The following is a 62,249-nucleotide window of genomic DNA, read 5'->3' as shown; positions in this document are numbered from 1 at the left end:
TATTTTAAGCACTTAGGGAAATATAAATGCTTAATCTGTGAATTTATGTCCTTCTCAGCTTTTAAAATAACTGCTACATTTTTTTAAAACCCAATTTCAAGATTATGGAACTTCAAAGTTAATGAAACATAGCTCATATTGGAAAATAAAATAGATTGAGCTGTATAGCCTAAAATAGTCCTCAACAAAGTCTGAGGCAAAGCACATTAGTGACATAGGAAATAGTCCGATGGATGTGCTGTTTTTCTCTGATGGAGAATTTATTGAGGTGCCTGGGTGACTCAGTCGAGCGTCCAACTCTTGATTTCGGCTCAGGTCAAGATCTCGTGGTTCGTGAGTTTGAGCCCTGCATTGGGCTTCAAGCTGATAGTGCAGAGCCTGCTTGGGATTCTCTGCCCCTGCCCCCCCCCCCCCTTCCCCCGACTCTCTCAAAATAAACTTTAAAAAAAAAAAAAGGAAAAGAACTTATCCTAGGACTGGCATATTTTGTACTAAGGGCGGGGAGAAAAACATACTATTACCCCTTTTCTAGTACCTAGAATAAAACCATGCAGATCACAAAATGGGATCAGAAAGATTAAATCACAAATCACTTAGTCCATTTCTCAAGTTCTGTTGAACGTGGCATTCTTAGTATTTCATTTCTGCATCATGGGGTCTTCTGAACATTTCATTAACTAAACATCAAAAAGAAAGGAAGCAACTTTAAATAAATTTGGAAACACTATCAGCAGTTAAAGGCTGAGTATTCTTTGCTTGTTCAGGAATACGTGCTTCATCTGTGCTCAACAGAGCAGACTTCCCCGGAGCAGTAAGCACACAGGGCACCCAGTTCTTGATTTCCGAGATTTCCCTCTAAAAGCACCCTGGGCTCCTTGGAGAAAATAGTGGATTCCATGGCTACGGGGCTGAGATAGGGAAATTGACATGAACATTTCTTGTGCTTGAAAGTAAGCAAGCGTTCAAGTTCAAATAGTAAGAGGCATGCAAACTATGCAGTTTTGGGAAAGAGGAATTGAATCCACACCATGTAGGTAGATAATCCATGGCAGAGCTGGGAGGGCTCTTCCTTACAATAAAATGCTGATATATGTGGAGGGAGGAGTAAATAATGGAAAATTACCAATTTGTAGCTATCCCAGTGAAAGACTGGTTACAGCAAAAATCAGAACTCCTCAGTAGAGCACCTGATGAAAAGCAGGGTACTTCCACGTTGCTCTCCAGATTGCTTCTTGGTTTCAAGGGGGGAAAACAGTAACTTTACAATGCAGAAACAGGCCTTGGTCAATCAAAATTAACATTAACAAAGAGCAACTTGACAGTGCACTTCTGGATTGGGTGCTGGCCACAATAATCCCAAATTTAACTCTGGAAAAAGAAACAGCATTCAAATGCAAAATGAGGAACACCTTATATTTTTTTAAAAAATTAGCTTACTCTTCAAAAATGTCAAGGTTATTAAACAAAGGCTAATGAACTGTTCCAGATTAGAGACTAGAGATGTGACAGCTACATGCAACGGTTTAAAAAAGACTTGAGGATATTAGGACAATTAAAACTGGAATATGGACAGGTGAAGGTGTATCAACACTGCATTTCCTGGATTTGGTTACTTCACTGTGGTTATACAAGAATATCCCTGTACTTGGGACCTAGGCTGAAGCACTAGGAAGTAAGGAATAAAGATGTACCCATGACATATGTACCAAATGCTCAGATCGTTCAGAAAAGACACATAAATATATATATATATATGTGTCTAGAAAAAGTGGGAAAAAATGTGGCTAAGACACGGGTAAAGGTTATACAGGAGTTTTGTGTATTACACCTTTTCTAAATTTACTCTAAAATAAAATTAAAAACTGACTTACTGAATACATCCAGTATAATTCAACATAGTACAACAATGAAGAGTCTGGATCCTACAGAGACAGCTGGCCTGGTTTTAAATCTTCCCTGCTCCACACGTGAGCTTGGGCAAGTTACTGAACCTCTGCACCTCTTTCCACTCAGGCTTGTGAGACCAGAGCTTCAAACAGGACCTGGCCATGATAAACATTCAAAGCCATGATTTCAAGTAGATTCTAAATTTTCAATTGATGAGAAAACGTGAAGCATTTTGAAATTAGTACTTCTTGGGGCGCCTGGCTGGGTCAGGTGGTGGAGCATGCGACTCGTGATCCCAGGGATGTTGAGTCCAAGCCCCCGGTCGGTGTGAAGCCTACTTTAAAAAATATTTTTTTTTCCATGAAGCAAGGAACGAGGCCAACCTGATACCTGTTAAAGCTTACAAAATGTCTTTGATTCCTATTCTTGAAATTGCAAACGCAAATGGTTTTTGTCCTGAGTTTACTGTGTGCTATGGACTGTAACATAACCCCCAAGGTCATCAGTAACACCACCCAGCGACTTGGAAAAAAAAAGTTACCACTTCAGTTTTGTGTATTCACCTGAATAGTCAGGGAACTTTCACCTATTTTATTTAGGTTTTCATTTTTTTCAAATTCCAACCAGAAGCTAAATACATTTGGAAACCAGTAAGCACTAAGTTTTACTCCAAAGGAGTAGGATCATTCAGATTTACTCCATAAAAGTATGCAACCCTTAAGCAAAGCTTTTCTTCATTAAAAAGAAAAAACAAAAAACTATACAGTAGTCTTTCCTTATGTTCATTGCACAAAATGAGTTCTGCTTTTAGAGCTTTGACACTCAATGTTTTGTTTTTTTTTTGTTTTTTTTTTGTTTTTTTTTTTTTTTTAGCAATTTAAGATGCCAACTTTAGTAACTTTTTTCTATTCCAAGAAACCCTCCTAAGTTTTCTTTTAGGATGGTGTAGAAACCAGTATTTCTGCACAATTCACTGCATTTTCTTTGTAATAAAAACCTCTTCTCTTTAAAACCAAAAAACAAAAACCAAAAAGGAAAGTCCTCTCCCTATCATGATTTCTGCAGCTATGCATGGATTTCTCAGTTTTACAGCTGCGTTAGCTACTTCAGACTCCAGATCTGCTTTAATGTGTAGAACTGTATCCACATTCAGCAGAATACTCTTTTATAACAACAACTTGGGGAAAGAGATCTGGAAATAAAATACATACATTTATTTATGAGTACCAGGAAACAAACATGGCCCAGTAAAACATGAGGCAAGAATGCCTACAATGAGATGCTTTTTTTTTTCTTAAAAGATTTCTTCCCCGTGGTTGTATTTTTTTTTTTTTTTTTTTTAAACAACCACTTGTGGTCATTAGAATGAATCTGACAGTGCTCTGGAACGACGGTGATTACGGCAAAGCTATTCCGTTTGTTTCAATGTTATGTATACCTTTTACATTCCCTTCTCACCCTCTAAATACTGATGACAGATGTCAGAGAGGCAAAAACCAGCATAAATGGAAAGACCATCAAAAAAGAGTATCACCTTGTGCTTTCAGATACATTTAAGCATTTCAGTGTACAACTGTCCTTTCACTTCACATTTTTAGCAGAATGCTGATGCAGTGCAGCAAATATGCAAAGCATCTTCTTTCACACAGTCCGTGCAGAAGACACCTAATTTTTTTTAAGTTCTGAGACACAAATAATTAAAAAAAAAAAAAAAAAAAATCCAGGATGAACACGTTTCAAAATGCATAGTGTTCTGTGCATGAGTCCATTTTCTTTAAACTCTGAAAGAATAAAGTGTAAGAAAACAAGGAAACAAAATGCTGCTGCGCTCCCTGATCCTTTCCGCTCTGCTGGTCAGTCCCCTACTCCGGCATGTAAGGACGGAGGTGGTCCTCTATGGTGCCAACCGCCCAGTGCGTAAGCTGTTCCTGTGGCAGGTAGAGGCAGATGCTGCATAACTTGAAGATTGTAGCTTTGTTTTTCGGAGTCTGCAAGGGGAATCATTTTAATCTTAATAAAGAAGACCTTTACATAACCCATCAAGTGTCACATGAAGTCAATCTCCCATAATTCTATCAAGCGCTTACACACGGCAATAAAGCACACTGATCAAGGGAACAGATTACAGTCTGTACCCACAGGGACCACAGTCTAGTTAGGAAGACACAACCTTGCCATATAAAATACAGAAAGAATAAGCATGATTATAAACTAAACAAACATTTAGAGAGTTTATTCAAACAAAAAACTGAAGTCAGAAAAGTCAACTTGGACAACGTGCTAAAGGAAAATAAGGTTAAAGGCCATAGAGACAGATCTTAACAGAAGTTTGAAGTCATGTCTGTATATACAAGGACAACAAAAGTGGCATAGAAGTGAGGGCAAAGATTTGAAATAGAAAAAAGAAAGATTGAAGCATAACCAGGGGTAAAGGACTGGAAGAAAGCAAAAATATTACCAGAAAAATAAAACTCTAAGTATTATTTTTAGAAAGTAGTTACTTGGGGACACCTGGGTGACTCAGTCAGTTCAGTGTCCAACTCTCGATTTCAGTTCAGGACATGATCTCTCCGGTTTGTGAGTTCAAAACCTGCATCGGGCTCTGTGCTGACCATGCAGATCCTGCTTGGGATCCTCTCCCCACCCACCCCCCAACATCTCTGACCCTCCCCAGCTCTCTCTCAAAAAACAAAACATTAAAAAAAAAAGGTCACCATTTAACATCTAGCTTATGGCAAGTGTGCTAGGTGTTTTCACAGATCACCACTGCCAGTAAACGGAAGACGGAATCTAAAACCCTTGAACCGCCCGCCTTCAAAGTTCTTTTCACTTCAGCACCTTTAAAAAAAGCAGTCTCTACCTATAAATAAACCACATAATGCACATATATTTTTTTTACTTTAAAGAAATTTCTTAAAGTTATTTATTTTGAGAGAGAGCATGAGTTAGGAGGGGCAGAGAGAGAGAGGGAGAGAGAGAGAATCCCAAGCAGGCTTCACACTGCCAGCACAGTGCCTGACGTGGGGATCGAACTCAGGAAACCACGAGATCATGACCTGAGCCAAAACCAACAGACACTTAACCAACTGAGCCACCCAGGTGTATTTTTTCACTTTAAATGCTACAACAACCTTATGAATATCGTTTATTCAATTTAACAAAAAAACACACTCACAGAAGTTACCTGTCCAAGATTTCATAGCCAGTCAGTGGCTGCATGTGGATTAGAACCCAGATTCCAGGCACGTGCCTCTCTACCACATTCCCCTCCAAAATTATCATTTGGTCTAGCTCTTTCCATACATCTTGCATTATGATGCAGGACATACGATCTCTGCTAGATGACTGTGATCAAGTTCTTTAGTTTCCTGATTTCCTCGCCTCTAAAATGGGAGTAAGAAGACCTACGCCTCCCAGGACTGTGGGGAGGATGACGTGAGCTCATGCCTGTACGGCTCCTTGAGGCCGTAAGTAACGCACCCTGCGTCGGCCACCCTGTTGGGTCCCTCGATCCTCTTGACAGGGCAGGTATGGCAACACATCTCCGGGTCAGGAAGACCAGTAATGACCGGAGTGAAAGATGCACCTAAGAGCGCTGGAGACCAGATGCATCTACAGTCAGGGTTGACACCAGCCATCGCACTGCCCACAATTAAGGTTCCTAGGACTTGGGACTTTCAATGCAAAAATCAGGGCATTCCAGACAGACAGACAGACTGCTGGTCACCCTACCTACAACATGAACTTAGCTGACAAGCTTACAACTTTCTTTTCATTAAAAGGATTCAAGCTATTTGCTTCATAAAGCATAAACATCTGACTTGGATATAAAACAGAAGACGATTTCCTACTTATTTAGCAACGTTACTCCTTCAAGCCACTAGCCGTTTCCATATAGTATTATTGACCTGTACATTTGCGTGATAATTGGGGTGTCTGGGTGGCTCAGTCAGTTGAGTGTCTGACTTTTGATTTCCACTCAGGCCATGATCCCAGGGTTGTGACACTGAGCCCTGCGTAGGATTCTGGGCTGAGTGTGAAACCTGCTTAAGATTCTCTCTCCCTCCCTCTGGCCCTCTCCCCAGCTTACACTCTCTCAATCTCTATTGTGGATTCCATAATAGAAGTCAACAGCCTGCTATCCAGTATTATCTAAGTAAGTTACTCAAATGAAAGTACACTACAAGTAATTAAAAAGGAAAACTAAAGCAACTTCAAAATATCCACCATAGGAGAGCTAAGGTAAAGATGAAACAGAAAAGAAAACCCCAAAACCCACCCAAGTCGTATGTTTTTTGTTAGTTTTATGAAATGCCTCCACTGAAATTAAATTTCTTCCCACAGTTCTTACTTGTATCTATAATACCATATGTGTTTTAAAATGTTCTTACAAGATACAAAGTCAACATATAATCTTCCTAAGGAGTCTTCAGTTCCTTGAAGGTAGCAGTATGATTCACCTTCATGTTTTTACTGTCATACTCTCTAGTAAAAATAAACGATGTTCTACAATGCATAACTAGTATCATAAATACTTTCTAAATCACCTTCCCGGTGAGGCCTTCTCTGGTGACACCATTTAAGAATTCCGACCCAATGGCTTATGTACCCCGCACCATCTTCTCTTAGCACTCATCACAAGTGAGTTGCATACTGTACTTCTCTGCTGCTGGGCCTCCCCTACCATGCAGTGGGAGTCCCTGATGACAGAATTTCTGTCTAATGGGTTCGCTGTTGCACAGCACCTGGCACATAGTAGTAGGCATTCATTTGTTGAATGAATGGTAATTAAAGCGATGCTATTTTTAAAGGTTAATAACAAAACATGTTATAAATTCTAAGTGATGATACTCAGGTTTAGGTTGATGAGATAAACAACGTTCTACAGAATAAAAAAGAATCTGGAATACCTGCATCACTTAAATTGAAAGTGCTTATTTAAAACACATTTGGATCTTTTAAATACAGATGTATTTTATCCCTTCAGATTTTTAAAAAAATAATCTTTTTAATTAAGTTTATTTATTTTTGAGACAGAGCGTGAGCAGGGGAAGGGCAGAGAGAGAGGGACACACAGAACCCCAAGCAGGCTCCATGCTCAGAGCTGTCAGTACAGAGCCCGATGTGGGGCTCCAACTCGCAAACTGTGAGATCATGACCTGAGCCGAAGTCGGACGTTAAACCGACTGAGCCACCTAGAAGCCTCCAGATTTTTATTTATAAGATCTAAGGCTAGAGCGTCTCAAAACATAATCTGTGTTACTAACCACCTGAAGATTTTGTTCAAAACATAGATTCTGATCGAGTAGGATTGGGGTAGGGCCTGACAGTCCACATATTTAAGAATCTGCTATGATCTGTTGACCGTACTTTACTTAGAAAAGCTCTACCGCAGGGTTTCTTAAAACACTGTTTTGGGGCGCCCGGGTGGCTCAGTCGGTTGAGCTTCCGACTTCAGCTCAGGTCATGGTCTCGCAGTTTGTGAGTTCAAGCCCCGCGTTGGGCTCTGTGCTAACAAAACAGCTCAGAGCCTGGAGCTTGCTTCGGACTCTGTCTCTCTCTATCCCTTGAAAATAAATAAATGTTAAAATTTAAAAACAGGGGCGCCTGGGTGGCTCAGTTGGTTGAGCGGCCGACCGGCTCAGGTCACGATCTCGCGGTGCGTGAGTTCGAGCCCCGCGTCGGGCTCTGTGCTGACAGCTCAGAGCCTGGAGCCTGTTTCGGATTCTGTGTCTCCCTCTCTCTGACCCTTCCCCGTTCATGCTCTGTCTCTGTCTCAAAAATAAATAAACGTTAAAAAAAAAAAAATTTAAAAAAAAAATTTAAAAACAAAAAAACCACGCTGTTTTAAGTTCACTGGAGTTTACTAGAATCATGACTTTTAAAAGCTCTCAGGCAGTTCTAATATGCAGCAAAGCTTGGGAACCACTATTCTAGGGTGAGGCCCAGGGTATCTTTTGATTTTTAAATAACTTCAAAAATAATGCAGTTTTTAAGTGGCAAAACAGAATTAATTAACGCATATGGAAAAATAATTTGCTGGGTGCCTGGGTGGCTCAGTTGGATCTCCCCGTTTGTGAGTTCGAGCCCCACATCATGCTCTCTGCTATCAGTGCAGAGACTTCTTTGGATCCTCTGTCCCCCCTCCTTCTGTCCCTACCCCGCTTGCACTCATTCTCAAAAATAAACATTTTTAAAAAATCTTTTGCTAACAAGTTTTTTTTTTTTTTTTTTAGTTTATTTATTTTGAGAGAGAGAGCATGATTGGGGAAAGGGCAGAGAGAGAGAGGGAGACAGAGAATCCCAAGCAGGCTCCACATGGCTCAAACTCACAAAACCGTGAGATCATGACCTGAGCCAAAACCAAGAGTTGGACACTTAACCAAATGAGCCACCCAGGCACCCCTAACGAATAAGCTTTTTAAATGAGGAGTTAAGTGGAAGGAAGGAAGGCAGGCAGGCAGGCAGGCAGGCAGGCAGGCAGGGAAAAAAAAATTAAAATTAAAAAATGCTTACCTGCAAGTGCTGTCTGTCAATGAAGAGAAACACTGACTGGTTAGGATTGTTGACAACAATTCCAGTCTTGTCCTTGCGGCTCAGTACATGCAGAAACTGTTTTTCATAGTCACCGTGATGAAACTCAAATTTGGCCTAATTAAGAAACACATTTACATGTAAGTACAAAGACGTTACCCTACTTGAAACATCTAGCGCATCCATAGGCATCGAGTTGTGCCATCCAATGCGGTAGCCAACTGTGCCTACTCAAGTTTAACATATTAAATGCATTTTAAAATTCAGTCCTTCGCTAACACTAGCCACATCTCAAATACTCAATAATCACATGTGGCCAGTGGCCACCATTCTGAACAGTCTGTTGAAATATACAGCATTGCCTTTATCACAGAAAGTTCTAGTGAATAGCACTCCATTACAGAATTTGACCTTCAAGAAAAACACTGCATCAGGGTGACTAGATCCTCATTCTCAATGATTTTAGGCCAAATTCTATAAAACTAGATTTTCAAACCTACGTGGCTCAAGACTTCCAACATATTTGGTGTCCCCCAACGTAATGCTTAAATAAGCCAAATGACACCTCCCTCCTTTTTATTATAAAGAACACAGTACAGATAGCTTTTACGAAGAGATGTATTCCAATCTCAGCAGTACATGTCACTACTTACGTGACCTTGTACATATCCCCTAACTTTTCTAAACTTCAGTTTCATCTCAGGTTCTAACCCATCAGGACAGTTAAGGGGATTAAATGATACATAAAGCCCACACCTGAAAGGTATCCAGTCCTAACATAGATGGATTTGAGGATGTTATGAACCCCTCAAAATTTAAAAATGCTTTTCATGTGGGGTTTTTCAGATTAAAAAAAACTTTAAGTTAGGAAGAAGTATTCTCAAATCAGAACATCCTTTTACTCTTTTAACATGAGGAAAATCAAGTCCATCCTCCCACAAAACGTCCGTGGAGACACTAAGTGCTGGGTGAAACAACCAGGCTAACGGAGAATTCAAAAAGCAGAGGAATCTTAAAGATCTCTTTATTTATATAATGTTCAATTATTTTAAGAAAGACTGTTAGTCCATTTGACTCAACTTTTATCTTCTTATGTCAAGACAGCAAGAAACACTGACAAGGAAAAACCAGTTCCTGCGATCTAGAATTTGACTGCCTAGCTTCTCTTATAAGCCATAACACAAAATGATATGCTACCCCCACACTGGTACATAGAAAAAGGATATTCGACTGTATCTCTGCACAAATTCAAATATTTATGAATATGAAAATAAGGCTACTAAGGCTCTGACACGGCTCAAAAGGACATGCACATGCAAATATAAAACCTAACTTGCTTCAAATCTTTCCTAGAATAAGCTGAGGTTATCTGTAAAACCCTAAACTGAGTTCCTATCTTCAGAGTGCTACGTGAAGAAGGGAGAAATAATTAACACAGCAGGTTCTGTAGGCAGTATTAGCAAATGATTGTGGATTGGGCCTTGAAAGAGGACAGTAATTTTCCCCGGGAAAGCGCTAAGAAAAGGTAATTTGGAAAATGCCATTCCAGGAAACAGGGCCAACATTAAGCACAAATGTGTCAAAATTAAAATACTATTCAAGCAAGTGGGGCACCCGGCTGGCTCAGTCAGTTGTGCATCCAACTTGGCCTCAGGTCATGATCTCACGGATCGTGACTTTGAGCTCCGCATCGGGCTCTGTGCTGACAGCTCAGAGCCTGGAGCCTGCTTTGGATTCTGTGTCTCCCTCTCTCTTTCTGCCCTCCCTGCTTGCACTCTGCCTCTCTCTCTCAAAAATAAACAATTATTAAAAAACTTAAAAAACAAAAAAACAAAAAAACTGTTCAAGTAAGAAAGCTTCAAGTATTCCAGTATGGCAAATACCAGGGAGAGACTAGAAGAGGCCAGTAGAACATCACACTGAAAAGAGATTTCAGTGAGACTGAAAAGGGCTTCTATGTTTCTGTGGCATTTCAATTCTATCCTACTGAATACATAAAGGTTTGGGAAGGAGGGAATAGTCCCCACCAAAAAGAAAACCCTAATAAGCAGCATGAAAGCAATGCTGAGAAGTAACAAAATATTTGAACAGTGTGATGAAGAACTAACGCAGCAAAAGCATTTAGGGACAAAGAGGAAAGAAGAGAGATTTTAACGTGTACCTCCTAGTACTTTGAATATAGTAGGAACTTGTTAATGAAAAACAACCTTTACTCTGGTTCCTACTAAATCTCATTACTATTCAAACTTTAAAGTGCTTCAAGGGGCACCTGGGTGGCTCAGTCAGTTGGGTATCTAACTTCGGCTCAGGTCATGATCTCGCAGTCCTCGAGTTTGAGCCCTGCATCTGGCTCTGCTGACAGCTCGGAGCCTGGAGCCTGGAGCCTGGAGCCTGGAGCCTGGAGCCTGGAGCCTGGAGCCTGCTTCAGAATCTGTAACTCCCTTGCTCTCTGTCCCTCCCCCCACTGACGCCTGGTCTCTCTCTCAAAAAAAAAAAAAAAAAAAAAAAAAAAAAGTTAAAAAAAAAAGTTAAAGTGCTTCAAGAGTCAAAGAATCAAAAAAACAAAAAAAGTTTTCAAATTAAAGTTTATCTTTCCTTCTTTCATTTACCTCAAGAACTAAATTATTTATATTTATGACCTCTCATTCAGGATACTAATTTACTTTAAATTAGAGGGGAAGTAAGTTCATCTTTACACTATTAACTTGTTTCCCGCAGCTGAACTCTAAACTTACCTCTGTCCTATATAGTGCTTATACTCAGTCCACCTCTACCCTATATAGTGCTTACACTCAGTCCATAATATTAGGTTTTTATAATACAGGGCACTTCCCACAGTACAGAGTAGCAAATTCTGAGCATAAGCTTTACAGGATTTACGTCTTGACTGCCACTTAACTGCATGACCTTGGGCTGTTTAGCTAATCTCCAACTGCCTCAGCGTCTTCCTTGGCAAAAGGAGGCTCCTGTCTGCATCGTTATTGTAAGGATGAAGATTAAATGTATATATTCAGGAGACAGCCTAGCACAACTCTCAAACACCATTATTTGAAAAAGTAGTGCTTGACTTGAGACAAGACTATTTTAACACAACTATCCCAAATAAGGTCTCAGAGGAAAAGAGAAGAGAATTGGAAATTTTTAAAAATACAGGGAGAAGTAAACCAGAGTTTCCCAGTGAAAAATTCTGAATGAAAAAAAAAAAATCCTTCCAGTGCTTCTGGACAGCAGTTACAGCTGATGCATAAGACATGCTCTGATAACTACAAACATGCCCCATCATTCCTGGTCTTCCTGCTTGTCACATTAAACTTCTATTCTCCAGCACATCCACGTGAGTTAGTATCATCCATTAAAGGAAAACAAGAATACGCAATACTTTTACCCACATTTAGGGCTGTATGTTAACTTTAGAACTTATTTCTGTCAAATGAATCTTAGAAAAAGAACGATAATTTGAGCTGTTGTGCAGAACATTACCATGGGGACAGGGGGAGTATACCAATTTGTTCATACACAAAAGCACCATAAAGATATTCATAGTAATGGATAAATGCAAAATTTTTTCAATCATAATTTTTGCTATTTTTATTATAGATACAAGTATGATTGATGTATTTATGACATTTACATATATGTAGAATAAAACTTGGCCATACCTGACCTAGAAGTAACCATATTGGTATTTCAGGGGAGATTACTTTACTTTCTCCTATGCATATAAAGCTACCATACATAAAATTAGGATCACTGCCTCAAGGGCAAATGCTCTTCAACACTAGAAACTAGTACATCAAATGACAAGCCAAAAGTTAGCAGGGATGTCCAGGAAGATTACTTCACCACCACTACCAGATTTACTCCTCTCTTGTATAGTTTTATACACAAATCTACTTTTAGGAAAGGATTTCTTATATCAGACTCCTTTGAGAACCAGATGGTTAGGTATACTATTTTGGGAGTACAATTTCAGAGGAGAGATCACCTGAGTTCATTCATGGGCCCCTCTGTAAATCTATCCTCAAAGATTTTCTCTAGCCGTTATTTCAAAGACACACTGGAGTAGTTAGGACCACCTCTCATTCTCAAGAAATTCTGTCACCCAAATGCTTTCTCCTCTTGCATCACAATATCCAAACAGACGAGAGCAACTCATGAGTTAAAACTGATTAGAACGCATATTCTCAAAAAATTTAAGTTAGGCCCTATTTACTCACTTAAGTGCACACCACACTTAGAATAAAATACCTGAACAGGCCTAAAAGGCTCATCAGATTCCTTCCACCTAGAAAACAGGAGACAGACAATTTTTTCAATATCATTCCGAGGCCAAAGAATGAAATCCATCTCCTGAGTACAGCCAATTACATCCTATAAAATGACCAAAAAAAAAAAATTACTTTCAAAGAAACAAAGTTGTAACAAGCAATGAATGTCACCAATTACAGGTTTGATTACAGAAACATTTCACAAGTACAGAAGGTACGTGAAGTATCATTTTATGTATTAAGAGGTAAGAGGAATAGAACAGTACCCAATCTGACTAGCCCATGGCCTACTTCTAATCTTTATCTTGTAGAGTCCACATACTCAGTCCAATGTCGCTCATATCAAGACCTAGATTAATCAGCACATGGTGAAAACTCCAACTCAGGCTGATTTTTCTGGGTAAGTCTCAGTATTTTTTATTCCCATTCTTCAAAAGCAGAACCTAGTTAATATATAAGCAAAGCTGTCTTGGTATTTTTATTATATACTTACACAAAACTATTTACTCCATTCTTGTTCCTTATTATCATAGTCCAGCGTATTAATTTTCAAAGGCCAGTAAACCTTTCAGACCAGTACATGGTTGTTTCTAACCTTCCCCCACACCACTAATTGTGGGGATCTCCTGTTCAAATAACTTCCAAAGAGTTGCAGAAATTTAGAAGATTGACAGCAGTAATTCCTTCTACTTTAACTTATAAGGAGCACGTCAGTTCTCTCCCCAAAGAAGAAAATCCAATAAACAGTAACATAAAACATTATTCACGGCAATAATACACACCGCTATCAGCATAACACCACACGCAAAAAGTCATCCATGTTTTATTTGAAGTCAACTTCATTCTTAGGGGGAAAAAAATGCAAGTTTAACTTGTAAAAACTTACCAAATCAGGACAAACAGAACTTACCCTTCTCATAGACTGGTATCGAGGAGCATGGAGCTGTACCACATCCTTCTGTAAAAGCTCTATGGAACTTTCCAAGGAATAGCTAGAATCTCGCACACCTTTCAGGATATTTTCTTCGTAATTATTTGTCATAACTGGTATAACCTCAGACACTTCAAAAAGTGCTGATTTTTTCTTCTAAAAGGAAAAAAAAAAGTGTATTAACCCACCAATAGTAGCACATTGTCTTTTAACACCCAGTTCATATTACAATGTCATGTATCCTTATTCTAGTATTAACTGAAGTGATTTTTTATAATGAAATGCCAGATTTTCAAATAGGTGGATCCTTCTGTTCTTCCTCCAACCCCCATCACTCCCGTTACCCCTACCACACACAAACAGCCTATAATAAGAATGTTTTACTGCACGCTCTTACAGTATCCAGAACAGGTAACTTATTTTAAACAGTAATATTTCTTAAAAATGGTGAGAGATAGAACACTAGACGCACCTAATGCTTAAAAAAAAAAAAAAAAAAAAAAAAAAAAAGTGATTTACTCTTGATGTACTTTCATTTAACTGATTCTACACAGTTAAATTAAAATCTCAACAGTTTAAAAACAAAGCTGTACAAACTACTGTTTTTTAACTCCTTAAAAGAGTCAAGTATCATTACCACTTTTACGTATTACATAAAAGTGTCAATATACGAAACAAGAAAAAAAATTAAAAGACGACCAAACTGAGTTTCAAATTTACTTGTAACCAAGCACTCATCAATTTAGGTTATAAAATTCATGAACTACTCAGGACAATTGCCTGGGTAATGTCCATTCAGAGTAAAAATGGGTTTTCATGGTGTTAAAGAACTAGATGGTACAACTCAGGGCATCTTCTATATTAAATGAACTAACCTCACCAAGTATATCTTGGATTTAGTTCTACTGAACTTATAATACCTTCAATTAAAATCTGATCTTCTCAATTCTGCAGTCAACATATTAACAAAAAGACAAAATGGAAAAGTCAATCCCTAGCACTACCCAATCTTGTGATAATCACTTCAAAACAACCACTCTGAAATCACTTTGCAATGCTATATACTCCAGCAGCCAAGAGCATCTTTAAATACAGGCATACCTTAGAGATATCGTGGGTTCAGTTCCTGACCACAGCTATAAAGCTAATATCACAACAAAGCATGTCAAATTAATTTTTTGGTTTCCCAGGGCGTATAAAAATTATGTTTACACTACACTGTAGTCTATTAAGTGTGCAAGAAACATTATGTCTTAAAAAAAATAATGTACATACCTCAACTGAAAAATATTGCTAAAAAATGTTAACGATCCTCCGAGCTTTCAGCAAGTAGTAATAACTGATTGTAGATCACCATAACAAATACATTGATTAAAAGAAAGCCTAAAGTATTTCTAGAATTACCCAAATGTGACACAGAGGCATGAAGTGCACAGATGCTGTTGGAAAATGGCGCGGACAGACTTACTCAATCCAGGGTTGCCGCAAACCATCAATTTATAAAAACCAAAATACCCACGAAGCACAGTAAAGTGAAGAGCAATAAAACCACGGTATGCCTGTACAAATACTCTTCAAGAGTTAAGAGTGGGGTAAATACCCAGGAAACTTCCAAATATTAAATAGATGCCACACTAAGAATCTATTTCTGGTCTGAAATTAGCTCACAACTTCGGTGCGACAATTAAAGCAGTAGTTCCTTATACTCATAACCTAATCTCACATCAAACAGATCACTGAAGAAACTGGCCATTTTAAGTTGCAAAAAAATAAATACTGCTTTTATAATGTTCTCTTTGACTACTCACAACTCAGTTGTTTGCTATTTAACCGTGGAGTTAATTCTGATTCCATTCACCACCCCCCCTTGAAATTTCAATGTCTTTAGGTCCTTTTGAATTTTAATAAATTGCATTTCTAAACACAAATTAACCATTACAGTACTTAGTTGTTCCTAAAAATTAAAGTGTATTGTAATCCATTAAATGTACGAAGAGAAAAGGTATCTTTAGCAAGAAGTTGAACAGACTAGTTTCAGCACATAAACATCTTGATTCTAATTTACCACTTTCAAACGTCCTGCTTTATAGACAATCCTTCAATTAATAATGTTCTCCACATAACTCTACATAAATGTAATTTATTGTAAAACAGAAATGCGAGTTTTACAACGTTGCTCCCCCCAGGTTAACTAAAAATAGACCCTACTAAGCTTTAGAGTATTTCCAAACCAACAAGTCCTCCAGCCTTCCACGGGGAGTTACCCGGCCCGGCACCAGCTCGCGCAGAGAATTCCCCATAAGGGTCGAAGTGAAAGCACACACGTAGACTTCTGTCAACCACTCTTTAACCTAACACGCAGGTATTTAAGGGTAACAAATAACTTAATATACACTTACAAAAATCACTTGTGCTAATTCACATTAAGAATTTTAAATTACCTTCTCCTTGAATACAAAGGCAATATACATCTTGAAGTCAAACTGGTCAGCTAGAGATTCTTTTTTCTTTCTAAGCTGAGCACGTAGTCTGTTCAGAGCTTGTTTCTTCCGGGAGTTTGGGTCCCCCATTTTGAAATACAGGTGGTACTAAAGCCTTTGGAAATTGTCACTAAACTATGGGCACTTTTTCTTAAGACTCAAGTACAACAGAAACAAGTCATTTTTTTTCCTGCTAATATGATTGAATAGCTAAAATCACGACTGTAACCCAAAAACTGCACCTTCTGGCAATATTAGCAGACTGTCATATTACAGGGTCAAGAAACAAAAGCTGCTGTCCAGTCATGTTTGGACAATAACGTTTGGGGTTATGGGGAAAGAGGAAGGGGAGGAAGGAAAGACAGAGAGGAGAAAATACTTGGAACTAACTTTTTGGAAAACGCATTTGGCTTAAATGCCAAAATAAAGGCTTCGGGGGGAAATGAAAAGCCTATTATCAGGATTTAGGTGTGCAATAAAACACAGCTGACACCAGTCCAATCCTTCAAATCCATCCGGATTTTTCCCCCTCTTTAGAGAAGGGATTATGATAAGGAACGGGGGGGGGGGGGGGGGGGGGGAGTGTAATGATCCCTGCTTTCCAAATACCAAAACAAAAAAAAATTATAAAGGGGGGGAAAGAAAAACCCAACCCCCCCCCCCAAACACCAAAACAGGGTAGGTGAAGGAAACCGAAATATCCAATTGGGTTTTACCCAGCCAGACCCATGGCTGCAGTACCTAATCAATTCTTAAGTTATTCCAGATCTCACTATTGCTATGTATTGCCAGTGCTTGTTATTGATTACACTTGGTGGTGAGCAAAGAGAAAAGTGCAAAATCGGAAGAGAAGGAAGGGGAGAGGTACAGGGTTTCCCTGCAATCAACTACAGTGTATACCGGGGGCGGACAGGTGGTGCCCAAAGGAGCCGTGAGAAGAAACAGCGGAGTCATTACCAACTTCCCCATCACCCACATTTTCACCCTCAGGCGACTGCTAATGCTGCTGCCATGGAAAATCATGATGGCAGAGAGAAAGGGGGTATATAACACGATATAACAGTTATTCCGGCTCTGTGGCTGGGCCTGATTAATGCCCGGGATCCCAACACCCCCAGCCCTGCAATGAGTCCTACATTCCCCAAGGGAGCCTTCCCTAGGAATCTGGCCCCGTTCAAGATCGTGGGGAGCGCGACTTATCTTCTTGCGAGCATTGCTGAGGCAAAGGCGGTGGGCTCTTCTCCCAGACAGATCCCAGGCAGCGCCCAGGAACCACCTGCCTTCCACCCCCCAGGTCCCACCCCCACCCTTTGCCTTCAGCGGCAGCGACTCACTCGCACCACGGGAGACACAGGATCACTCGGGTTTTCACTCATTTCATCGTGGAAACAATTCCCGCCCGGGTAGAGGAGGCGGGAGAGGGAAAATGGGATGGATCAGTGGGAAAAAAAGAAAATAGTTGTGTTAATACGAATTACTTTTTAAAGTACGCCCAGCCCACCCCCCCCCCGGAAAAAAACAAAAAAAAAAAAAAAGGCCCTGAAGTTCCCGGATTCCGGATTAAGCTCGCTCGCTCTCTCTCACGTTGAACAGACCATGTTTCCCGAGTTTGGCTAGTTTAGGGTGGGGTCATTAGTTGGTTTCCCGAGGGGGCAGAGGGGTGGAACCGAGGCAGCTGGGACGGGGGCGGGTGACGGGGAAATGCCCTCCCTGTCCCCGCGCAGACCGGGACTCACTGACCGACGCTCGGGCGGGGTTCGGGCCCTCTAGCCGCAGCCTGCGGGCGGAGCGGTGGCGGCGGCAGAAGAGGAGGCGGCGGCGGGGGCGCTGCTCGCAGCACGGGCAGGAGCCATGTCAAGAGAAAACCACCAGCCAACTGAGCCCCTCCATCCCCGCTGCAGTGCGCACTGTGACCGGGCCGCCCGCGCTGCTGCCGCCGCTCAGCCCCCACCTGGGACCCATAGTCTGGCTCGGCGCCCCGGGCGGCGGCGGACGGAAGGACGCGGAGGCGGCGGCGGCGGCGAGAGAAAGAGAGGAGAGAGAGAGAGAGAGAGACCGAGAGAAAGGAGAAGTAACGAGGAGAAAGAGGGGTGGGATTGGTACTGGCGGCGGAGGGGGAGGGGAGGAAGGGGAGGGGAGCCCTGCGCTACGGGGTCTGTCAGCGAAGCAAACCCCCCAAAATAAAGTTATTTCAGTTCAAGCATCTGCTCTCGAGTCTTTCTTCCCCCACGGTCGGGTTCCGGCGCTCAGGAAAGAAGGTCGAGGAGACCCGGAGGGGGCAAAGCCGAAGCGGAGGGTGAGAGTCCGCGGTGGCACAGCCTCGTTTCCCCCCCAACCGCAGGCTGCGGAAACGGCGGCGGCCTCGGGCGCCTCCCGGGTCCGGGGCAGAATCGCGTTTGAGGAGGGGAGCGAGAACAAACAACTTAAAATGGCAGCGACGGCCGCTGCGTCACACGCCCCTCGCCGGCGCCGCCCAGAACTCTCTGCGGCTGCGCACCGCGCGGGCCGCCACCATCTGCACAGAGCGAGGGGGGGAGGGAAGGCCGGAGGCGGAGAGTGTCCCGTGGTTATCAAGCAGAGAGGAAAGAAGGGCAGCAGGAGAGAGTATGAAGAAGCTTTCCAAAGGATGAGTCTTTGAAATTAAACTTCTTAGTTGACATTCCCGCCTCTAAGGAGAGTTTGAGAATAGAGACTCCCCTCCCGAGCAGCATGGAGTTTCCACGGGGCGTGGCAAGTTGCAACCCATACTCCCGCCGCCCCCTCGGTCTGGCTGTCCCAGCTCCTGAGTTGGCTCCTCGCCCCACCCGCTCACGGTCGTCATAAAGCCACGCCCTTCCCTCGCCCGCACAAAGCACCCGGATGGAGTCCCTCTTCCGGGGTCTCGGTCGGCCCCCGCGATAGGTCTGGCGGCGAGTCTGAGCTGAGCCAGCGGGCTGAGAGTTGGCGGAGGCGGGGGCGGAATGAGGGAGGGAAAGGGAAGTGTGATGGGAGGTCGGGGACGATCCCCGTTTCACCTCACTGTGCTTCACTTCTCACTACAGGGTCTGCGCGCAGGGTCTTGCAGCGAGAAGCTGACAACTCCTTTCCAGCTCCTGGAATGTCAGCCGCGCGCTGCGGAGAGTGTCTTCCACGGGTCCCACGTGGCTCCGTCCCCACCTCGCCACGTGCGCGGGCAGGGAGGGCGGTCCTCAGGCTCTGAGGAAGGTCACCGTTGGACGCCTTTGGAACGTGGCTGCTGTGACTTGGGAGAACGACAGTTGCACCTGCGGATCGTCCCGCGTTTCAGAATACAGTTTCTACTGGGATCCCCCAGGACCTGAGAGACCTAGTGCCCTATGTAGTTCACGGTCTTAGCAAAATAGGAAGAGGGTACTGTGGGACGTTTGCGGATGAATCAAGGGCGTTGAGGCCCATTTTTCAGAGCTCTGATGTGCTGATAACGCAGTTATAAGTCGGTAATCAGCAAAAGTCAATGCTCGACAGAAGTAAAGCTACACTCCTTTATGAACTCTACTCAGTATGATGAAATTTAGAAGTCCCTCGGATTACTGCCCCTCACTTGGGAAAATCAAAATAGAGTACCTGCTGTTGCATCCACACGACTCCTGAAACAGAATGCTACAGGCACCAGTGACAGTCACAACAAAGTTTATTACAATGAGAGGCAAGGCCGACCGATCGGGACCAACACTCTTGATAAGAGTGCGGCCCCGAACAGCCGGGGTACAGAGTTTTTATAACCGATCACATCGTTTTATCATCACCTGGGAACAGAACAAAGAAACAATTTCCAGATGAGTTAGAAACAGTTGCCTAATGAGGTGTTTACTTTAGACTTTCTGCCTCTAAGTTGCAACCAGTGGATCTCCTTGACCCTGCCTCTGATGCTCTTTTCTTTGAACTTTTGCTTCCTTAATTGGTGAAGCCTAATTTACAAGAGTATGAGGCGTAATTTATAAGAGTAAAGCAAGGCTGTTATCTCTTAACCTTCAATGTCAACACAAAGCTGTTATTTTTCAAGCTAAGCATTAGCCCTACACTACAATTTAACCCTTACATTTCCCCCTTTTCTTGTCAGTGAATCAATCCCTTGATTCATCATTAGGAACTAAGGGGATATAATTGGACCTGATTATCATAATTTTTATTTCACTAACTCGCTTCTTGACATATTGTACTAACCAATTGATAATGCACGGGCCAATAGTTAACCCGAGAAGTAACAATAGCAGTGGCCCAGCTACGGCTGTAAGCAATGATGTGAGCCAGGGGGACCAAGAGAATAAACTCTGATACCAATTATTGCTGGCTTCCCTGGCACGTTCCCTGGCCCTAAGATTATCCCTGACCAAACTGAGAGTGTCTCGGATTACTCCGGAATTGTTCGCATAAAAACAGCATGTTTCTCCGAGGGCCACGCAGAGGCCCCCCTCCTTCATGAAGAGTAAATCAAGCCCTCTTCTGTTTTGTAATACAACCTCGGCTAAAGAGTCTACTTGGTGTTCTAGCCGAGAAATTGAAGTTTCCAAGTAGCCTAGGTCTCGGTCCACTTGCTTGCTTACAGTTTTGAAAGTTCGGTCCCCCACAATGAGTCCAGCAGTTCCAATAGCTGTGGATCCTGCAATTCCCAGTCCCACTAGGAGTGGAATGAGGACTGGTGCTGCCCTTTTTACCCTGGAATGTCCTTCAAATAGACGTAAGTGTTCTCTCCCTGCTTCTCCGCTATATAGGTATATTTGTGGGAGAATATGAACTAGGATACAAATCTCTTGGGTGCCGACCCCAAAGTATGCGGCTGCAATGCAGGGGGTAATTCCTGATGAGCAAGCAAACCAGGCTCCAGTAAGGGCTCGGTATGCTATATTTTGGGCGCTATCAGTATCTGAACTACTTGGAATATACACTTCTGCACAAGAGTTTTTGTAAGGGGAGTTCTGCCAATTATATTCTTGGGACACTATACACCAACCCTGCCCTTGGAGGTCTCCTAGGGTTAAAATTGGTCGTGAACCCCAAGGGCACAATGTCGTGCTTGGATTTAGCAATTTCACAACATGCTTTTTTATGTCTTGTCCAATGCTAGCATTTGTAGCCACTCCCACATAATATGGAGGTTTAGGGTTTAAGCACAGCCAACAATCTTGTACAATCTCGGTGTGAGATGAATTTAGCCAAGCATACATAGAATCTACTACATCTAGCCAATGCGTCTCAGGGGAGAACGGGTTCTGGATATGACCTGTAGTTGGTAATTCCAACTTTGTGGGTGCACCCGATTGCGGGGTAGGTTGGGAAGGGACAGTCGGAAAGAGTGGGGGGTGTAAAATCATATCCTTGTTTGGCCCTACCGGATTGGGTGGAGTTTTTCTTTTAACCCGTTGTATAGTAAAGGAAATGCCCTTGTCAACTCCTGGAGCATACATCCTGAGACCCCAAGTGTGTCTAGTGTCCCAGGAAGAGGAAAAGGTACTGGAACTAGAAACCTTTTTTAAACATATTTTTGTTGGGTTACATTTTCCTTGAGTCTTACATTTGGGATCTGGAGTTCTAAGGAGGGTGATTAAGGGATCATGGCCCTGTCCTGCCAGCCAGGGGGCCAGCGTTTCACAACCCCATTTTGCACAATGGTATTGGCCTTTTTCTTCACATTCGACCTTTCTATTTGCAGGGCAACTGTATAACCCTGGTATGTTAGCCAATTTTTGTTCTTGATCCCTGTGTCCACATCCATAGGTAACCATATAGGGGTTTTCGGGGACCGGAGGAGCGAAGCCCATTGGCTGTTTATAATTAGTAACTAGAGTCCCCCATGAGTCCCCCACCAAGTCGCATAAATCAAACAAAAAACAAGGCACAGTGGAAGAGGTATTAGATGCTATCACCTTTCCCGTGACAGTGTCCCTGAGTTCCCATTGGTATGGCCAAAAAGATAGGGGATGCAATTCCATACAGTCCCCCACACTTATCACCATACAAACCCAGAAAATTATTATTCCCGCATCAGTCTTAGCTTTAAAGGATCTTCTGGATGCCTTTGAACCTTCCATTGCTCTTTGTTATCTGGTTCTGCATCAGTCTGGGTTGTTCCCGCCTTCACGCAGTTTTTCTTAACCTGAGAGTGATGAATCCAGGTTCGGACACCATCTACCTTCACGGCCGTGGGTGTAGTCAGAATCACGGTGTGTGGTCCTTTCCAGCGCGGCTCCAGGGTTTTAGGCTCGTGCCTTTTGACCCAGACTAAGTCTCCTGGTTGAAAGGGGTGGGGAAGAACAGGAGGATGAGTGAAGGCTTCTCTCAAGGCCCTGGTTATTTCCTTCTGTACATGTTGCAGGGCCATGAGCGAAGCCAGCAAATGGTCCTGTTCCAACTGTTCCATTACATCGTCTCCTAGCCTCGGCAGGATAGGTGGAGGTCTGCCGAATAAAATTTCATAAGGGGAAAATCCCTTGACAAATGGAGTACAACGCGCTCGCAAAAGGGCAAAAGGCAGGACATCAACCCAATTTTCGCCTGTCTCAAGGGACAATTTGGTTAAGGTCTCTTTTAGGGTCCTATTCATCCTTTCTACTTGACCCGAGCTCTGGGGTCTATATGCACAGTGTAATTTCCAATCTATTCCCAATGCCTGGGCCAGACCCTGGGACACCCGCGCCGTGAAAGCCGGGCCATTGTCTGATCCTATGCTCAGAGGCAGCCCGAATCTAGGGATTATTTCATTTAATAATTTTTTAACTGTCGCCTGAGCCGTTTCTGATTTAGTGGGGAATGCCTCGACCCACCCGGAGAAGGTGTCTACAAAAACAAGCAAATATTTATATCCGTATTTCCCTGGTTTAATCTCAGTAAAATCTACTTCCCAAAAGCGGCCTGGCTCAATTTCTCTATCTCTTTTAGCTTCTGAAACCTTCCTATTTGCACCCTGATTTACTTGGGCACAGTTTACACATCTTTCAACCACCTCTTCAATCTCTTTTCCCAGCCCTTGCGCCCTGAACTTTCTCCGCACTAATTCCGCCATCTTCGTTTTTCCCAGATGAGTCCCTTGGTGGAGCTGACCCACCATGCGCCGCCCGAGTGCCGCGGGTAAGAGGATCTTACCTTCAGGATCCTGAAACCACTTTTGTCCCGGCATCTTACTTCCCCCTTTTCTGGAAATCCACTCCAAATCTTTAGGAGTGTAACTGGGCTCCAGTGGAAGCAGGGGCTCTGTCAAGATCGGTAGCTCCAAGGCACTTTTACTTTTAGTTAGGGCAGCTTCTCGGGCTGCTGCATCAGCCAGGCGGTTTCCGACTGCCTCTAGGGAGTTGCCTTTTTGATGTCCCGGGCAGTGAATGATTGCCAGCCTCGCAGGTTCCCAGATGGCTGCTAGAAGATTTAAAATTTCAGCTTTATTTTTGATGGCCTTGCCTTCTGCTGTGAGGAGACCACGCTCTTGATAAATGGATCCGTGTACATGCGCGGTTGCAAAAGCATAGCGGCTGTCCGTATAAATGTTAACTGACTTGTTTCTTCCAAATTTTAGGGCTTTTGTTAGTGCGATGAGCTCTGCGCGTTGGGCTGAAGTTCCTGGGGGAAGGGTCTGTTGCCATAAAACTTTACGGTCTGTCGTCACCGCAGCACCGGCATACCTTTGCCCTTGAAACACAAAACTACTGTCGTCTGAAAACATGCTGATATCAGGGTCATGTAAAGGAATGTCTGTAAGATCAGAGCGGAGGGACGAGATCGTTGCCAAGGTTTCTGGGCAAGAGTGTAGAGGGGGATTCTGTCCTTCAGGCAGCAAAGTGGCTGGGTTTAAGGTTGTGGGAGCACAAAAACGTATTCGGGGCTGGTCAAGTAGCAATGTTTGATATTGGGTAATCCGAGCATTTGACAGCCATCGCTCTGGGGGAGCCCGCAGTAAAGTTTCCACTTTATGGGGCCCCGTGACAGACAATGCTTGCCCTAAGGTTAGTTTGTCTGTATCTTTAACTAGAAGCGCAGTGGCAGCAATTTGTCGAATGCATGGGGGCCACCCGGAAGCAACTGGATCCAGCCGTTTTGATAAATAAGCCACTGGTCGGCGCCAAGGTCCTAGGCGCTGTGTCAGAACTCCCTTGGCTACCCCCCCTTTTTCGGCTACAAACAAATGGAATGGCTTGGTGGGATCTGGCAGGGCCAAGGCTGGTGGGGTCATGAGAGCATCTCGTAAGGCTTGGAAGGCTTTGGTTTGAGTCTCTCCCCACATGAAGGATTCTGGAGACCCTTTGAGGGTGGCATACAAAGGGGCTGCCAGTTTAGCAAAGCCAGGTATCCATAGTCTGCAGTAGCCTGCCGCCCCAAGGAACTCGCGGACTTGTTTGCGAGTTTTAGGCTGAGGAATATCGAGTATGGCCCGAATTTTTTGTTCACCAAGGTAGCGCTTACCTTTTTTAAGGTTGTAACCTAGATAGGTCACTGCAGTACGACAGACCTGTGCTTTTCTGGCTGACACTCGGTACCCCAGTTTTTGTAGAAGACTCAAGAGTCCTTTGGTGGCATTCAGGCATTCTAAATGAGAAGGGGCCGCCAGCAAGATATCATCAACATATTGCAATAGAGTTACCTGTGGGTTGGAAATCCGAAATGGCTCTAAATCTTGGTGCAGGGCTTCATTAAAAAGAGTAGGAGAATTTTTAAATCCCTGGGGGAGTCGCGTCCAGGTGAGCTGTCCGGCTTTTCCCTCTTCAGGATCAGTCCATTCAAATGCAAATAGTGGCTGGCTTTGTGGGGCCAGCGGGATGGCAAAGAAGGCATCTTTTAAGTCCAGAACTGTATAATACACCTGAGAAGGGGGAAGCAGACTAAGGAGAGTATAAGGGTTGGGTACAGTGGGATGAATGTCCATTACCCTGGCGTTTACTGCTCTTAGGTCTTGAACTGGCCGGAAATCGGATGAATTAGGCTTCCGGACAGGAAGAAGCGGAGTATTCCATGGCGACTTGCATGGGATCAAAATGCCAGAGTCGCGCAAACGCTTGATGTGAATAGCGATTCCCCGCCTAGCCTCCCGGGACATGGGATATTGTTTTAGTCTTACCGGAAGTGCGGATGCCTTAAGTTCCACTATTATGGGAGCTTGATGAATTGCCAGCCCAGGTGGATTAGTTTCAGCCCATACCTGGGGAAAATCCGCCTGGAGGCTTTTAAGGAGGGGATCGACTGCATGAACATTTTCATTAGGCACTGGAGTGAGCAGGCCCTCTTCCCCAAGTGGCACAGTCACCATTACCGTTGTTGGGCCATCCTGGCCGACTTTAATATGCATACCCCCTTCAGTGAATTTTAAAGAAGCCGTTAGTTTATGCAGTAGGTCTCTACCTAGTAATCCAGGGTAGGGGCATTCAGGCATGATTAGGAAAGAATGTGTAACAGTTTTACGGCCTAAATCTACTTGTCGTTCAGTGGTCCATTTACAAGTCTGGGACCCAGTTGCTCCTTGCACCAGGGTTGCCCCTTGCCTGGTGGGGCCAGGATCTTGTTTTAAAACTGAAAAGGTTGCCCCAGTGTCCACCAAGAAGGTCTTAGGTTGGCCCCCTATATTAACAGTAACCAACGGCTCAGAAGGGGCCACCGAGCCGCGGCCCCGTCAGTCGAAATCGACTCCCATCACAGATACCTGGGGTGGCCCAGTTTTGCGTTGGGCTAAGTTGGGGCAATCCTTTTTCTAGTGTCCCTCTTGTTTGCAATATGTACACTGATTTTTTCCCAGTGACACTTTAACCCTTTGTTTATCTTTTTTCTTTTGTTTAGACCAGAATTCTTTGGGCGCTCTGGGTCCTCTTCCCTCACGGGCATCCAGGACGGCTGCCACCACCCTGCTTAATTTTTTTGTCTGTCTTTCTTTCTGAGAATCCCTATTGTTGAAAACCTTTTGGGCTATTTTAACTAACTTAGATAAATTTTTTTTTTTTAAACCCATCTAATTTTTGTAACTTTTTCCGAATGTCTGGGGCTGCCTGTGAGACAAAAGCCAGATTTAATGCCCTTCTATTTTTAGGTGTCTCAGGGTCAATAGGGGTAAAGGTGTGGTACGCCTCCATGAGCCTTTCTAAGAAGGCCGAGGGGCTTTCCCCAGCTCCCTGAATTACTTTTGTTACCTTAGACATGTTTGTGGGCCGGCGGGCGGCCGCTCGGAGACCTCCCAGTAGAGTCTGGCGAAATAGGGTTAATGATTGCCTACCGTGAGGGGTGTTTGGGTCTCAATTCTCAGGATGCGAGGAAGGAAAAACTTCCTCCAGCACAGCAGGATCCACGGTGGGTTGCCCATTTGGCCCCATCACTAATTTCTGGGCCTCACGGCGGATCTTATCTCGCTCCTCAGTGGTGAAGAGAACCTGCAAGAGCTGCTGGCAGTCATCCCAGGTTGGCTGATGGGTCACAAATATAGTTTCAAGAAGAGAAATTAATGTTTGGGGTTTCTCTGAGAACGAGGGGTTTTGAAGCTTCCAATTATAAAGGTCGCTAGTGGAGAAGGGTACATAAGTCATAAAGGGTCGGACTTCACCCTGCAGGGGTGGCCCTGGACGAAGGGGTAGGGCAGTGGGAGGGGGATGAAAGGGAGTCCCTGACCAGGTATGAGATGGGCTCAGGGAAGTGTCCTGACTCGAGCTTGCCTCCTGATCTGAAGCATCCTGACTTATATTTTTTTGAGCGAGAACTATAGGGCGGCGGGCGGTAAGTTTCTTCTTCTTCCTCTGGTGCAGGTGATAGAGGGGGCAGCCGCTTAGTCCCGTCAAGATTCTTATTTTGAGCTTCAGATGGGCTGCCTTTGAGTGGTAAAGCCTGTACTTTAGGGAGGCAAGGGGAAAGGGGAAGGAGAAGTTTTAACCAATCTGGAGGGTTTTCGATGAGGGTCCTCCATGCCCCAATATATGGGATTTGGTCTTCGTGCCTAGAAAAGACAATATCATGAACCTTATATATCAATGTAAGGTCAAAGGTCCCCTGTGGAGGCCATTCCACCTGAAAGCTGGTCCATTCCACCTCGCAGAGAGTTCGAAGGACTGACTTCTTAACGTGGAGGCCGAAAACTGAGGCAGCTCTCCTATAGTCCTGGAAATGGGTTAGTATGAGACTCAGAGGGGTGGGGGTACTCTGATTTTGACCCATGACAAAGATAGGCAGAACTGACAAGGACGCACAGACAGTCAACAGGAAGAAGACAATTAAGACACGAAGAAAACACAAATTTGAGATCTCTAGGCCAGTAGGCCGTGGCAGCCACCTGAAAATAGGATCCTTCCTGACAAAAACCAAACCAAATGGGGTCCACCAGCGTCCCGGTAGGATCCCTGACTCTGGGTCTATAGCCGCGTCCAGCAGACCCTCCTGAGTCATCCAAATGGCGCGCCCCAAGAATTCCTTACCTCTCCCAATCCCGAGCTTCTTCCCAGGGGTCGGCGGAGCAATCCGCAGAAAGGGCCCTGTTTCAGACCTTTAACTTTCTGGCGGAACAATCCGAGGAAAGGGCCCTGTTTCAGACCTTTAACTTTCCCGCGGAACAATCCAAGAAAGGGCCCTGTTTCAGACCTTTAACTTTCCCGGCCAACGCACCAAATGTTGCATCCACACGACTCCTGAAACAGAATGCTACAGGCACCAGTGACAGTCACAACAAAGTTTATTACAATGAGAGGCAAGGCCGACCGATCGGGACCAACACTCTTGATAAGAGTGCGGCCCCGAACAGCCGGGGTACAGAGTTTTTATAACCGATCACATCGTTTTATCATCACCTGGGAACAGAACAAAGAAACAATTTCCAGATGAGTTAGAAACAGTTGCCTAATGAGGTGTTTACTTTAGACTTTCTGCCTCTAAGTTGCAACCAGTGGATCTCCTTGACCCTGCCTCTGATGCTCTTTTCTTTGAACTTTTGCTTCCTTAATTGGTGAAGCCTAATTTACAAGAGTATGAGGCGTAATTTATAAGAGTAAAGCAAGGCTGTTATCTCTTAACCTTCAATGTCAACACAAAGCTGTTATTTTTCAAGCTAAGCATTAGCCCTACACTACAATTTAACCCTTACACTGCAATACCCTTTTTTTTCACCCATGACCCAAAAGAATTATTTGTGAGCTACCATTCCATATAAATTCTTGTCCAGAACTGAAAGATGAAATTCCTGGTACTACTTCCCTGATTGATTTTCACAATCACATACTGATAATTGTAAATCATCACTATTGAAGATTTAGGGTAGTTTATGACATTTAGTTACCAAAAAAAGATATTAAAAAAATTAACACTGGTTCATGTCTTTTTTTTCCCTACGAAGAACATTTTTTGTTAAAGCATATTGTAAGTTAAGCTTTTTAAAATAATTTTTTTTTAGTTTATTTATTTTGAGAGACAGAGTGAGCAGAGACAGAATCCCAAGCAGGCTCCATGCTGTCAGGGTGGAGCCCAACTTGCCGCTCAAACTCACAAACTGGGAGATCAGGACCTCAGTTGAAATCGAGAGTCAGAGGCTTAACCAACTGAGCCACCCAGCCGCCCCAGCAGATTATAAATCCTTATCAGTACAAATACATACAGCTTACATTTGATTGTGAAGCCAACATTCAAAAGTAAAAATGAGATGGGATCTCATGTTGTTACCAAAGGTCAAGTGGCTGCAACTGGCAACAGGATGCTCTGCTCTCAAGTGAGCGGACAGACTCCCACACAGCTAATAAAACCAGATTCTCCACCCCCACAAATCTAAGAGACAAAACAAAACCCACCAAGACCCGCATGACAAACCAACACGGTAACCTGTGCTCCCATGGATGGATATGATGAGGTCACTGTCACCCTAGTGTTCAAACATAGAGGATTGAAACAAAGAAACTGCAGCAGTCCATCGGGGCCAATACATATTCTCTACAAAGTGTATTTAGATTGATTCCATTAAAATAATGACATTAGGGGCACCTGGGTGGCTCAGTCAGTGGAGCATCTGACATGGGCTCAGGTGATTATCTCCCGGTTTGTGGGTTCAAGCCCCGTGTCGGGCTCCCCACTAACAGTACGGAGCCTGCTTGGAATTCTCTCTCTGCCCCTCCCCTGCCCACTTTCTCTTTCTCTCTTTCTCAAAAATAAATAAACTTTGTAAAAATAATAAAAAACAAAACAAAATAACGACATTAGAATTTCACCCCAGGTTGAAACCCAGGACAACACTGCTCTTTCTTTTCTTTACAACCAGCACCTAGTGACTGTATTTGTCACTCGCATGTGTTGCTGCAATGTGCTACTTACCACGAATGATACCAAATAAGCCAGAGATCTCATCTGGGACTCCCAACCTTCCCTCTCCCCACTTTGACGGGCATCACTGATAAATCAATCAGATGTACAGCTTCTTACAGGTAACCCTTTTACCTTTGGCAAGATCACTTACATTCATACAACTTTTTAATATTGACAACTATTTAAAATATGTAAATGCATGAAAATAAGGATTTTGGCTTTTTTGATACAGATTTGTTTATTCTTACTCAAAGTGGAAGCTCAACTTTACACCTACAATATACCTAAAGATACACCTAAAATCTGCTGGACAACTGCTGATGTGACCTCCCGGGAATCCTGGCAGCATAGCCCGCCTATCTCTTGTCCCCAGCCCAAGCGCAGGCCACCACGTTCTTGGGCTCTGAGACAGGCCAGAACTGAGGGGTGGCAGGCAAATGGCATGAAAAACAAAGGGAGATGGTTTTGCTTCCCCTACTGTTTTATACTCCAGTAAATGTGCTTTGAATACAGACTCCTGTCCATATACTTCTGCCTCTCTGCTGTCCGAGATCTGTAAGGGACTGCAGGAGCAGGAGGTGGACAGAGGGCAACATTTCCTTGACTTCTTTAGCCTAACTGCAAGACAATTTTTCTCTAGAAATGTTCCTGCCCCTTTCTTTTCAAAAGCACCTTTCATAGAACCCTGTGCCTGGACATGCTCCTTGGGACCCTTGGGATTAGTGGAAAGTAAACTGACAGGGAAGGCAAAGTTCCCTTTGCTCCTTTGACCTCTGCCCCTGCCCTTGCCTAGGTACACACAACATACATAAGCCATACAGACTGCTTAAAGTTCAATTTCAAACATCTTCTGTAAGTCACTGGAGGAAGGGTTGGTGGGTGAGGGATTAGTACGCTGCCTGGACTTGCTTCCTAATGCAGCCCACCGGGTTTCGGAAGGATGCACTGGACAGGTGCCTGCAGGAACCTCCGTGTGCTCATCTCATGAGGCCAACCCGCCATCGTCTACACCGCTGAAAGCTACAGAACCGTTGGGGTGCTGACCAGGAGGCTTAATGAAAGACTGGCAGTCTTGTAGGAAAGTAGGCTTGTCCCCTACTAAGGGAATGTCTGGGGCTTGACCGGGCTGGGAGGCTGATGGGGGTGGGCAGCCTGAGGGTGGCCCACAGTGTCATACACATTGGCTGCCATCGGGAGGGAGTGATGCCCATCACAGACACATGAGGTGCCAGATAGGGCATCCCATTGGCCACAGGATAGGACTGGGCAGGGACAAAGGCTGGCTGCAGGGGTGGGACCAGACCACTGGCACAGGCTGGGAGGTGAGGAATGAGTTCCCTTGGAAAGGCGGTGCTGGCTGGGTGATGGCAGTGGGTGCGGGAGGCTGGAGAACTGACCGCGGAAGGGCAGCTGAGCCCAGACACTCTTGAACCCCTCTTCTAACCAGCAGTCCGCCGCAGGGGGAGTGTGTCTGTGAGCAGCCTGGACGAGACCTGGAGAGGCAGCACCGGAAGACTGACCGCCTCTGGCCCCGAGTGTGTGGCTGCAATTCCCCCGTGAACAGCATCAGGGCCCAGGGCTCCAGGGCTGGCTTCATTGCTGTGGCCGCGAGGGCGGTGCGGGCTGGCTGAACAGCAAGCCCACGGGAGGCCGAGTCAGGGCCACTCACTTGAAAGGCAGGAGATGGTGATGCTACCGCTGTCTCCGGCGTGGTCACTGGGGCAGATGAGAAGGGACCCTCGCAGGACATGCTCCATGAGCACAGGGAGCTGATGCTGTCTGCTTCCCACCACTCCGGCCCTTTCTGGACACCTTGGGTCTGTTTCATGATTGCTCTCATTCTGCGTGCTCGGTGGCTGTTGTGACACGGAATGACCCTTCTGTTGTACAAGTGGTCCGACTAGCATCAAAAGTAGCAGTCACCCCACATTCCTTCTCCAGCTTCTGCTTCCTCTCCTTCATGCTCAATCTTGCACCCATGACCTTGACAGCCATGGAGCAATGACAGATCAGCGCCAAGCAGTGCCATCACGACATATGTCAGAGAAGCCTCTATCAAGTTCCTACCCGGGACACAGGAAGTAACTTTTTTTATTGTCTGGTCAACTATGAGGTCCTTAGTATTTTCTTTTCTTTTTTTTTAATTTTTAAAGTTTATTTGGAGACAGAGACAGTGTGTGTGGGGGGGCAGAGAGAGAGAGAGAGAGAGAGAGAGAGAGAGAGAGAATCTCAAGCAGGCTCTGCACTGTCAGCACAGAGCCTGATGCAGGGCTCGATCTCACAAACCATGAGATCATGACTGGAGTCGAAATCAAGAGTGGGTCGCTTAACCGACTGAGCCACCCAGGCACCCCTTAGTATTTTCATCCACAACTGGAGGTCCACCTGCTGAAACCCACAGGACCGCCTTCCAAAGAAGCCTTTGAAGAACTTCTTTCAGCTTTCAATCTTTTGACAGCATCTTCACAGCTGTGCCTTCCTCTGGACTCCTTAACTTCTATATGGCCAAGGTACTCAACCGGGAAGCTGCATTTTCCAGTACAAACCCCTTCTTCATCCGCCTGCCCCTGATGTGGACGACTGGCTTGTGGATCACAAACATCTTTCTTTCCCCTAAAACTTTGCTGTAGTCTGTTCATTTTAATTTTGACAACCCACTCTAGTCTTGGCTGTGTCCTTTACAAACTGTGTGACTTTGAACAAGTTTTGTAACTTCCCCAGGCCTCAGTTTCCTCATCTGTCTTCCAGAGGCGTCTGAAGATGGCCGGTACACCAATACTCCAATCGAGGGACGAGAAGTAAGATCTTGGGTCTCAACAGCAGCTGTGCTGGACGTCCACCCTGGAAGAAGCTGTGGAAGCCCCAAATCTGCCGCCGCCCCCAACCAAGTCCAGTGTCACTGCCTCTTCCTTGGCCACCGGTAGCCACCAAGTGCCACCACCTCCCCCATGACAACAGGCCCCTGTCTTCTTGATTTGCCCCTGATTTGTACCCTTGATCACTTCCATAGAAGAGTTTTTTAAATAACAGCTACAAGTATGATTGACGTAGCATAAATTCACCTATTTAGAGTGTGCAATTCGATGGTTTTTAGTATTTTCACAGAGTTGTCTAATCACAGTTTTAGGATGTTTTCGTCACCCAAATAAGAAACCCTGTGCCCATTAGCAGGTACTCCCCCTTATCATCTTCCTCAGTCTCAGGCAACCACTAATCTATCTTCTGTCTCTCCAGAGTTGCCTTCTCTTATGGTTCATATCAATGGAATCACACAATATGTGTCCTTTTGTGACTGGCTTCTAAGTATAATGGTTCATTCATGTTGTGTTGTATTATATCTCAGTACTTACTTCCTTTTTAATGCTGAATAATAGTTCACTGCGTATTTCATATTTTTTATTGATGTAAAATTGGTACACGGCATTATGTAAGGTTCAGGCGTACAACATTATAACTCGATATTTGTATACACTACAAAGAGTCTAGTTACTGCCCTTCACCATACAGCTGAGCTCTTTACCCATTTCGTCCAACCCCCAACCCCTTTCCCTTCTGGCAACCACCACTCCATTCTCTATATCTGTGAATTTGTTTTCGTTTTGTTGGTTCGTTCGTTCGGTTTTTTAGATTCCACCTAGAAGTGAAACCACACAGAATTTGTCCTCTTCCATCTGACTTACTTCACTTACCATAATACCCTCAAGGTCCTTTCATGTCGTTGCCAATGGCTAGATTTCATCCTTTGTTATGGCTGAGTAATGTTGCATCGTATGTATCTCCACATCTTCTGTATCCACTCGTCTACAGACGGACACTTGGGCTACTTCCATATCTTGGCTCCTGTAAACAATGCTGCAGTGAACGTAGGAGTACAGAGATCTTTTCAAATTAGTGTTTCATATTCTTCAGATAAATCATCTTCTGTTTTTTTTTTTTTTTTTTAATTTTTTATTTTTTATTTTTGGGACAGAGAGAGACAGAGCATGAACGGGGGAGGGGCAGAGAGAGAGGGAGACACAGAATCAGAAACAGGCTCCAGGCTCTGAGCCATCAGCCCAGAGCCTGACGCGGGGCTCGAACTCACGGACCGCGAGATCGTGACCTGGCTGAAGTCGGACGCTTAACCGACTGCGCCACCCAGGCGCCCCAATCATCTTCTGTTTATCCACTCACCAGTTGATGGATATTTAAGGTTTTTTTCTGCTCTTTGGCTATGAATACTATTGCTATGAATATGAATATTTTGGCTATGAATAATATTGCTATGAGCATTTGTATACAAGCTTTTGTGCACACATGTGTTTCCCATTCTCTTTGGTGAGAAATGAATTCACCTGGCAGTGACGTTACTGGGGGGCAGATGTTAACTCTATCTTTAACCATCTGAGAAACTGCCAGACTATTTTCCGAAGTGATGGCACCGCTTGACATTCCCACCAGCAGTGTCTGGGGACTCCTTCTCCACATCCTTGTTGTTATCTCTCTTTCTGATTATAGTTACCCTGGTGCATGTGAAGGGGTATTTCACGGGGGTTTTGATTTACCATTCCCTGATGGTTAAGGGTGCTAAGCGTCCTTTCATGTGCTTTTGGTCATCTTTCTATTTTCTTTGTTGAAATTTCTACTCAGAGATTTTGCCCATTTTTTAGTTGGGTTGCATTTTTATTACTGAGGTGTATTAGATACATGATTTGCAAATATTTTCTCCCATCCTGTGAGCTGTCTTTTCTCTTTCTTGGTGCTGTTCCTTGAAACACAAACGTTTTAAAGTTTGATGCAGTTCACTTTATGTATTTTTTCTTTTGTTGTCGCTTGTGCTTTTGGTATCTTATCTAAGAAACCACTGAAAAGTTTTTACACTTACCCCAATCATCAATCCTGAAAAACTAGGATGGAGGAGATGTCAAGGTAAAAAATGCAGTTTTCCATTTCAGCTACTATGCCATAGAACTGGAGATTCTTGGTCACAGCTGAACAAATCCTATGACCCTGTGTGCAGGGGGTCCACGTCTGGTCTCAGTGAGATGAGCCAAGAAAATCAGCAGTGTGCTCTGGGGGAAGAAAACACTTCTAGCTCAATCTTCTCTGCAATTTGGAAGGGCTGTAAAATGGGAAGGATGATCAAAGGAAAGAAATCTTTAAAATGCCATGACCATAATGTTCTGATGAAATTCAGATAAAAGTCAGATAGGACTCAGTTAAAATTTAGCTTTAACTACAGGAAAACCACTCAATCACGTTAGAATTGGCTTCTTTGAGTTAGGCTGCTTCAAACAATGGGATTTGTGGAATGATGATGGTGGGCATCTTGATTAAAAATATCTGCTTCAGTGGGGCGCCTGGGTGGCTCAATGGGTTGAGGGTCCGACTCTTGGCATCAGTTCAGGTCGTGATCTCAGCAGGGTCGTGAGACAGAGCCCTTCGCTGGTCTCTGCACTAAGCCTGAGAGTCTCTCTCTCTCCTCTGCCCCTCTCTCCTGCTCATTCTCTAAAAATACATTTAAGAAGAAATTTTTTAATCTGCCTAATTTCCCCTTGGAGGGTTTAAATTGCATTAGAGGGTTAAATTTACATTAGATACATTGTAAAACATTTTCTTAGTTGAAAAGCAGGTGCCATCCCAGTTTACATTTTTAATAAAATGACACTTTTTGAAGATTCTGTGCCAGCCTCCTCCCCGAAGAAACAGAATCCAGGGGGCTCCAAGGCTAACCTCCTCCAAGCCAACTCCTGCACGTTCAGTCCAAGTTAGGAAATGATTACTCAAGTGAATGCTTACATTGCCTAAATATATGACAACAAGAAATCCAATAAAGTATTTAACAATTGTTTACTATTCTAAAAAGAACCAAAGAATTTCCCTTTAAGATATACATTGTCTACACACACATTCTTTTCTCTTAGAAAAATCTGGTTTTCTCAACAGCTCTCCTCGTATTTATGGTCAGCAAGCATGCTAGATTTTTCAGGAATTCTCAAATATTTTATTCCTTCATAGTGCTATTTAGTTTATCAGATATGGTCTTGACTGTTGGTCATATTTATTATATAAAAATTAATCAGCACAATGAACATCTACACAGGACAAGTTTGTGCTTAGACAATCCAGGCCTGGAGAATTAGCTCTATAGTTTGATCGTATATGCAACAGCACCGCGAACCTGGTCTCCTAAATTCAACCATACAGGCTTATCATTTAAGGTATGTATGATAACATGGGATTTAATAATAAAATCTCACAGTCCAACAGGGATTATTCAAGGCACATACAGCCCTTCCGTCCACAATAGAGTCATACGGTCACTAAACAAACGTGATATAAATTTTTTTTTTAACTTTTTAATTTATTTTTGCGACACAGAGAGAGACAGAGCATGAATGGGGTAGGGGCAGAGGGAGAGGGAGACGCAGAATCTGAAGGAGGCTCCAGGCTCCGACCTGTCAGCACAGAGCCTGACGTGGGGCTTGAACCCACAAACTGTGAGGTCATGACCTGAGCCGAAGTCAGATGCTTAACCGACTGAGGCACCCAGGCGCCCCTAAACAAACATGATGTAAAAAGGAGAAAGAAACTATGTTTTGAGGTCTTCGCTGGGGTAGCAGTGAGTTGATGAATTTCTCCTCTAGTCCTGGCCTCATTTCATGGGGGCCCAAGCTGTGGAAGCCAGTACTCATTTGCTGACTGATAGTGGACTATTTATTTCCTGAAGGCCCAAGGGAAGCCATAGGCTCAGAAAATGAGATTTGGCCAGATAACCTGCATTGTCCCCAAGTTTGGAACATGGTTAAGAATCCAAGGACTATGCACGTGAATACTCACATGGCTCCATGGATTTTCTTCATTTTTTAGTCTTTTTTCATTCCCCACTCTCTTTCTTTCTAACTTTCCTTTTTTATTTTCTATTTCTCAGGCTTTATGCCTACCAGTACTATCCAAAAATAGTTTGTTTATATTTTGGGTTAATTTATTTGTTTATATTTTGGGTTAAATACACACAATCTGCTATGCAAACTAATCTGCTGATACCATTTGAGAAGGAATTTTTTACCCATTTTCTTTGCCTGTTGGTCTCAATATGCAAAAGAAAAAGCAAATGCCATCAGGAACACTTTTATTCAGTTTTCCTTGAAGCCTGCTTCCTATGGACTTTTGCCTCTTGACTATTCCTTAATTTCATTTCAAAGGTCTTTCTTGATTCCATATGTCACTCTTACAATTCCAAATGTTATTACTAACTGTTCCATTTAATGTATATATAAAGGTTATAGTAGTTAATTGGAAAAACCTGGCTTCTGACACTTTTGCATCATCACTTAGAAATGAAATAATTAAGTACTATGAGCAGTTTGCTCCATTCATTCTACCCTAATCCTGCATACAAAGAACTTAGGGTAAACATGAGCAGTTACCCTATCAAGAAATACTGAAATATTAGGAGTTTCTTTTCCTTCCTTCTCAGAACACATTTCACCTGTATTCCACAAAGATTCAGTGTTAAAAAGGAAATGGGAGAGATCTATACATGTATAATAATTTCTTCCACAGGTAAGATAACCTTATCTATATTCACACAAGTATACTATAATTATGGAAGTCCACAAATTCTTTGTCCAGTAATAAAATAGTAAAACAATGTGCACGTGTCTGTAAAATCCCACAAGCAAATACATAGATGTGTAAGTGTACAGAGTACGAGGATATTTTTTCATTTGAATATTGCATTGATTATCTACTTCTGAATAGCAAATTACTCCCAAATTTAGTGTTAAAACAACAAATGTGGGGCGACTGGTGACTCAGTCAGTTAAGCATCAGACTCTTGATCTCGGCTCAGGTCACGATCTCACGGTTCGAGTTGGAGCCCCACATTGGGCTCTGAGCTGACAGCGTGGAGCCTGCTTGGGACTCTCTCTCTCTCTCTCTCTCTCTCTCTCTCTCTCTTTCTCTCTGCCCCTCCCTCTCTCTCTCAAAATAAATAAACATTTAAAAAACTAAAATAAAAAAACAAATGTTTATTATCGTATAATTTCTTCTAAGTCAGGTCTCCAGGAGTGGCTTACCTGGGTGATTTGGGCTCAGAGCACTCATGTAGTTAACACCTTGGCTGAGGCTGCAATCATCTGAGGGCTTGACCCACATAACTGTTGTCAGGAGGCCTCGTTTTCTCACCATGTGGCTTCTCCCTAAGGCTTCAAGTGCCCTTGGAACATGGTAGTGACTTCTCCCAGAGTGAGTGGTCTCAGAGAGAGGCAGATGGGAGTCACACGACCTTTAATGACCCAGACGTGGAAGTCACACTCCATTACTTCCACATTGGTTACATAAGTCAGCCCTGCTCAGTGTGGGAAGGAAGTGCACAGAGATGTGAATAGCCTTGTGTTCAGGGTTGGGGATCACCGCTGCCATCTTGGAAGCTAGCTAGCTAGGTAGTGTATCTTTTGTGTTGTGTACAAAACAGGAAGTAGCCATAAAAGGACACTTATCAAAGACTTTCAGTTCTATCAGAGTTAGGATACCCTAGGTCAGAGGTCAACAAGCTTTTTCTTAAAGAGTGATAGGAAATATTTTCAGCTGGCAGGCCATATGGTCTCTGTTGTAATTAGTCAATTCAGTTGTAGCATGAACGCAGACACAGACAACACAGAAACAAATGTCTTCCCTACGTTCCAGTAAAATTTTATCAAAACAGGCAACTGGCCCACAGGTGGTGGTTTGATGAGCCTGAACAGCAATCATGTATACTCAGTGGCTTAAACAACAAAGGTCTGTCTCTCACTCACACTCTTTCCATCACAGACCTGCACACAGACTGTTCACTACGTACTTTCAGGAATTCAGAATTACGGAGTATCACATGCTTCCATGATCACTCAGGCAGAAATCAGGAATATGGCAAATCCTTCACTGGCTTTTAAAGTTTCCACCTGAAAGTGACACCACATTCACTCTCATTTCTTTGGCCAAAGCAAGTCACATGGCTACCCCTAACATCACTGGATCAAGGCAGGACAAAACTACCATGTGCCCAGAAGGGTAGGGAAGCAGATATACTTAGTGAACAGTGGTAATTACTACCAGAAGCACATTATTTCTTATTATTTGTTCTTTTTCTACCACTAGACCACTTTCCTTTTTAATTGAAGATGACATTGTTAGCAGTGTTACAGAAATTTAAATCTATAATCTATTTTAATTTATTTTTAACTTGTTTATTATTTTTATTTTAGACAGAGAGAGCAAGCAGGGGAAAGAGGCAAAAGGAGGAGGGGGGAGAGAGAGAGAGAGAGAGAGAGAGAGAGAGAGAGAGAGAGAGAGAATCCCAAACAGCCTTCATGCTCAGCATGGAGCCCAATGAAGGGTTTGATCCCACAAGGCTGGGACCATGACCTGAGCTAAACTCAAGTCAGATGCTCAGCCCACTAAGCCACCCAGGTGCCCCTAAAGTCTATTTTTAAATCACCTTTTGCTATTTTGCTTTTCCCAAACCCCTCTGACCTCAATTGCTTCAATTTTGGTGGATCTTTCTATTGCCATGGCTTTGAGCAGACATTTATGCTATGTAACTTAATATAGTTATATATTAACTTAGTGCAGAAAAATCAGCATTCCTTTTGCCTGAAACAGAACATCCCCAATTCAGCTTTCAATTAAAAGACTCATGTCTTACTGTTTCCAGAAGAAAGAAATATAAGCTATTATCTATCTTCTTTCTTGCAAATAGTAGGGAAGCTGATCAATTACAAATACTTATTGAATACCTATTAAAATGCATACTGTGCTGCGTGTTTTGAAGGACAGAGAAAACTAAATGCTTGTCCTGAAGACTTTTTAATAGTTACCAACATAAGAATAAACATTTGAAATGAGAGTGACCAATACTACACTGTATAATTAAGAGCTGAATTGTGAACAAGAGGCATTGAGTTGAGTAACAGTAAGATAAAAGGAAGGCCAATCAAAGGTACTTTAAATAGATGGGATTCATGGAGGAAGGACGTTCAAATTAGCTTCAAGAGTTGGGAAGAATTTCACTAGGTTAAGGTGGGAGAAAAGAGGAATAAGAAGAAGAAAGTTTCTGGAAAAAGGAACACAATAACTGAGGGCATGAAAGTGGATGCTAGTCTGGCATAGCCATGAGAAAGTAAAGATATGGACCCAAATCCAATGAAAGATGCCATTCAGAAAGAGCAGGAGGGGCACCTGGGTGGCTCAGTCGGTTAAGCGTCTGACTTCGGCTCAGGTCATGATCTTGCGGTTTGTGAGTTCAAGCCCCGCGTCAGGCTCTGTGCCTGGAGCCTGCTTCAGATTCCGTGTCTGCCCTTCCCCTGCTCATGTTCCGTCTCTCTCTGTCTCTCAATAATAAATAAACATTAAAAAAATAATTAAAAAAAAAAAGAAAGAGCAGGAAATAAATAATTTGAAAGATAGAATGAAGCTTTAGTTTTATTATTTTTTTTAATTTTTTTAATGTTTATTTATTTTAAGGAAAGAGAGACAGAGTGTGAACAGGGGAGGGGCAGAGAGAGAGGGAGACACAGAATCCAACAGGCCCCAGGTTCCGAGCTGTCAGCACAGATCCCAACATGGGGCTCAAACTCAGAAACCATGAGATGATGACCTGAATTATAGTCGGTCGCTTAAGGTTATGGCCCTTGGTTTCAGCTCAGGCCGTTATTTCAGGGTTCATGAGACAGAGCCCACATCAGGCTCTACACTGACAGTGCAGAGCCTGCTTGGGATTCTCTCTCTCTCTCTCTCTCTCTCTCTCTTTCTCTGGCCCTCCCACCTTGCCTCTTTCTCTCTCTCTCTCTCTCTCTCTCTCTCTCTCTTTCTCTGGCCCTCCTACCTTGCCTCTTTCTCTCTCTCTCTCTCTCTCTCTCAAAATAAGTAAATAAACTTTAAAAAACATAAATAAATAGATAGATAAATTTCTCATCTTGTGAGAAATGAGAAAAGGACAATCAGCAGACAATAGCTTTTATACAATACTGATGAACCAATACTAGGGGGGTGAGTGGTAGCAGCCCAGCAAAGCCCTCCTCTCTCTGGCTCTCCATTTTTTCATTGTAACAGGAAGTCTTCCTGTGTAGCAAGCTCTGCTCATGAACACAGAACTTCCTGTCAGCCTCTTCTGGTTTCTGAGTAATTAGCTAGCAGGAAAACCACCCTATATGCAATAGTAGAGGAAACACATCTAGAAAAAAATCAGCTTATTTTGCTTTTTTTAAAACTATAAAAAGCACCCCCCATATCAGTGGGCACAGGAGGGAAATCAGCTACATAAGAAAGAAAGAAAAAAAAAACAGAAGAAGCAAAAATAAATCTGACCTCACAAGAACCAATTTAAGTAACAGAAAAATAAATTTTCAAGCCTCTAATTAATATTTTTGGAGATATTCTAGATATAATAAATACCTAAAGTAAAAACAAGATGTTATAAAGAAGGAACAATTAGAGAACAAGAAAAAGTACTTGGAAATTAAAAATATGCTTGCCACACTATAATTGTTTCTAGAAAGGTAGAAATATGACATGAGAAAAATGAGAAAGACAAAAAATAAAGAGAAAATATAAAAGACCTGGAGGTCTAATCCAGGTCCACAATACAACCAAAATGTGTTCTAGAAAGACAGCCCAGAGAAAATGCAAGGGTAGAAGTTATGACAGAAATCACTGAAGAAAATCTACCAAAGCTAAGATCGCTATGAATCTTCAGATCGAAAGAAGATACTGAGAGGTTGGCAGGATAATATTAGATGTACTAAGGAAAAAAGAAGATCCAAAAAGCACTTAGAGAGGGAAGAAATCAGTCACCTTCAAGGGAATAAAAATCAGACTTGCAGCAGGCAATCTGCAATTATTAGATATCAGAAAACATTAGAATTTTTGTTAATGTCTTAAAACAACTGGATATCCATAGGGGAAAAAGAAGAATCCTGATCCCTACCTCAAACCATACACATAAACCGAGATGAATTCTTGACTAAACATAATAACTAAAACAAAAAGATGGAAGAGGGGTGCCTGGGTGGCTCAGTTGGTTGAGCGTTTGACTTTGGCTCAGGTCATGATCTCATGGTTCATGAGTTTGAGCCCCGCATCAGGCTCTGTTCTGACAGCTCAGAGCCTGGAGCCTGCTTTGGATTCTGTGTCTCCCCCTCTCTCTGTCTCTCCCCTGCCCATACCCTCTCTGTCTTTCAAAAATAAATAAAAAACATTAAAAAAAAAAGATGGAAGAAAACACAGAAGAATATCTTCATGACTTGGGGTAGGAAGGACGCTGAAAGCAAAAAAACATAAAAGGAAGAAATGATAAATTCATCAAGTTTTAAATAGTTCTGTTTCTTATAAATACATTTATAAGACAATGTATTGTTTGGAAAAAATACTTAAAAAACATACTTGAGAAAGCTCAAAATCCAGAATATATAAAGAACCCTGCCAACAACAAAAAAAGAGCTGTACAGTTCAAAAAAGATAATCTGATGCAGCTCTCTCTCTAGCTCGGCTGGTCTCCTATTTTGACAGTGCACTTTTTGCTTTAATAAACTTTCCCACTTGTGTTTAAAAAAAAAGATAATTCATGTTTTTAAATGACTGAAAGATTTAATCAAATACTACCTAAAGGAAAATACACAAATTGCACATGAAAAACTGCTCAAAATCATTAGAAATCAGGAATTAAAAACTAAAATCAAAATGAAACACTACTATATGACCAATATGACTGAAATTGGGAAGACTGACAACAAATGTTGGCAAGGGCTGTGGAGCAACCAGAACTCTCATGCTTTTTTGGAAGGCTGTAAAATAAGATGATCATTCTGGCAGAAGATCTGGCAAGGTCCTCAAAAAATGAAACCTACAGCTACTCTATGACTTCACATCTCCACTCCTAGCACTTTGTCCAAGAAAAATGGAAACTGTGCCTACAAAAAGATGTGTGCAGGGGTGTCTGGGTGGCTCAGTCCGTTGAGTATCTGACTCTTGGTTTCAGCTCAGGTCAAGATCCCAGGGTCATAGGACTGAGCCCTGCGGTGGGCTCTGTGCCAAGCATGGAACCTGCTTGAGATTCTCTCTTCCTCTGCCCCTCTCTCCTCCACTTGCACGCGTGCTCTCTCTCTCTCTCTCTCTAAAACAAAAAAACCAAAACAAACAAAACAAAACAAAACACAAAAGATGTGTGCAAGAATGTGTGTAGCAGCTGTATTCACAATAGGTGAAAACTAGAGACAGTCCCCATGTATTTATCAGTAGAAAAATGGATAAATAAACGGTGGTATAGCTATACAATGAAAGGGATGCAGACAACAACATGGATAAGTGTAAAAACATTATGCTGAGTGAAAGAATCCTTACACAAAAGTGCGACTGCTGTATGAGTCCATCTACAGGAAGTCCTAAACAGGCATAATGAATCCACGATGAGAAAAACAAAATTCAGAACAGTGGTTACCTCTGCAAGGGGGCAGGTGCAGGGATTTCCTGGGAAGGGACACGAGGGAAGACGCAATGTTCTATATCTTGATATGGGTTTGGGTTTCAGTGTCAAAACTCACTGAATGGCACACTTCAAATTTCTGCATTTTGTTGTATAAAAATTTTAGCTCAAATGAAAAAAAATTGTAAACAAATATCAAACCGAATTGAATATCGGTAATGATCTGCACGCTGAAGTGTCTGAGAGTAAAGGGCAGCGGTGTCTGTGACTTACTTTGAAATGCCTAGAAAATAAGATGGATGGATAGATGAGCAGAGGGATGGATATGTGGAAAGGTATTTAATAAAGGAAATATAATGTTAATTGTAGAATCTAAGTGACAGATCTATGGACATTCAGTATAAAACTCTTCCAATTTTTCTGTACTTTCAATTTCTTTTTGTAATGTTGGGATAAAAGAAAATAATGAGATATTACTGTCAATATTTTGGAAGAAAATTATAAACCTAGAATTTTATGTACAGCTGTCAATCAAGCTATTGATAAAGCTATTTTCAGTTTTGCAAGGGATAATGTGATTTTTTGCCTACTTAGAATCTCTTAGGACACCATCCCTTCCTCATCCCTGGGGTAGGGTCACCCGACCTCCCAACATTCAGGGCGGGCATGCGACTCAAATTTGGCCAAATAAGCGTACTTCATGCCCTGGGCCACAGTGATTGTTCAGAGATGAGCCAAGCAAAGTCCTTCAGAGGTATTTTACTGGAACCATCAGTAAAGTAGTTTTCATTTTTTTTTTTTTTTAATTTTTTTTCAACGTTTTTAATTTATTTTTGGGACAGAGAGAGACAGAGCATGAACGGGGGAGGGGCAGAGAGAGAGGGAGACACAGAATCGGAAACAGGCTCCAGGCTCCGAGCCATCAGCCCAGAGCCTGACGCGGGGCTCGAACTCACGGACCGCGAGATCGTGACCTGGCTGAAGTCGGACGCTTAACCGACTGCGCCACCCAGGCGCCCCAAAGTAGTTTTCATTTTTGCTAGGATCACAATCTGTGAAGAAGACTTGAGCCTGGAGAGATGTTAGAAACTACTTTGTCAGCACATGAGGTAAGCTTGCAGGAGAATGAAGCTGACACAGAAGGAAACAAAGGCAGAGCACGGAGAGAAAGAAACAAGGCAGTGATGACAATGTTTGAGTTCCTGGATTCATTTTGGACCATAACTTCCTCTCACTGTAGATTGTGGTGGAGAAAATATATATATATATTTTTTGGTAGGCTCCATGCCCAGCATGGAGCCCAACGTGGAGCTTGAACTCATGACCCCTGAGATCAAGATCTGACCTGAGATCAAGAGTCCAACATTTAACTGACTGAGTCACCAGGTGCCCCACAGTAGAGAAAATATTAATAATATAGTGAGAAAATCATGTTTTCCCCTTGTACTGTGTTGAATAGTAGCCCCCTAAAATTCATGCCCACATGGAATCTCAAAATGTAACATTATTTGGGCATGGGGTCTTTGCAGACATAATTAGTGAAGGATCTGGAGATGAAAGCAGCCTGCATGTAGTGGGGCCCTTATAGGAAGAGGAGAGGACACACACGGAGTCACAGGGAAGGAGAGAGAGGCAGCGATTGGAGTATTGAGGCTGCAAGGCAAGAAATGCCAGGATTACTGGAGCCACCAGAAGCTAGAAAGAAGGAAGGCTCTTCCCCAGGGCCCAGAGAGAGCATGATCCGGCCGACGCGGACTTCCAGCCTCCAGAATGGTAGGACAGCAGCCCTAGGAAACTAACATACTTCTCAATAAGGAAAAAATAAATTACAAACTCTAAGAGCAAAATGTCCAAATGTGAAGGAAACTAAAATGTGGCAAGATTTTTGAGCAACAGGTAGAATGAAAGAAAAGAGGATGTATTTGTACAGATGTTCAGAGCATATTATTTTGAACAGTCCAGGGATGGTTAACAATGGATGTTACAGGCAAAATTTCCTCTGGCACAATATTTACATAGTCATAATAACGTAAGCCCTGTGTATTGACATCACACTTTTAGAATAAACCTATACACATATAGCTCTTGGATACTGTCATGCACAGATTATAAATGCAATCACCCTTAACAATGTGAGATTAAAGATCTACCTGACAGAAGCCGTTGGTAGAGCGTGCGACTCTTGATCTCGGGGTTGTGAGTTCGAGCCCCACAATGGGTTTAGAGTTTACATATAAAATAACAATAAAAGTAATAATAGAATTATCCTCAATAAAAAAATTCTTAAAAAAGAAGTTGAAAAGTGAAAAGAGAGGGAGAAATGGAAGAGCAAGGGCACTAGTAACCTCATTTTACTTTGTGAGGAATTAAGAAATACTCTCAAATGTTGATGGCAAGGACCAAAAATAATTTATAACTATCAAAAATTGGGCGGTGGGATGAGGCAAGGTGGTATGGGGTAGTGCCTCTGAGCCTAATTCTTATCCTTCATAAACAGTAGAATGTCTAGGGGCGCCTGGGCAGTTCAGTCAGTTGAGCATCTGACTTTGGCTCAGGTCATGATCTCACAGTTGATGGGTTCGAGCCCCGCATCAGGCTCTGTGCTGACAGCTCGGAGCCCGGAGCCTGCTTTGGATTGTGTGTCTCCTCTCTCTACCCCTCCTCCACTCACACTCTGTTTTTCTCGAAAATTAATAAAAACGTAGAAAACATTGTTTAAAAAAGGTAGAATGTCTAAACTGGTAGATACAATTCGATATTGCACAATATTATTATTGCATAATATTAAATAATATTGTATAATATTATTATTTAGGATTATGGAATAACCAGCATGGCAAGAAAAAAGAGATATGGTGGAAAGTAATTTTCTCAAGCATATTCTAGATCAAAGAAACTACATGAAGCCTACATCTGGGCATTGGGCCTGAGTTTAGGGCTGAGGCTGTTTTTTCTTTTTTTTCTTTTCTTTTTTTTTTTAATAGTATCATTTCTATTTTTTTATGTACGATTGGCTTTGGTAAAAATGCCAACAGATGAGGTGGATCAGATTATAGAGGGCCTTATAAAGATGAGGCAGGAAAATTTTTTACTAGATTAAGGCCTGACAACGGCACTTGGGAATGGTGGTAAAGAGATCGATTTAGTATTTAATAGGAAAAGTCCAGAAGACTAAATGTCTGGGTAGCAGAGAGAAGTCAGTCAAGAAGACAGTAAAGTTTTTGGCCTGGGTGACAGTGATGGATTGAATTACCCTCCTCCCCATTTTTGTGTGAAAGCCCTAACTCCGGTACTTCAGAAGGGGTCTGCGTTTGGAGATAAGGCCCTCAGAGGCACAACTGAGGTGAAATGAGGTCATTGGGGTGGGCTCTAATCCAGTACGACTGGTGTCCCTCTAAGAGGAGAGAGAGGACATCAGGGATGCATGTGGACAGAAAAGGCCGTGTGAGGGAGGACACAGCAAGAAGGTGGCCATCTGCAAGCCAACCGGAGGCCTCAGGAGAAACCAGACCTGCCAGCACCTTAATCTTGGACTTCTAGTTTCTTCCAGAACTATAAGAAAGTAAATTTTTGTTGTTTAAGACACCTTAAATGTCGTTTCTGTGGGTTCTTTTTTTTTTAATTGTTGCTGTTGTTGTTGTGGTTATGACAGTCCTATTAATGAGGTTTAGGGGTGATGGTGGGGTTCATGGGGTTCAGAGCTGATGGCCAAGAAAGAATTGTTGAAGACGTCTTTGGTACAAAAAGGTGATTTTATTGAAGCATGGGGACAGGACCCATGGGCAGGAAGAGCTGCACTGTAAGTGTGGGGGTGACCAGTTTATGGAATTGGAGGAGACAAAGTCAAGAAAGAGTTTCTAAAGACACGCTGACATTCTAAAGACGTACTGGAGGCCCAGCTATGGTCAAGCTAAGGTTGTTTTTTCCTCTAGCAAAGCATTCACATCAGACAGTAGGGAATTCAGGCTGTGGATGGGATCGCCTTTTTCTAGTAAACTGGTGGAGACACTTATCAGTTTAACCGTTTGTTTTTTTGTGCTTTCCTGTTTTGGGGTAGCTGGGAGTGTCCAAAGTAACATACATGTCCCACCTTGGTGGGGGGGGGGCGCCGTGAGCCTGCACTTTGCCCTCAGCTAGCCCCACGCTCCTTCATCGCTATCGAACTAACACAGGGACAAAATGACCATGCCATGACCAAAGGCAGGGCAATGGGGAGGAGGAGCCAGTTTGGGAAAGGAGATAGGTCCAAATTACAGTAGCAGTGAAATACCAAGAGTAGATGAACAGTGAACACTGAGGGGCTAACGTGTGAGTGAGAAAGCAGCACAGGCCTTTCTGGCACCGACGGAGCAGCCGTAGGAAAGATGCTGCGTGTTAGAGTGAAAGAGTAAAGACCGACTAGAGTGCCAAGGGCTGAAAAAGGGAGTACCCAGTAAAGGGGTGGCAAGAGGGATAGAAGTAATAAAGACAGGAGGAATTGCTAGCAAACAGAACGAAAGCCAAGGAAGAGAGAGAGCATTTGAGGTAGGAGAAATCATTTGTGTGTGTGTTTGTGTGCATGTACGTGTGTGTGTGTGTGTTTCATGTACCAGAGAGGTCAAGAGATTGAGAAACCAGAAAAGAATAATGGATTTAGCTAAAAAGAGGTCATTGTTGACCTTATAAGAGAACAGCGTCAGTGTAGCTGTGGGGAAGGAAACCGACTGCCAAATATGCAGCAGGAGAGACTATGGACAGAAGGAGGTTCAGGAGATGCGGGAAGAAACAGCACTGTGGGTGGTGGGTGTGTGGGGTGACTACCCAGAGCCCCGCTGCGGTAAACGGGGAAGAAAGTGGTGAGGTGGCTCCCAGAAAAGCTGGGAGCACAAAAAATGAATCTGTTTTAGAAAGGAGGGACAGAGAGCCAGTGGGGAAGAGGGCCTGGAGATCTTTGGAACTAGGAGTTAAGACAGTCGTAGAAGCTTGAGCCTGATTAGGAAGTCAATGAATGCGAGGGAAAGGGAGGGAGGAGGGGCCTCGGGGAAGGGAAGAAAGTCTACCGGAGAGATTGTGGGTTTGATAGAAGTCACTAAAAAATCAGCAAGAGGTGGGGCGCCTGGGTGGCTCAGTCAGTTAAGCGTCCGACTTCGGCTCAGGTCATGATCTCAGGGTTCGTGGGTTCAAGCCCCGCATCGGGCTCTGTGCTGACAGCGCGGAGCCTGGAGCCCTGTTCGAATTCTGTGTCTCCCTCTCTCTCTCTGCCCCTCCCCCACTCGCGCTCTGTCTCAAAAATAAGTAAATATTAAAAAAAAAGAAATCATTGAGAGATACCAAGCGGGAGGAACACTCAATGTGTTCCTATAGGAGCTTAAAGCATTCATACAAGCAAGGAATTAAGGGCTGTCTGGAGCAGTTTACACCCTTAGTGTGACCTCAAGAAGCTCCTCCCTGAATCACCTTCTGTTATTGCACGGCTATTTCCAGTGTTCCGGGATCCCATCCCACAAGCCCAAGGCCATTTATATATACTCCAGGGCCAGGAAGATTCTCTGCTGGGAAGATTTTTTAGTACAAAATCAACTATTCTCTGCTCCAAGTGAAATACCTAAGCGGTCTACGAAGACAACTGGCCAAAAGCTTCTAAGGAATGTTTTGCTAAGATGAACTGAGACCTCTTTCCATGCTAGGCCTGAAGAAATGAACGATGGAGGTAAAGATAGGAGTCACTCTGCAACTTTGGTGGTTGGCATTCATTCAACAGCTCAATAGTGTCCTCAGTTCACAAGCTCCCTCCTTCTGCTGGGACACTCCTTATTCTTGTTGACTCAGGAACTCAAACTGGCTCCTGTGGTTCCCAACCTCTCAGGTGCATTCAAAGGCAGAAGAGAGGGTAAAAGCCTTTGTCTTCCTGGGGCTACTCTTAACAGGGGAAAAGATTTATTTTCCAGTAGCCCTACAGATGTCCCCTCAAATCTCATTGGCCATGCAAACGGATCATATGCCTGGCTACTCTTAGGTGTCAGGGAGGCTGACAGGAGGCCTGACCAATAGTGAGTCATGCCAAGGGGCTGGGTATATCCCCCAAACAACAGCAAGGGGAGAGCTGTAGGGTAGGCAACAGTGCCTGTCACAGCGAATCCAACCCACATATGTAAACATTTGGTCTTAAATCTGCATCACATTGTGTATAATGTTTTCTGGGTTTTTGTTTTGTTTTTCTAACATTTTAAATCTTTCACTACATGGACTATTTTCTTGTATGGATGTGACTATAGTGTCTCTGGGTGTTTTTCCTAATAAGTTATAAGAAAATACCTATTTGCATTTTAACTTTATAAATATAAGTTTCTATATTACACTTAATCCTGTTTCTTTAGGTAAGACTGACTGCTTACTCTGAGTACTTGTGAAACTAGTATATTCACACTTCCTCCCTCTTTCTGCTCTTTTTAGTATTTATTTTTATATCTTAAAATATACTTCTTCTATACTTGATTTATTAGTTGTGTTTTTTTTTTGAACTTTTTTTAAATGTTTATTTATCTGTGAAAGAGACAGTGTGTGAGTGGGGGAGGAGCAGAGAGAGAGGAAGACACAGAATCCAAAGCAGGCTCCAGGCTCTGAGCTGTCAGCACAGAGCCTGACTCGGGATTCAAATTCATGAACCATGAAATCATGACCTGAGCTGAAGTCTGACGTTTAACTGACTGAGCAACCCAAGTGCCTCTATCAGTTGTGGTTTCTTTTTTATTAAAAAAAAAAATAAATTATTTTTAGAGAGCAAGAGTGAGCAGGGTAGAAAGAGACAGAGAGACAGAGAGAGAGAGAGACAGAGGGGGCAGGTGGGAGAATCTCAAGCAGGTGCCATGTTCAGCACAGAGCGCAACATGGGGCTTGATCCCACAACCCTGGGATCATGACCTGAGCTGATGTCGAGCTGGACACTCAGACAACCGAGCCACCCAGATGCCTGGATTTACCAGTTTTAAGGGATCTATTTTTATCACTGACTATTAAGAATGACTGAATGAGCACAACTTAAATGACTTCCCTCTTTCTGTCACTTTTCTTCTCCCAACTGTTGTTCACTATGGACTTTGTCCAAATGGGAATTGAGATATAGGCACTTGAGACTTCCAGTGATGTACAAGGGAGATTTTCTTGCTGGGGAGATTGGTAAGAAGATGGCTTTTTACTGTGATATGGAACTAGATATAGGGCCCAGTCACGAAGGAGGGACCAGCTTCCGGGCCAAGGTTATCCTGCCGAGATATACAAGTAATAATGGCATCTTGTAATCAAGATGTGTGTAGAACTAGACATTAAGGAAAGTCTAGTAGCAGAGTCATTAGCTTTTCTTCAGCAACCTTCAGAGGAGTTAATCTGTGAGAATGTGCAGTTCCCCTCAGGTCTGCATTTTTATTTAAAACAAATTTTTTTTTTAACATTTATTTATTTTTTAGAGACAGAGACAAAGCACAAGTGGAGGAGGGGCAGAGAGAGAGGGAGACAGAATCTGAAGCAGGCTCCAGACTCTGGGCTGTCAGCACAGAGCCTGACGCAGGGCTCTAACTCATGAACCGTGAGATCATGACCTGAGCCGAAGTCGGATGCTTAACTGACTGAGCCAGCCAGGCGTTTCAGGTCTGCGTTTTTAAACTTGAACTTTCTTCCGGACGGCGCTGGTAGTTTTGGACCTAAGGCTATCGAACCGAGAGAGCAGTGTTAAAATGGGGCAATCCCCTTCGCCCCAAGATTAGATCTTGGGTTGGGTATCACCTTGTTTTTCATGCAGCTCCTGCTGCAAACTTTGACCCTCTAGACTCTGCCTAGACCACTCGTACCTCAAGTCTCCCGTTCCTCAGCTGACTTCTTAAGATGCGACCTCCTTTCTGTTAGATCACCAGGACCTGCCTGGCCTCTTCAGCCATATATTAGCTCCTCTGGTACTTGACATCTTACCTTCCTGAGTGTTACTGTCTGCCAGATCTCTCCTGGTTAGCTACGCTTTTAGTCCTTTCCTCGCGACACCAGCCCTGCTCACGGCTGCTTAAATCCCACAGCGGCACTTGGTTGGAAAGCCAAGAAACGAGAACACTGTTCTGAAAACAAACAGGGAGTGTGTGTATGGGGGAAGTTGTCTACCACAGATCGACAAACTTTTTCTCGAAAGGCTCAGATAGCAAACATTTTTAGACTTTGCAAGCCATACAGTCTCTGTCACAACTACTCAGCTCTGCCTTTGTAGGAGGAAAGCAGCCACAATTTTATGGTGTATTCCAGTAAGACTTTAATTACAGATGCTGAAGTTTGAATTTCATTTCATGTGCCACAAAAGATTCTCCTTTTGGTATTTTTTACTTCAATTATTTAAAAATGTAAAAACCGGGGCGCGTGGGTGGCGCAGTTGGTTAAGCGTCCAACTCTTGATTTCGGCTCAGGTCACGATCTCACGGTTCGTGAGCTGGAGCCCTGCGTTGGGCTCTGCGCTGATAGCTATGAGCCTGCTTGGTATTCTCTCTCTCCTCACTCTGTTCCTCCTATGCTCACTCTCAAAATAAACTTAAAAAAAAATTGTAAAAACCATTCTTAATTCATGGGCTATTAAAAAAACAAAAAAGACAACAGGCCAAATGTGGCCCATGAACTGACTATTGTTTGCACTTGTCTGGTCTATAAGACTGAATGTCAAACACTGAGGTGGGACCGACGAGAAGCCTAATGGACACAGGGTCTTTCTTTCTGTTTATTTAATGAGAAGGCATGTGATATCCTTAATGAAGTCTGCAGAATTATTTATTGAAAGAACGCTATACCTCAGTGGGATCTTACCATTGCTGTAACTTCAGGAATATACAAATACCAGAAAACGGAGAAAGAAGGAACACATAGACATCTGATCCTCGCAGTTCTTTGTTTTTCTTTCCAAATGAACCAGAAATGCAGGAGAAACTGGCAGATAACAGATTTCTTTTGTTCAAATGGCCTCATCTAATTTATTTTAGCCTCAAGAAAGAGTATTTCTAGGTGTCCTAAGTACCCAACACATTAAAGAACTGTTCTTAGTCTGATTGTGCTTTATTGATTGTTAATTTAGAATTGATAACCTGAGCTGAATATTTTCACATGGAACTTTCTTGAAAAATGTCACATTTTTAATTTACAAGATTTATTCATGTGTAATTTTCATGATTATAGTCGTCACTGGGGTAATACTGAGCAGATCGTTATCCATACATCCATTGCTATACTCAACATCGTATGTTAGGCTTTGTTTTTCTTCATAAACTTATTTTAGAATACTTTTATATTTACAAAATGTAACAAAGATAAGACAGAGAGTTCCCACATAATTGTCATCCAGGTTCCCCAGCGTTAACATTGCACATTACTGTAGTATGGCTGCCAAACTAAGGAACCGACGTTGGTACGATACATTAAACTCTAGGCTTCTTTCGGACTGCGCCCGTGCTAGACTTTTGATAATGAAATCAGAGTAAATTATTACAACTCCGCTACCATTTTATAATAAGAGATTAATAATTAGTCTTTCGTTAAAATAAAAGTATGTTATATAATCACAGGATATATATCTTTTTAACTATTCTTTCCTCTTAATCATTTTAATTCATAAGAAGCCCCGTCAATACTATTTTCTTATTAAAGAGTTCCACATGGGATCCTTTAGCTAGATATTTGACACTGTTCAATATGTAGTATGGAATAGAAAATAAAAAGGGCAACCATTTTGCTTTAAAAAGCCAACCAAGACCAAAACCAATCTGTGACTTCTATTAACATCAGCTGTTTTACTTCTATTAAATCAGTAGCCGCCACAGGGCAACCATATTTGGGAAATAACAAAATTAAAAAGGAAACTGTCTTGCTTTAAGCTAGTTCCTTTTCTTTAAACTTATCTTTTCCAATAATAAACACATACTGCTTATTAAGGATCCTCTTATATGCTCGTTAATTTTCTGCATTGTGTTGATTTAAGCAATAAAAAAGCCCCACCACACACTAAAGGACTCAGGGAACTTCCTTCCCTGTTCCTTATCCGACCCGTCAGCACCATATACTGCTCTTTTTCTCTCCCAGTCTCAAGGTCCACTTCACCTCAGCTCCGGCTTCCTTCTCAGCATAACTGAGACTGTACCTCAACAGCAAGGAACTTCTGAAGGCAACACTCACCTCTCATTCAAGTAATACAGGCAGTTAGAGTTAGTTGAACAAACTTTTCCCTTTCCCCTTTGGACACTAAAAGGGTTAGATGCAGTCTTTTCCAGGGTCTGTGAAGCTTGAGACCAGAAATCAATGTGTACTGTGCGTATTTAACCTGTTAATGGGGTGTGTGATCGTCAACTTTTAAATTATCTGTGGGGATGGGGGAGGGGGGGATAGTGACATCCCACAATTTTATAACTGAGAAAGATGACATATTTTTTAAATGTTTATTTATTTTTGAGAGATAAGAGCGCAAGCAGGGGAGGGGCAGAGAGAGGGGAACAGAGGATCCGAACCTGGCTCAGCGCTGTCAGCGCAAAGCCCAATGAGGGGCTTGAACTCGCTATCTGAGCCAAAGCCAGATGGTCAGCCGACTGAGCCACCCAGGCGCCCCAGAAAGACGGTATTTAGTCTGCGTGAATCTCCACCAAATCTGTCCCCTGCATGCCTTCCTGGGAATAGCTTCAGGGTATAGTTTACAGTAAACATGCAAAGGCCAGAAGATCTGCAACTGGGAAGATCAAAAGGAAGGAGCAGGAAGTAGTTCAGGAAGCAGACATTCTCATGGGCTCTCCTACACCGAGCAATTTCTCTCCATCTTCTGATGACTGACAGGCCTTTAACAAGGGACACAACGTTTTAGTTCTTAAGTCAAGATAAAGGACAGAGCTGGAGCCGTTTTAGAACAACCACATTCAAGGGCCAAGCAGAAAGGGGAGCTGTTGGGGGGTTCTGAGCAGGGACACTGAAAAACTCAGGAGGAGGAAGGAGCAACAGAAGGAGCAAAAGGGTCATGAATACTTTCAAGTTGTTGAATCTAGATAGTGGGCACACAGACTTTCATACTATTGTTCTGTCGATCTGCACAGATATACGAAATTTTTCAAAATAAAAAGGATGTGAGAAATCTGCATGTATGTTTGAAGTTTTTCTTTTAAAAATATTGGGGGTGGGGCGCCTGGGTGGCTCAGTGGATTAAGCTTCCGACTTCGGCTCAGGTCACGATCTTGCGGTTTGTGAGTTCGAGCCCCACGTCGGGCTCTGTGCTGACAACTTGGAGCCTGGATCCTGCTTCAGATTCTGTGTCTCCCTCTCTCTCTCTCTGCCCCTCCCCTGCTTGTGCTCTGTCTCTGAAAAATGAATAAATGTAAAAAAGAAATATATCGGGGGATATCCAAATATGATGTGAACATAAAATCACAATGGAAAAGTTATGGTTAAGAGCACCTGCCTGGCTCAGTGAGTGTGCGACTCTTGATCTTGGGGTCGTGAGTTCAAGCCCTACATTGGGTGCAGAGCCTACTTAAATAAATAAATGAAATTGAAAAGTTATGCTTAAATGTTCGTTGTCATACCTAAGGGAATGTAGATCATAGAGAGGTACGGCCCAACTGAAACTGTTCCACTTGAATTTTTTTCCCCCCAGTTACTTTGGCGCTTATTTAAGCCAAGAGAAAAAGGTCATACTGTTTTCATGCAACATATACTTGGTTCTTTAAATAACCACCATGACAAATAGTAGAAGGAATTAAAGAATGCTGTGCTTGTAATCCATTCAAAACACCAACATTTGGGTTGTACGTAATTAAAGAATATGTAAGATGCTTTTTGAATACCGTAGCAGCCGGTATGTAGAGACAGGCCTTCAGCGGACGCAGGAATGCAGATTAGGAAAGACAAAAAAATCACGCAGGAACTTGTCAATGTTATACAACTTCTATACAGTATTTTGACTTAAATCCAAGACTCTCCCCTATTTGTGGAGAGCAACTGCATGTAACATTAAATGCCGTTTCCCTCTGGACTTTACCCTGGAAGAGCCCAATTTTGTTTTTTTAGCCTTGCGAATCATTTACCGAAAAGAAGGCAGCCTTGCCACTTTTACACGAATGCTATCAATGTCAGTATTTCTTGGGATTGCAGGAAGATTCACATTCTTTACAGCTGATACAGCACAGGTTGGAGCTCCAGCGATGCCCGCCTCGTCAGGGTTGTCTTCGGGTGTTTTTGTGCATCAACGAAGGGAACAATCTCATTCATGTTGGTCTCCAATACCGTTCCCCGCATCCCTGTTTCTGCAAGCATACCATCGACCTTGTCTACAGGGAGAATTAAATCCGGTTCAGACACTTTCAAAAATACTTGTCTAATGCCTCCAAGAATACCAAATCACATTTCAAATGCCAACTTCACTCTCCGAAGAATCCACATGGAAGACAAAACAGAAGGCTGTGTGTAACGTCCATACGTCAGTTTGTTAGAGCCTCTAAGTAATGATCCTCCTTCTAGGAAACTGCAAACATTTTCATCTTCCTTGCATGGCAACCGGAAAATCTCCCTGATGGTTTGCTGTTGTGGGTCTTCACGGCAGGGCAGGCAGAACGTGCACAGCCACTGCTTCCTGTGCTTGAAGACGAGGAGCGCCTGCTCGTGGCTGGGCTGGGCTGGGCAGGAGTGACCTGGCGGGTGCTGGGGGCCAGGCTGGGGCAGGCGAGAGGGCCTCCCCGGTGCATCTTGCTAGTCACCCTCTCCCTACTTGTATTTTTTAGTTGTCTTTTTGTTCGTTGTTGCCATTGGTTTTGTTGTTGTTTTTTTTTATCTTGAACTTTTCAAGTAAACACAACAGTGGAGGTAATGAACGGGCATAAAAAAGAATATGTGTGTGGTGAAATACCACCTACTCATCATCCACTTTCAACAATTACCAACATCTCCCAGGCTTGTTCCATGTATTCCCCTCACTCTGTTTTTTCTTCTTCTGAAGTATTTCATTTTATTTTATGTTTATTTTTTATTTTTGAGAGAGAGAGCCCGCACACACACACAAGCGGGTAAGGGCAGACAGAGAAGGAGACAGAGGATCCGAAGCGGGCTCTGTGCTGATAGGAGAGAACATTCTTCCGGAACATTTTAGGGTAAATCTAGAGAGACATTTTTGTAACGCACCAACAGTCATCATCACACCTAACAAAAGTTATGGTGGTTCCTTAATAGCCTGTATTCTGGAGTATGAAGTTTCCAATAATTCTTAATATAATTTTGGTTGAATTTTCTTATTTTATTTATTTTTGAGGGAGAATGCACATGCTCGTGGGGGAGGGGCACTGAGAGGCAGAGTCCCAAGCAGGCTTATGTGGGGCTTGATCCCATAAACCGTGAGATCATGACCTGCGCCAAAATTAAGAGTTGGATGCTTGGGCGCCTGGGTGGCTCAGTCAGTTAAGCTTCCGACTTTGGCTCAGGTCATGATCTCACAGCTCATGGGCTCGAGCCCCGTGTCGGGCTCTGCGCTGACAGCTCAGAGCCTGGAGCCTGCTTTGGATTCTGTCTCCCTCTCTCTCTGCCACTCCATTGCTTGCTCACTCTCTCTCTAAAATATAAATAATATTTTATATTTTATTTTTTATAAAAAAATAAAAAAATATTTTTGAGACAGAGAGAAACAGAGCATGAACAGGGGAGGGTCAGCGAGAGAGGGAGACACAAAATCTGAAACAGGCTCCAGGCTCTGAGCTGTCAGCACAGAGCCTGACGTGAGGCTCGAACTCACGGGCTGCGAGATCATGACCTGAGCTGAAGTCAGACGCTTAACCGACTGAGCCACCCAGGCGCCCCAACATTAAAAAAAATTTTATTAAAAAAAAAAAAGAGTCGGATGCTTCACCGACTGAGCCATCCAGGTGCCCCTAAATTTTTTTTTTAATTTTTTAACATTTATTCATTTTTGAGAGTGAGAGAGACAGAGAATGAGCAAGGGAGGGGCAGAGAGAGAGGGAGACACAGAATCGGAAACAGGCTCCAGGCTCTGAGCTGTCTGCACAGAGCCGGGCGCGGAGCTCAAACTCCCGGAGTGCGAGATCATGACCTGAGCCGAAGTCCGACGCTCAATCGACTGAGCCACCTAGGCGCCCCTCCCCTAAATTTTTTTATACTCTTAATTGGCCTTGTAAAGATTGAACTAATACAATACTGAAGAAATAAATATCTACATTTGCTACGGACTGAATGTTTGCATCCCGCCCCACCCCCCCCATTCATATGTTGACACATACTCCCAAAGTGATGTTATGTGGAGGTGAGACCTTTGGGAGGTGATTAGGTTATGAGGTAGAGCCCTTATGAATGGCATTAGCGCCCTTATAAAAGGACCCCAGACAGCCTGGCTGGCTCAGCTGGTAGAGCATGTGACTCTCAGGGTCATGAGTTGGAGCCCCGTGTTGGGTGTAGAACTTACTTTTTATAAATACATGTGTACTTTTTTTGGTAAAGTTTATTTAAGTAATCTCTATACCCAACATGGGACCTGAACTCACGACCCTGAGATCAAGAGTCACATGATCTTCTGACTGAGCCAAACAGGCACCCCAGCTTATTGAAAAACAAAACAAAACAAAACAAAAAACCACAGGTGGTTCAGTCCGTTAAGCATCGGACTCTTGATCTCAGCTCAGGTCATCTTGAGGTTTGTGAGTTCGAGCCCCACACTGGGCTCTGTGTGCTGACAGTGCGGAGCCTGCTTGGGATTCTCTCTCCTCTCTCTCTCTCTCTCTGTGCCTCTATCCCACTCGTGCTCTCTGTCAAAATAAGTGAATAAACTTGAAAGAAAAAACCCACAAAGGGCCCCAGAGAGCTCCCTTGCCCCTTCCAATCATGAGAGGATGAGCATGAATTAAGAAGCAGATTCTCACCAGAGGCCGACTCTGCCTGCCCCTCGATCTTGGGCTTCCCGCACAGCAGGTCTGTGAGAAATCCATTTCTACTCTTTATAAGCTGCCCACTCTATTTTGCTACAGCAGTCTGAAGCATAGTAAGACAACACTTATGCAAAGGCCTTTAAGAAATTGAAATTCAGGGGTGCCCGGCTGGCTCGGTTGGTGGAGCATGTGACTCCTGATCTCAGGTCCTGAGTTCAAGCCCCACGTTGGGTATAGACATTACTTAAAAAAATAAAATCTTTAAAAAAAAAAAAAGAACAGAAAAGAAAAGAAAAGAAAGAAGGGCACTTGCGTGGCTCCGTCAGTTAAGCCTCCGACTTCGGCTCAGGTCATGATCTCAGGGTTCATGAGTTCAAGCCCCGCGTCGGGCTCTGTGCTGACAGCTCAGAGCCTGGAGCCTGCTTCCGATTCTGTGTCTCCCTCTCTCTCTCTGCCCCTCCCCTGATCATGCTCTGTCTCTGTCTCTCAAAAATGAATAGATGTTAAAAAAATTTTTAAAAAAAGAAAGAAGTTGAAGTTCAACAGTAAACATTGTCTGTAATAAAAGATGAATGACAGCACTGGTGCTCAGAAAAAATAAACAAGTTAGGGGACAATTTTAGGGAAAATCCCAAAAAATATTTGACACGAGAGTATTGGCAAAACAAGTATTGTCAAACAAGTATTCTCCTAGCTTATCGGCGGGCATGTAAATTGGTTGGTGTACCAGCCAGATGGCATGCTAACAGGGTTTACTGAAGGAAGTCTGATAAGAGGATTATTTATAGACGTGCCCAGGGCCGAGGAGGCCTACAAGGGTTGGTGAAGCGCCCAGGGACAAGCCGCCACAGGAAGTGGCAGCCACCAGGCACATCCAGCAGGGGGAGGGGGCTCTCACTGAACCGTGAAGGGAGTGGATAAGGAGGAGGGAGGAGCCACCCAAGTGGCTTCTGGAAAAGGGGTGTAGCCACGGCCACCCAGAGGCCCGGGGCTCCTACCTCCCACCCCGTCTTGCTGCCTGTGTTTCTCACAGGGAAGCTGACTGGGAGTTGGTGGGTAGAGATGTGATCCGATACGGTTTTACAGAGGTCAGCCCCCAAGGGCACAAGAGTGCAGGAAGGTAGTGTCTGGTCACCTAGAGGGGCAAACATGACTACCCGATGCGGAGACAAGTTAACACTGGCCACCCGCTTTAGATGTACACCTTAGGATCTCACAATATGACCCCTAAGAATTCACCCTACAGAAAAACTCAAATGTAAATAAAGTTGGAAAATAAAAAATAGGAGTATTTTGTATTTGTTGAGAGCTTACTTGTTAGGTATGAGGGACCAAGCAAGGCATTTTACATTTAATCCTCACAAGAACCCCTCTGAGTTCTGCACGATTAGTACTGACATTTTACACTTAAGGAAATTAAAGTGGAGTAAGGCTAAGCCGGGACCACAGAGTTAGCATGTGACAATACTGGGACCCAAACGCGGTCACTCTGACTCCAGTGTTGGAGTTCTAAGGAAATCCATGGCAGCATCGTCCGTAAAAACAAAAGACTGAATACAACCTAAATGACAGACAAGGCAAATACATTATGGTACATCTACACAATGAAATACTACGCAGCTTAAAAAAGAATGGAGTAGGGTGCCTGGGTGGCTCAGTCGGGTAAGCATCCGACTTCGGCTCAGGTCATGATCTTATGGTTTGTGAGTTCGAGCCCCCACATCAGGCTCTGCGCTGACAGTTCAAAGCCTGCTTGGGATTCTCTAATTGCCTCTCTCTCTCTGTCTCTCCCCCAAACCAGTCAAAAATAAATAAATATTTTTTAAAAATGTGTTTTCTTTACTAAAAAAATTTTTTTTAATGTTTTTATTATTTATTTTTGAGACAGAGAGAGACAGAGCATGAGCAGGGAAGGGGCAGAGAGAGGGGGAGACACAGAATCTGAAGCAGGTTCCAGGCTCTGAGCTGTCAGCACAGAGCCTGACTCGGGGCTTAAACTCACGGACTGTGAGATCATGACCTGACCTGAAGTCGCATGCTTAACCAACTGAGCCACCCAGGCACCCCAGAAAATGTGTTTCTTTAAAAAAAAAAAAAAAAAAAGAAGAATGGAGATCTACATGTGCTTATATGGAAAGATCTCCAAGATACACAGTCTGTGGCGGGAAAAAAACCAAAGTACAGAACATTGTGCCCATTTGTACAGAAAAATGAAAGGTCCTGTTTTAATATTTTAATACATGTATAATTTTTCAATAAACATATGTGATAAAAAGTCATACATATACATATGCCAACATACACAAAATGCCCAGAACTGAACAAGAACAGGTAACATTTATAGAGCACTGATCTAAATGTTTTGTAAGTACGATCTCTCAATGTTCAAAAGAACTCTATTAAGTGAGTAGTACTAACACTCTCATTTTTTAATATAATTCTTTTTTAAGATCTTATTTTTAAGTAATCTCTGGATCCAACGTGGGACTTGAAATCACAACCCTGAGCTCAAGAGTTGCGTGCACCACTGACTCAGCCAGCCAAGCGCCCCAACAAAAATCCTTTTTTTTTTTTTTTAACTTATTGAGAGAGAGCATGTGAGCATGAGGTGGGGGGGCAGAGGGAGAGAGAGGGAGAGAATCCCAAGCAGGCTCCATGCTCAGTACCGAACCCGACGGGGGGCTTGATCTTGTGACCTGGGATCACGACCTAAGCCAAAATCAAGTCTGATGCTTAACCAACTAACTGAGCCACCCAGGAGCCCCCAAAAATCTTGTTGTTTCTTTTTTGTTTTGTTTTTTTAAAGCTAAAAATTCTCTTCACGTGTATTCTAGTTAAAAATGTCAACCTGCTGGTTTGGAATTGAGATTCCAGCCTACATAGACATGAACCTGTAGCGAAGGCACTATGTGTCCCTTCTAGTTTTCGGACAATCTTTAAACCTGGTAAGTACACCTCCTGTGCCAACATGTAGGTTACTGACAAAGCTCCTCAACGGGGCAGCGATGGACAGACCCTACGAGACACCCCCTGGACAAGCGGACTCTGACACATTAACTCATCCGCACGGCGTGTACGGTTTAGGCTGCGGATTCACCTGTCACCATTTCTTCATCTTGTCCCCAAGGACAACACGCTAGGTCTTGTTCATCATCTTGCTGGAATTACTGCTTTTATTCCATTGATTTACCACTATAACTGTACTCCCATCCCCACCCCCTTTTGTAAGAGAGTGTGGATTGAAAGGACTTGTTTAGACAACACGTGTGGGCTTCTATTACTCTCATTCTTACACTCGACTCTCTAGTGCTGTTTGCTCGCAATTTTACCAACAATTTAAATTTCAAATTTACTAGTCCCGATTTTGAGGATTAAACTTTCTATTTCTTCCTCCCAAAATTTGTGATTTTTTTTTCTTTGCCCAGTTGTTTGGTTTCTCCTGTGTCCTATGATTACTCAAAGACTAATTACAAAGACTCAGAGCACATGTGCAATTTCCTACATTATCCTATTTTGTACAGTTCTAGACACTTGGATTCATTTTAAACACCCTCATTATTACCTGACTCTCTTAGACACTCTTCTTCCCTTTGTTAAAACTTCTCAGATGACCATAACCATCGCTTTACGAAGGAGGTGAAGAAAAATAATCGGCTGTTTTCCTTGCTTATTGGGATCTCTTGGCATTTATGCCATCAAATTCCATCAAAGCAGCGGAGAATACTGCTCTCCTGTTTCTTTTTAAGTCCAAATATACTTTTAAAAGCCCCTTTCCTCTCATCGGTGAGGGGCGCCGGGGGAGCTGGAGAAAGTCTGCCGTTAGTCCCCTCCATCCAGTTGCCTTCTTAGAAGAACATCTGGGACAGGGACTGGGGTGTCTGCCTGTGGGAGAGGTCACCACAGGGCACTCTTCTACTTCTCCTGGCTTATCTGCTGCCCTCTAGGCAGGCCAGACATTTGCTGTTTTTCTCTTCTCCATTCACACTTTAAACCCTCAGGCATTCTCGGTTCCTGCTTGGCAGAAAGATCTGGGTGCTGGGCCTCAGTTGTGTCCTGCAGCCCAGTGCACCAGAGAGCCACAAAGGCGGCTACAGGAACCCACCGCAAAACGAAGGGGAACCTGCTAGCGGGTCCCATACACTGTATTTGACGTCTCCCTTTGAGAACCTTAAAGGAAGCAGGGCGGGTTAGACAGGGAGGGTTCAACAGTCCTGCGTCCTCGGGCAAGAACTGTCTCATGAGTGTGCACCTACCTGAATGGTTTGCTCAGAGCAGCCCTGAGCTTGGTTTTTATCCTGCTCTTAGCATCTTGAAATTATTAGCAACTTTTGTCGTTATTGTTGTTGTTTTTAGCACCGAGACTCTCACATTTCATCCTACACTGGAGCCCCCAAGTTACGCAGCCAGTGCTGACCCAGCCCTGATAGTTGAGTGCACCCAATCCCAGCGCCTCTTGTCACCAAGCCTTCGGCTTCTAAGGAGGAGGATGTAACTCTGCTTGTTCTAGGTTTCCGAACACCGTGTGTCGGTTTTGGCTGATATTGCGTTCGTTCTGAG

General features: G+C 43.3%; 2 protein-coding genes and 2 pseudogenes across 7 annotated transcripts; all 4 read right to left on the bottom strand.

Annotated features, from left to right (window-relative positions):
- Positions 1-2,436: 2,436 nt before the first annotated feature.
- CB2H6orf62 (chromosome B2 C6orf62 homolog) lies at positions 2,437-17,591 on the bottom strand. 2 transcript variants are annotated; one of them, XM_042937764.1, is made up of 5 exons: positions 17,435-17,591; positions 13,600-13,776; positions 12,670-12,792; positions 8,404-8,538; positions 2,437-3,875 (listed from the first exon to the last, which is right to left on the bottom strand). In XM_042937764.1, the coding sequence occupies exons 1-5, from the start codon at positions 17,474-17,476 to the stop codon at positions 3,750-3,752; spliced, it is 603 nt and encodes a 200-aa protein (XP_042793698.1). In that variant the 5' UTR covers positions 17,477-17,591; the 3' UTR covers positions 2,437-3,749. The 2 variants fall into 2 exon arrangements, with proteins under 2 accessions (XP_042793698.1, XP_042793697.1); XM_042937763.1 differs by lacking the exon at positions 17,435-17,591 and adding an exon at positions 16,062-16,680.
- A 2,508-nt stretch (positions 17,592-20,099) lies between these two features.
- Positions 20,100-27,698, bottom strand: LOC122219494 (endogenous retrovirus group S71 member 1 Env polyprotein-like). 5 transcript variants are annotated; one of them, XM_042937760.1, is made up of 3 exons: positions 27,651-27,698; positions 27,488-27,555; positions 20,100-22,346 (listed from the first exon to the last, which is right to left on the bottom strand). In XM_042937760.1, the coding sequence occupies exon 3, from the start codon at positions 22,145-22,147 to the stop codon at positions 20,183-20,185; it is 1,965 nt and encodes a 654-aa protein (XP_042793694.1). In that variant the 5' UTR covers positions 22,148-22,346; positions 27,488-27,555; positions 27,651-27,698; the 3' UTR covers positions 20,100-20,182. The 5 variants fall into 5 exon arrangements, with proteins under 5 accessions (XP_042793694.1, XP_042793693.1, XP_042793691.1 ...); XM_042937759.1 differs by having other exon boundaries at positions 27,488-27,603; positions 27,651-27,679; XM_042937757.1 differs by lacking the exons at positions 27,488-27,555; positions 27,651-27,698 and adding exons at positions 23,199-23,462; positions 24,685-25,040.
- A 2,015-nt stretch (positions 27,699-29,713) lies between these two features.
- On the bottom strand, positions 29,714-33,172 carry LOC122219495 (annotated as a pseudogene).
- A 20,941-nt stretch (positions 33,173-54,113) lies between these two features.
- LOC122219301 overlaps positions 54,114-62,249 on the bottom strand; it is a 10,010-nt pseudogene continuing 1,874 nt past the window's right edge.

The sequence above is a fragment of the Panthera leo genome, chromosome B2, assembly GCF_018350215.1.
Source record: "Panthera leo isolate Ple1 chromosome B2, P.leo_Ple1_pat1.1, whole genome shotgun sequence".
Taxonomy (NCBI): Eukaryota; Metazoa; Chordata; class Mammalia; order Carnivora; family Felidae; genus Panthera; species Panthera leo.
The sequence above is the reverse complement of the archived record's forward strand: the minus strand, read 5'-3'. Positions and strand labels throughout refer to the sequence as shown.

Excerpts from the sequence above, each read along its gene's own strand:
- LOC122219494 (XM_042937756.1), bottom strand. The coding sequence starts at position 24,966 with ATGGACATTCATCCCACTGTACCCAACCCTTATACTCTCCTTAGTCTG. Across the intron at positions 22,347-23,198 it reads GTGGTTTCAGGATCCTGAAG|GAGACTTAGTCTGGGTCAAA; the intron begins GTAAGATCCTCT and ends CCTTTCAACCAG.
- CB2H6orf62 (XM_042937763.1), bottom strand. The coding sequence starts at position 16,190 with ATGGGGGACCCAAACTCCCGGAAGAAACAAGCTCTGAACAGACTACGT. Across the intron at positions 12,793-13,599 it reads GATACCAGTCTATGAGAAGG|GATGTAATTGGCTGTACTCA; the intron begins GTAAGTTCTGTT and ends GTCATTTTATAG. Across the intron at positions 8,539-12,669 it reads AGCCTTTTAGGCCTGTTCAG|GCCAAATTTGAGTTTCATCA; the intron begins GTATTTTATTCT and ends TTTCTTAATTAG.